This window comes from Platalea leucorodia, assembly GCF_965183815.1.
Source record: "Platalea leucorodia genome assembly, chromosome: W".
Taxonomy (NCBI): domain Eukaryota; kingdom Metazoa; phylum Chordata; class Aves; order Pelecaniformes; family Threskiornithidae; genus Platalea; species Platalea leucorodia.
Window position 1 is genome coordinate 12,939,711 of NC_138859.1, and position 72,089 is coordinate 13,011,799.

The 72,089-nt window shown below is 41.9% G+C and overlaps 2 pseudogenes across 2 annotated transcripts; one reads left to right on the plus strand and one right to left on the minus strand.

Annotated features, from left to right (window-relative positions):
* Positions 1–2,171: 2,171 nt before the first annotated feature.
* Positions 2,172–20,137, plus strand: LOC309601756 (betaine--homocysteine S-methyltransferase 1-like; annotated as a pseudogene). Its single transcript has 8 exons — positions 2,172–2,210; positions 6,249–6,381; positions 11,174–11,292; positions 13,288–13,479; positions 14,077–14,223; positions 15,715–15,897; positions 19,428–19,656; positions 19,937–20,137. The product of its transcript is annotated as a betaine--homocysteine S-methyltransferase 1-like (transcript).
* An 18,932-nt stretch (positions 20,138–39,069) lies between these two features.
* Positions 39,070–57,039, minus strand: LOC309601757 (betaine--homocysteine S-methyltransferase 1-like; annotated as a pseudogene). The gene is made up of 8 exons: positions 57,001–57,039; positions 52,830–52,962; positions 47,919–48,037; positions 45,732–45,923; positions 44,987–45,133; positions 43,310–43,492; positions 39,551–39,779; positions 39,070–39,270 (listed from the first exon to the last, which is right to left on the minus strand). The product of its transcript is annotated as a betaine--homocysteine S-methyltransferase 1-like (transcript).
* Between the last annotated feature and the right edge of the window lie 15,050 nt (positions 57,040–72,089).

The window sequence follows — 72,089 nt, forward strand, 5'->3', positions numbered from 1 at the left end:
TTTCACAACCCCTTTAAGCCAGCATAAACCAGGACTGCTGCCATAGGCAGCCCCATTCTCACTGTCTTGTCTGATCCTCCTCTCTACTGCCCCTCCCACAGACAGCAAGCCAGATCAGGAAATTTATCCAAATTTTAAAAAGCCATGTTTTTGGATGTAAGACAAGGTAGGACCTCTTAGTACAGCAGCAGTACAAACTACTGTGAAACCACAGTATCATCTTTCCCTTCAGGACACTTAATCGATACTCAATTTTTATCTCCCCCTCCTTGTACATTTGCTTTTGCAACGCCTCTGGCAAAAGGCTGTCTAACGTGTAACTAGTCTTCCACCCATCCTCCATTCAGAAATCAAAGCTATTAGTTGCATGTATTATGAATGAAGATCTTTTAAAATAATATGACATGTTAAATGCAAATGCAGGAGGAATATGCACCATGCGGCAACGAATGAAAAGGAAAATAAATGGGAGCACTGGACACCACAGGTTTTCTGTATTTGACCCATACACACTTCTACGTGTTCTTTTTTGAGATTACATATTCATTTTTGCAAGTTAACAGTAACCTGTTTACTAGCCAGATGCGAGACACTTACCCCAGCTCCTCTATCAAATTTTATGAGGATAGTTAATCAAGGTCAAGCGTGGTTTTCTCATGCTTCTTTTATGCTTTGAATTTGAGACTTCCTCACATGACTTTCCCTTCGGCTGGGGCTGCACGGCTAGAAGGCGCGTCCCCTGGGTGGTGGATAGGGGATCCCTCTCTGGAGGGTGCACCGGATAAAATTGAAGAAGGTGCCGCGAACCAGCGCAGCCTAAGGGAAGGCCACCCTGACAGAAAAACCACTGGCCCTCCAAGTCATGGGGGTTGGGCAGGAGGCCAACTACCTCCTCCCGGAAGAAGAAGAAAAAAAAAAAAAAAAAAAAAAAAGCTGCAGAAACGACGAGCATCAACTCGGAGATGGAGAAAATCAGTAATGAAGTGAGGAGGAGGAGATGGAACTGGATCGGTCGTGTCTTGAGGAAAAAACCAACAGAAGACTGCGCTGTGGCCCTTGGGACTCCAGAGCACGCAGCCGCAGACCGATCGAAGTGGAAGAACGATGTTCGCGCCTTGTGTGCCTCCTGGCACTGAGAGAATTCAGATCAGATCAGATCACATGACTTTCAGCTCTTTTCAAACGTTTTCTTTCAAACGCAGGAGCCTGGTAAGAATCCGGGGAGCACCTTTCCTGTGAACTACGCGGTTCACCCAGATGTTTGCTCGTGCCAGGTAAAATAGGTCATTTTGTGCTCATCGCTATGGCCCAGAACACAACAGGAGGGATCTCTCTATACCAGGTCAGCTACTTACCCCGGGCTGAGTCTGGTCTTTGACAGAGAAATGCGAGGCACGGGGGGAGGGGGGGGTGGGAAATGCACCTCCTGCCCACAAGGAGAGGCCTTCGCGGCCCGGTGACCCTGACCGGCACCTGGTGGAGCACTGCAGGCCGGCAGAAGGAGCTGTATTCCCCTTACCTTCCCCCCCCCGCCCCCCGCCAGATAGCTTTACACTTCTGGGGCCGCGCCCTGGGGCAGCACCGCCCGCGCGGAGGCCACGCGCTGAGAGCCGTGACCGTTAACAGCTCCTCTGCCAGCGCCTCCCCACCGCATCCCGCCCGGAGCTCCTCACCGCCCCCGCGCCCAGCCCGGCCCGGCCCGCGCGTGCCCGCGCCGCCGCCGAGGGGCCGCAGGGCAGCCGCGGCGGCGGCGGGGGGGGGTCGGGCCGGCCGCCGCGGCGGGAGGTCGCAGCCGTCGCAGGGCTCTCCGCAGCACCGCGCTCATCCCGCGCGCAGCCCGCCCGCAGCAGGGATGGAGAGCGCTGGCCAGCCCCTTGGCCGAGGGGGCAGCCCGGAGGAGCTACCGGGCGCCTCCCGATCCCCACCCCCAGTGCTCGTCCCCGAGCCAGGCGGGGGCGGTGGCGGGAGGGGGCGGGTCAGTCCCGGGCCGTGCCAGGGCGCCCCGCGGAGGCAGGGGCCGGGCCGGCCGGGGGTGTCGCTCGCAGCGCTGCTCACCGCGGCCCGCCTCCTCCCCGCGTTATAAAAGTGCGGGCTGAGCGCTCGGGTTATCTTCTGCTTCGTGCCGAGTCGTCTGGGTAGTCTCAGGTAGCCAGCGTCCTTTGGCGAGGAAAATGCTGCCGATCAGGAAGACCACGAAACAGGGCAAAAGGATAATTCCCCCACCTCCCTCCCCTGCTCGGCCCCGGTCCCCTGCTCTCGGCGGGCCCGTTCCCCTGTCCGGCGTGGGGGCAGCGGCGGGCGCTGGGAGGGGTGCCCCTGCCGCGGTGCGGGCGCTGCCCTAGCGGGACCACGCGGTAGGGCAGAGGCAGCCTCGCGCCGGTGCTGCGAGGCGCGCAGGCGGGGAGCGGCGGGAGCTTCCCAGCGGCACAGGGCAGAGCTCGACTCTGGGTCGGGCTGGGGCTCCGCTGTACCCGGCCGCCTCTCCCGCCCCCTCGGGGTCCTGCCCGGAGGCTTTCCTGGGGAGCTGCTGCAAAACTGGCACAACCCGCAAACCGCACTTAACCTCCAAGTAAGGTACTCGGTATTTCTGCGGGTAAGGGCATATTGTGAAAAGCTAAAGTAAAGACGTAATAATAACTATACCTATTCAGCATCAAACCATTAAAGACATTTGGACACTGTTATGAGATAGATAGATTAGATTCAACTTAATGCTGTAACAGCTCACAGAATCTTGATTTCTCTCAACACATAGATTGAAGCCACCAAAGTTCAAAACCATTTTGCTTAATATTATTTGATATGCAAACTAAGCAGTGCTCACAACACATTAAAATTGTAAATATTGTAAGCATAAACCTTCATTGGATGGGATTCCTGTCTCCAGCGTCCTGACAACTCTAAAAGCCCCAAATTGCTCTTCCCTTTATTTATATGACTGAATACCAACAGTGTTTGTAATAGGAGCGCAGTCTCCAATATATGCATGCCCTTCGCACTCTCATTTAGCTAAAGAAATAAGCCAGTATAAAAGGTTATTCAGGCATCAGCCATTCTGGCCATCAAGATAAACATTTGAGCAATATCTAAATCAGACTCTCTGACATATACCAGTACTGCTACCCTGCAGTGCTGCTTGGGAGGGTCAGTGGAATCATGTATTCTACCTTCTGTTTGGAAGGACAGTATTATTAGTAGGACACTGGACACTTCTTACTCAGAACTGTTTTTATTTGGTTTTATATGTAGCATATAAGTCTAGAGTAAGAGAACAGAAGGATATGGGAAGAAGTCTATGAACTCTATGCCTTTCAGGTAGCTCAGTTATAAAGGAAGGAGGTGAGGAGGTATTTGTTCTGCTGCTTATTTTTTGGCACATGCCACCTAACTTCAGACACCTAGCAGAAGGCAATTGCCCTAGGTTCTCCTACAGGCAATGGACAGAGATAAGCCTTTCTTGAGGGCTCACTTAAGATCTGAATAGTTATTTTGAGATGCTTTTTTTCTCTCCACCGATGGAAAGATAGGATATAGGTAGACCAAGCAGGCTTTTCACTTATATGGTTCGGTTACATTCTTAAAGTTGGTTGGGGGAATATCTTCATACAGTCATTTGCACTCCTTCCGTGGATAGATGTATGGACTGTGGTGCAACTTTGTTCATGGTAGCAAAAGTGAAGCAGTGAAAAGATGGCTCAAAAAAGCCCTGGTTAGCTTTTTACAGATACTATTTCTTGTTATTTAATACCAGATCTGTGTACTACTGGATCACTTGACAGTACAATTTTGATCTGGATTGGGCATGAGCACACAGTTGTAGTTCTCTGGGGCAGAACAAAACAATGTTGATGCTGAACTCATGCTAGCTATATGCTGTTTGAACCAATGGTATTTTATCCAGTATAGATAAAGTAAAAATGGTGTGAAGAGATGATATCAGACCTATAATAAAGTCCGCAAAAAAGTTATTTCCATTTTGAGCCAATCTGAACTGACAAAGTAAGTTTAAGCACTTTGTGCTTTATAGTTATGTCACCTGCTATTAGATGCCCTGATGCTAGGTTTAATATATCACAATATATTATATATTAAGATACCACAATCTATTCAGTCATGGCTTATGTTGCTTCTGTGTGTCAAAAGTGAAGATTATTTTAAAGTGCAGTTTAAAAAAGCTAGAACTGTGAAGGGAAACTGCTGTTAAATCCTAGAAGGGACTTAAAAAAAAAAACCTGTTGATTGTAGTGCATTTAAATATATCTATATATTGTGTCAACATGTATCTATTGTAATGTAATCTTCAGTTAACAAGCAACAACTGAGGTTGCTTATACATTTAAGATTTTTTTTTTTTGTTTTCCCCTCTGCACTCCTGTTCTCTGCATATTAAACTTCTGAAGCAGGCTCTGTCTGTAAAAGATTCCTTGGCAGGCAGAGGAAGCAGGGACTCAACCAGTGATCCCTTGGGTGCCTTTCTCTGGCCCCATTTGAGGCATTCTGTTACAACTGCAAATTAGTTAATTGCAAACACAATCTTTACAAAGCCTCCTGACATTTACACTTACAACAGAATTGCCCTAATAGACAGGCACGACTTGTAGACTTATTGAAAATTACTGAGTTTTGGAGACTGAGTATTGTAGATTGAGTTTTGCCCTGGTCCTGCTGAAATAAAGATAAAAGCTTGCACTTTTTCTTAACGTTGTAAAGTTAATTACGTCAATATTTTGGAAAGTCCAGAATGTGCAATGGAATGTGATGCAGACATCTGCAAGCCAACACTTGGCCTAGCTCATATATCTGCACAGCAACACTGTGCAGAGAAGCCCCATCACCTTGCTGCTATGTCAGTGCCTGGGCCAAAAACGCCGACCCTCTCAGCCAGGCTTTGTGGCCTCCAAGTAGCCTTACACTGCTATGCTTGGTACTGGAACTGGCATAGTTGGCACAGTGCACCTTCTTGTTGGAAAGGCATACTCTCATGCTGCCTAAAGGGCAGTGCTGAGATGTTATAAGTGTTTTTCTTTCCTGGATGTATGGTGTGAGATAATTGAATGAATGAAGGAGAAATTATCAAGAAAGATAATCTACTAAAGGTTGGAGGCTAATTGTTAAAAAACCCTTCCTCTCAACACAAAAAAACACACTCAACTCTATGTCCGCAAGGTGCTTTTTTTTCCCCTACTCCCTCAAATTTCATCTACTGAAACGCTAGTAGGCCATCAGGAAAAGATAACTATGGACAGCAATTTCAGTCTTACCTTTGATTTTTTAAAATCTTTTTCTGTACCCACTACCTTTGTTAATGTAATGGGTCTGCATTAATCCACTTTTTAAAGTCAAATAGAATTATGTTTGTAATCTACTGGCAGAATTTAGTACTATTTAGTATAACAGCAAGGTACTTTTTTGAAAATTTGAACAATCCAATGAAGCAATGAAAGGAATACAAAAAATAATATGTATTAGGTGCAATCAATATATTTTGTATTCATGTTTTTCATTTTACAAAAAAAAATAATTACCACTTTCCTTGTGTTAGTGTAGAGTTCAAGGCAGAAGCAAGGTTAATCACAGGGTGCTGTAAGGTTTGTAATTTGGCATCTTAAAACATTTCTGGGCTGTGCAAAAGAAGCAGGATTTTCTTTCATTTTGTAAGTCTAGGTAAGGAAACCCAGGCCAGTGAAAAGTCTGTCAGAAAATGGAGGCCAGCATTCTGAGATGTGTCTTATTTGCTAGGAAAATGTTACATGCTTACTTTTTTTGATGCTTGTTGTGCCATCTTGTGTCACAAGCTACTTGTGCTGAGGCTCTGTCATGATGGCATTTGTAGCTAAAGAGCAAATGAGCTAATGAAGAGGTCAGTGATACTAGTGTTTCATTTTAAAAAGTTTCACATATATTTTACAGGAGAATTTGAGACTGTGTTTTACTTTCATAGGAATGGAATTAGACCATTGACTTCTAGTTCTGGGGACTATATCTCTGGAATACAATAAACTGAATAATTAAAAGTCTTATGTAATATATATGCATATATTAACGCCTTATGTTGTAAAACAGATCACCTACTATTCTTTAAAGAGAATTTCAAGAAGGAAATGGATTACTTCTTATTATTATGGCAAAGATGTTTCTGGTAGCCCACAAATAATTATATCTGCTTTGCAAATACAGGAAATGTCAACAAAGGAAGCCCACAAAACTGAAGAACTGTAATTATTAACCTTTCTTCCTGCTTTCTGCAGGGTATTCTAGAGCGTTTAGATGCTGGAGAATTTGTGATTGGAGATGGAGGATTCGTCTTTGCTCTTGAAAAGAGGGGGTATGTAAAAGCTAGGCCTTGGACTCCCGAAGCAACGGTAGAACACCCAGAAGCAGGTCAGTTTTACTGGGAAATGGTGATTCTATAGTGAAGGTAAACATGGTTGGATAAATAATAAATATATAGGAACTTGTAGTGGGTTGCTTGACAATGTAGAATTACACACTGTTAAGAATAGTCTAAGAATCTATAGACCCCCTAATCATCGTACCCCTTATTCTTGCTCTAACACTGGTCAAAAGCAGTTGGTTGGGAAAGAATATGAGTAGTGCAAACATACAGTGATACCTCTCCAGAATGCTTTCCCAGTCTTCAGTAATTTGTAACCCAGGGACTTTTTGACACAGATATGGTATCTTTGTATTTAATAACATTCAGTGATTTCTCTCTCATGGACATGTCCAGTCTGTCCTTGAGCTGATATCAAGTTTATCCTTCACAACATCTTGTGACAAAAAATTCTGCAGTTAACTATCTGTTTTGTTGTGTTCTGACCATTATAAATGAATACAGTTTGTTTATTAATTCCTTCAGGAAAACGGCAGCTTTTAATAAACAATGGAATGGAAGAGGAGTATTTAATGTATCTGGCTCCACTGTGAAATGAGGATTGATAAACCTCATAAGAACCTAAGAATTGCAATAAAATTGCATCAGTTGCTGTGCCAAGGGTGTTAACTCAACTTCTGCCTATCCCATTTAATGGAGTGACTGTCTACAGTGGAGGGGGGCAAAATGAGCAATCATTCTATGCCTTACAGCATAAAGATTATAGTGTTTAGCATAAATAGTGCAAAAGCAGGTGCTATTATCTATTTATGTATGCTTCATTACAATAAAGCATTTGCCCTAGTAATATCATGTGCAGTTAATCCCACAAGCTAATTCAGAATGTCCTGGGAAAAAAATTTTCTTTGTTCTGTCTTAAGTGTATGTCCTTCCAAATTAGTCTTTTTCCTCTATAAAGGGGGAAGAAGGAAGAAGAGGAGAAGGAGAAATAGAGATCTTAGCCCTCTCTATTACATTGCTTTGTACACCTTACCTATTTTTTCCCCTAATCCTTCTCAGCCTTCAAGTGTTACTTTGTGTAGCATGCCTAACTTAGGGTCATGGACAGCCTTAGATAATGCAGTGCTCCAGCAAAGGTTTAAAGGGTGATGACCTAATTTGTTGAACCTCATCTCCCAAAAATACATCCTATCACCTCTCTCTTTCTCTCCACCTGTACCTTTTTCTGCCCCTGCGCATTCCATCTTACAAATCGTAGCGCTTATACCATGCTCTTTGTTTCCCCTTTGCTTATTTCTTTTGTACCACAAAAGTCTTTGACCCTCTCCACATGCCTTCTCAGGAAGTGTAGGTCTCGGTCCATGGGGAATGCAAGACATTACCTTACATAGAGGCAGTTGCAGATGGCTTAAATAGGCTAAATTGGCACACAGATTTGTTTTAAACAAGTGATCAGTAGTCATAGGTTAGCCCCCTACTGATTTGCTAGAACATATTGCTCATGTCTGTAACATAACACTTTTATAAGCCCTTTGTAGGCTATTTATAAATACACCCTTAACTGGAAATGTGTTCATTTCTTTCAGTGCAGTGTGCTGCCTCCCCTCTGTTATTGCTCTTTGCTCCTGCATGCTCAAGGGTCATGTTATTTTGAAAGCAGGTGTAAAGAACAGAAGGACCAACTGTCTGAGCCAGCTGGTGTAAAAAACCATACAACTACCGGCCCTTCTTGTCTTTGTAAGGAATGAGGGAGGTTCTGAGATTGCAGCAAGGAATGATGGAGGGGAAAAAAAAAAAAAAGAAAGAAGAAAAAAAAAAAAGTGAGTTGAAGGCCATTATCTCCGTTACAAGGGAGGAGAAGTTTTGCCAGACTGACAAGTTTAGAAATGAGATCTAAATATTTCTTCTGAGCCAGATCAGGTATCTGAGCTACTGCTCTGTACTGAGCAATATGCATATGCACTTACTGCCCCCATCTGCTGTTAGCTTAAGTCTGTGTCTTTTGTGAAATGTCCAACTCATGGTAGATTGAAATGAAAACTCAGTGTTGTATGTCTGACTCCTAAAATGCATCAAATTTAATAATTGTTTAGCCTCATATGTGGCTGTTACCTCATTTCTCAAATAGTGGAAGAAAACATAGCTTCAGTAACATGCTAGAAGTCACACAAGAAGTAAATTAGAGTGGTTTGGGTTTTTGATAGCATCATGCAGACTACTGTGGGCTTGATAATACTAAGTGTATTCTAGTGGTAAAAATGATTTGCCTGGGATTGAATGAGATTCAGGCTGATACTTTACTTATAATGCTATTCTTTCCCTCCAAATGCAGACCCATTCAAGAGTCTGCTGTTCACATACCTGATAGTTTGGGATATAAAGTTCCTTATTCATACGTGTTAGATTATGTTTCATTTGCCTACCAATGTCTCCATCCTTATTCACACAAATCCCAAACATTCTTCTAGGAATGCAGGAACCATATTTAAAGAGCACTAACCATGGGGGTAAATAAATCTAGTTTATTATGGAAATGTCATAAAGCATTTGTGAAAATATTTGTAGATTATTTTTTCCTTTTCACATTTCCTGACTAGTGTTCATCAATGATTTTTCATGGGGGCGAATAGAAAAACAAACTACAGAACACTAGAAACATACAGAGACAGTCCTTTTAGTTGGGCTCAGTAGCCTGTTTTAATGATGTAGGAAAAAGAATACTCTCTGCACTAGGAATGTTTTGACTGTGTAAAGGCTGTAAAACTGAAATTTGATCCCGATAGTTCAGGCAAATTCCAGGGACTCTTTGAATTGTAGCTCTGCTAGAATCTATGTTCCTGGATAGTTCTTTGTGACTGCTGTGTTAAATCACAGTGTGGTTACCCAAGGCTGTAATTAGAAATGAAATACTGGTACTAGTAGAGAAAAGCAAGGGACACCACACTGTTCCTTCACTGAAAGCAGATGTGCTGCTGTGTGTGCAGATTGACTCTAGCAACTCAGACTACCGTTTGAGCCTCTCTGGCATAGAATGCTGTGTTTGTTGTAGCTGAAGGCAGTAATTTTATTCTCGTGACACATTAACATGTTTCCCTAATGACACAGATTGTCTGTAGACAATGAGGTATGATGAACCAAGACTTCAGGAAAGCTTTTCCAAACATCTGCCATAGAAACTGCAGTGTTCTCATGTCTCTATACAATATCTAGGGAATAAATTATTCCTGTATTTGCTATAAGCTGTTGAGCGTTTTAACTCTGTTTTACATGATAAGTAGTGTTCTAGAAATTATTATAATTATTGTTTTGTGGGTTGTTGTGGTTTAGCCCCAGCCACCAACTAAGAACCACACAGCTGCTCGCTCCCTCCCTTCTCCCTGATGGGGTGGGGGAGAGAATCGGAAGAGTGGAAGTGAGAAAACTCATGGGTTGAGATAAGAACAGTTTAATAACTGAAATAAAATAGTAGTAATAATAATATTATTATTAAAGCAAGTAATGCATGATGCAACTGCTCACCACCCACTGACCCATGCCCAGCCAGTCCCCGAGCAGCGATCCCTGCCCCCCGGCCAACTCTCCCCAGTTTATATACTGAGCATGACATCATATGGTACGGAATAGCCCTTTGGCCAGTGTGGGTCAGCTGTCCTGGCTGTGCCCCCTCCCAGCTTCTTGTGCACCTGGCAGAGCATGGGAAGCTGAAAAGTCCTTGACTAGTGTAAGCCCTACTTAGCAGCAACTAAAACATCAGTGTGTTATCAACATTATTCTCATCCTAAATCCAAAACACAGCACTGTGCCAGCTACTAGGAAGAAAATTAGCTCTATCCCAGCTGAAACCAGGACAGTATCCACCCCTTATTCTATACCATCTATGTCATGCCCAGGTCCTATCCTTTCCAATACATTCCAATTAATCACCACCACTTTTCCAGTCTTTTGATATGTACACACAGATATCATTCCCTTAGTCCATGGGCCATCCCTCTAAAATGTCCGTTGAGTTCATTCGGTCCATGACTTTGGGCTTCATCTCTCATAACAGTCCTATAGGGCAGGAGAGATGGTGTGTGGTGTTGGGTTGTTGCATGCTGAAGCCAGTTATGGTTCTATCACCGCTGCACTTTGCTCGGTTCCATCAAAGTTCATTCTTCATTAATCTGGGTGATTCTTACTGTGATTCTGTTGATATAGCATATAGCCACCATAGAAGTGATGACATACAGTATTATATAGCAATTAACATCATACCATTCAGTTCATTGGCTATTTTCACCCAAAATCAAATCCCCTTGAGGTACACATTGCAGTGCATGTTTCGCATTCATGGATAACCTGTGCAATAGCGTCCATGGTCAGGTCCAGCCCTCGATCGCGAGCCCATTTGTCTGTTGCATCTCTTCCTTGATGGCCTGAGGTGTCATGGGCCCACCGAGCTATAAACAATCCACCCTCATGTTGCCAGTCCAGATCCACCTGAGCCACTTCAATCTTAGCAGCCCGATCCACCTGCTGGTTGTTTTGATGTTCTTCAGTGGCCCGACTCTTGGGTACGTGAGCATCTGAATCTACTGATGAACTAAATATAGAAATCTTCAGTCATTCTTAGCAGAGAATAACTAAGAAGGAAGTTTTCTACCTAATGTTCTAAGAGTGGGAAGAAAGGAATTCTACACAGACTGGGGTACTGCTTCTACTCCCTCATAATGGCTCTTCTAGTAAACACAGTATCACTTCTTTTACAGTAACATTAATTCAATAAACATTTAGTTTTGGGATAATAATAGTAATAACTGTACCAAACATCTCTTCTTTGTCTCTTTTAATTCTTTGCAGTTTGTCAGCTTCACCGGGAATTCCTCAGAGCTGGATCCAATGTTCTGCAGGCATTCACATTTTATGCCAGTGAGGACAAACTAGAGAACAGGGGCAATTATGTAGCTGAGGAAATAAGTGTGAGTAAAATACTATTTTGATGGAGATATGAAATAAGTGTATTCATTTCAAAAGGTTTAATAGAAAGAATTATCAAGTATTTTCACAGTTTGTCATAACAGTTTTGGTTATATTTGAGGACCAAAGAATGAGATGGTGCAATTTCAGAATTTGGAATAGTAAGAAAGACAAGGTTAAAGGGGAAAGAAAAAAAAAAAAATAACAAAATGGGGCAAAGATGAAGAGAGGAAAAAGGATGCCCACATCTTATTTTTCCCATCTGAGGAGATAGTTTACTGGAGTTTTCATACAAAGTATAGGGAGGACTAAATGCACAGAGAGCAAAATCAATTGTAAAAAAAGAAATGCTTTAGCATCCAGAGAAACAAATCAACTGCAAAAATGGTGAAGAATCCTGGAGAATAATGACTTGCTAATAAGAACTGAATGTTTTTTTAGGACCATGTCTTCAATAAAATATCAACTAAAAAATCCAAGGTATACACTGTGGTCAGTATTCCCCTTCTCATGTGTAAGGGTAATCTGGTACAGTAACAGAAGTACTGTGTTGGTGTTTTCTTACCCCCTACACAGAGGAGTTGTAGGATGTTGGGTGCCTTCACTAGATGCAGGCCCCATCTCCACTGGGACTTCTGGCACAAACATTTCTAGATAGTTCCTTTGAGACTAGAAGATTTGTCGTTGGGTGTTTTCTCTGATCTTTTCCCCTTTGGTCCTATTGTCTATTATTTCAGCCTCTGGAAAATAGAGAAGATTCTCCAGGGCGCAGAGAGGAAGGAATATATTTATGTGAAGATATCCCAAGTCAGAAACTAGAGCAATCTGGACACTAGGGAAACACTTGAGGCTTAATTAAGAGGTTAAGACATTAAAATGTCATATGACCAAATTTATCTGAAATGCTGTACCTTTACATTCAATAGATGCAACATCGAAATGTCTGAAGTGATATCCCAGAAACATAGTGCCTCTGGAACTAGCCATGCTGCAACGAAAAATGATAAGAGGGGTTGGGAAAGCAACTGGAAACTGGAATGCATTGCAGCAAAACTTTCAAGCTTGATTTGCTGCCAGTTCTAGAAGCAGTTTCCTCCAGGCTCTAACTGGTTTATGGCTCCAGCTCCTGGTGTTCCCAAACACGTACCTGAGCAGAAGTGCAAATGGAAGACACTCTGTCAGCAATAGCCTTAAAAATCATCTGGATGTTTTGAGGCAGCCATGGAAAACTTCAGCTGAGAGAAACCTATGTAGATTCTAAGTAGCCCATGGGCCACAAAGAAACCTGCTCTAATCAGTCCTTGTTATCTATCCCAAATAATGATTCTTTTCCAAAAATCTTTTTTTCCCAGCTTAACCTCTTTCACAAGCTGTTCTAGTCATCCTGGTTTGGGTATACAGGGAATGTGTCTTTCAGTCTAGGTGATTAATTAATCATATATAGTGATAAGTTTCCCTTTGCTATTCTTAAATTGGTAACTTTAACATCAGGTAATTAATGACATCCTTTTAAAAGTGCCTTAAATGACTCTATATCATATCATAGCTTAAATTTTGAAAATTATCAAAATACTAAAATAATACATTAAGAAACAGAATGAAAAATCAATTGAAATTACTACTCTTTTTTTCCATCCACAAAATCTCAGAATAGAAGCAGACACTTAAGTGTAACTAACTAACTTATTTTCTAAGAGGAAAAAAAAATTCTGCTTCACACCAAATATTTGCTTTTTTATAGACTATTTGTGTAAGATGTATTAAAGGTAATATGTTTTTGTATTAGTGTTTGATAATATGATAACTTATAAGTTGCAAGAAATCTGTTTCTTAATGTTTGTTATTTTTTTGAAAAATGCTGATCTTCCTAATCAATATTATAGAAAAATACATTTAAATTATAAATGAATATGAAGAAGTCTTTTGTCCTTTTTGTGCTCTGAAATTACATGCATATCTCTGACCAGGTAAAAATGATGTAATCTATATTCATATAGTGCCAGAAAGTGAATGAAGCTGCTTGTGACATTGCAAGAGAAGTGGCTAATGAAGGTGATGCTTTAGTGGCTGGAGGACTCAGTCAAACACCATCATACTTAAGCTGCAAGGATAAAGCAGAGGTTAAAGCAGCCTTTCGAAAGCAACTAGATGGCTTTATGAAGAAGAATGTTGACTTCCTAATTGCAGAGGTAAATCTGTAAAAAAGTACATGCCTTCAGCTGGCACAGTGTGTTAACTTTAAGATGTCTAGTCTACTTTAGGGAATACAAGTATATATTGCTTCCTTCTTTAAAATTTTCTGTTATACTTTTATTCCAGTAGAATCAGATGTTTTCTAAATGCACAGCAGTATCTGCAAGCGTCCTAGAATAGGACCTTGAACCCTAAATTTCTATCATCTCAGTCAAGTCAAATTCTGTACCAGTACAAAGAGGATAGATTAATGTGATCTTGATTAGTTCCTGTTTCCTCCTGTACTCCGTAAGTAACCAACCCATGGTGACTTTTCTAGATGAAAATAGTTCTTCAGGGATAAATCCCTGATTAACCCCCTGTATGGGATTCTTATTCTGAAACATGAGTATCTTTTTATTTTGGATTTAGTTTTCCTTCTGACTTTTTAAAATCCTTTTTTAACTGTGTGGTCAGTGAACTCAACTGAATTCTGTTAGTGTAAATCAGAAAAGAATCAAGTCATTGTATTGCTGGTGAATTTGGGGTCTGGATTAATGTGTTTATGTTTCATCTCCAAGAAACGAAAGTAGTCCACTTTTAATTTCTTTCAGTATTTTGAACATGTTGAAGAAGCTGTCTGGGCTGTTGAAGTCCTAAAAGAATCTAGGAAGCCAGTTGCAGCTACAATGTGCATTGTCCAGAAGGAGACATGCATGGCGTGCCCCCCGGACAATGTGCTGTCCGACTGGTAAAGGCTGGTAAGAATCTGTTTTAATCTGCACTTTAAAAGTATGGAACAAAGTTAAGTCCTTAATCATTGAGATAAATGGATGTGTATCTCAAGTAGATAGCTTCCCAATTATACTTGATGAAAGTTTTGAGCCTGTGGAAGAGTTTCTATGTGTACTTTACTAGAGCAGTCCTGTAAAAAAAAGTATGAAAATGCAGCTATAAAATCCTTATTAACCAGGATGGTATTGGGAGCAATAGCCACAGGCAGCTGATACTGAGTAGAACAAAATCCTAAAACTATTCAAAGTTGATTACAGACCCAGCCCCAAATTCTGGGCTCAGGATTATGAAACATAAGCAGAATCCAAAGCCGCCTTTGATTCTCTGCTCATGTTTTTAGAAATGTGTGGAGCACAGTTCAAATCCAGGATGAGAGAATAAGAGAATGAAAAAATTAATCTTATTGCCTATCAAATGCTGTGTTTTCTGCAGGACAAAGGGAAGGGCAGAAGGAATTAATCAGGGGCATGATGGACCGACCATACAGGGGTTTTATTATATCTGTTCTGAACTACTCTTTTCCTTTGGAGTTAAGAGTTGAAATCCAAAGGCAGAACCTGTGTTAGGAACCTGTTAGCTATTTGTATATGTGGCTGTACATAATCAGTCTTCACTGATTGAGCACTGATGAGAAAAGCAACTGCATGAGGGTGGGAGATGTGATTCCTCATCAGGAAGGTAAAGAGTGCAACTGAGATGTAAATGGAATGATCAGCCTCAGGAGAGTTGAGGCTGGCTCTAATCCAACTACCTTGTTGTCGTGGTTTAACCTCAGTCGGCAACTAAGCACCACACAGTCACTCGCTCACCCTCCTCCCCTTCCTGGTGGGATGGGGGAGAGAATTGAAAAAAAAAGTAAAACCTGTGGGTTGAGATAAAGACAGTTTAATAGGACAGCAGGAAGAGAAAATCATCATCATCATCATCATCATCATCATCATCATCATCATCATCATCATCATCATGAATATACAAAACAAGTGATGCACAATGCAATTGCTCACCACCTGCTGACCAATGCCCAGCCTGTCCCCGAGCAGCGATCCCTGCCCCCCGGCCAACTCCCCCAGCTTATATACTGAGCATGACGTCATATGGTACGGAATAGCCCTTTGGCCAGTGTGGGTCAGCTGTCCTGGCTGTGCCCCTTCCCAGCTTCTTGTGCACCTGGCAGAGCATGGGAAGCTGAAAAGTCCTTGACTAGTGTAAGCACTACTTAGCAGCAACTAAAACATCAGTGTGTTATCAACATTATTCTCATCCTAAATCCAAAACACAGCACTATGCCAGCTACTAGGAAGGAAATTAGCTCTATCCCAGCTGAAACCAGGACGCTTGTGTTCATAGTGCTGGTGTACAGATGGACTGCTCTGCTTATGGAGTGCTGTGGCTAAGAACTTTCACCTCCCACTTCCTAGGGAGATGTGACTTGAACTTATTTATTTTCCTCCTCCTAGGTGCTTCTATTGTTGGAGTCAACTGCCATTTTGACCCAGATACCTCCCTGGAAACTGTGAGACTGATGAAAGAGGGCTTGCACGCTGCTAAACTGAAAGCTCACCTGATGTCCCAACCACTTGCTTTCCATACACCTGATTGTGGGAAGCAAGGATTTATTGACCTTCCAGAATTTCCCTTTGGTAAGACAAGGGTATCTTTTTTTTTTTTTTTTAATTTATTTACTGTCTGTTCCTTTTTTTCCCCTAGCTTTTAGCAAAGCTGAAACTGCAAGGCATCCTCCTGTACAATAGGATCAGTCTCAATTATCCTGTCTGGCATTCTGCATAGATGGATTGGGTTAAAGATCATCCAGATAATGAGAGTATTTCAGCAGTATCACAGCATGTGACTGAAAGTGAAATTATGATGAAAACAGTTAAAGTGCCACAACCTAAATCAATTAAAAAAAAATGTTGTTTTTTTTTTTCTTGTGCTATAGAACCTTGTTCAGGACAGCTGTAAAATAGTCCAAAGAAATTAACAAGAGCAAATACACTAAAAACAACCCAGACTTTAAATGCCTTTGGACTGGAGCTCCCCAGCATTCTCGGTTGTGACGTCTAGCCCATGAGCCCTATAATGTTTACCTGCATAGGGATTTAATGTATAATGCATATGCGGAGCTGGATCATTAGTATAGGTGCATGATTCTTGCACTCATAATGGTTCAGTCTTGCAAGTGTAACTGTCTAAGATAAGTGAGATTAGAGAGAAAGCAGAAGAGGGAATATGTTCTTTGATGTTGCTTACAAATGGATTAGCAGTTTGGAGATGGATTCATCACTCTTATGCTCAGCAGAAATTCTACCCAAAAGACCGAAAGATTCAGCCACTTTATGTGTATATAAGGCTTGTGTATTTAGGGCTTATTCCCACCTGGGATGTAGAAGGTCACATCCTCTTAAGATAAGAGGAAAAAAGCAGCCTAAACATTTTAAAATTGATTAGAAAAATGCCTTCATTTTCAGATATCATACATTCTTCTTTTCAAGATCAGCCTATAAAATAAGGTATTAAAACAACTGAAACTTGAATTTTTAGGAAAAAAAAAAAAAGATATGGATGTGATTTTCAGGAAGATATTTTATTTTAAAAGTCCTCTCTACGTAAATGAAGGAAAAAGAATAAAGCATGAGCCTGAGGCATTCATTAGATAATAACAACATGTCTGGGTTCTGAAAATACTCTGGGATGTTTAAAAGTGTCAGGAACTCATTTATCCTATTCATTCCTTCGTATAACTCCTCTGATTGCAAGCAAAAATGATAGAACAGATGCAGTAAGTAATCAAGTTAATTGAAGGATTCACTCTTTGGTTTGTTATGGTTCTTGGTTTGTATGTTATAAGCAAACTGTATGAGATGTCAGTTTTCAGAAATTTCATGAGTCAATTGGAGAAGCCTGGTTCTGTGAATGTTTGCACTACCCAGAAGGAGCAACTGATCACTTGATGGCAGAGAAGTAGTTTGGTAAATCATTGTTAAACTGACCCAGTTGACTCTGCTTTTTGTGGAAGGCAATATGCACAAAGAGGCATTTAGGTATTTGAAGTGTACATAACCTCTGTACAGGCCAACAAGATCTCAGTTTCTAGAAAAGCATTGGCTATGTTGTATTGGCAAACTCCAGCATCTAGATACCAGCAGTATTTATTTATCTTTAGAACTTTTTCCAGTTTTCTGTGTTTTCCCTTCTGTGTTACTGCAATTGCTCTCAAATGTCACCAGTTAAGCAAGGACAATGTTTTAGACAGAAAAGTCCTGGTCAGTCAAAGCATACCCAGTTATCTCAAGAGTAGACGTACAGAGGGGCTAAATCTAGGCGCACATTACAATCTTCTCATCAGAAGTTGATGAAAATTTCAATATCTTTTTACTGTAAATGATAACATAAACTGTTAAGCTAGAGATATTTAATTCTGAATAAAGCCAAGAAAAATACTGTACATTGACAGGCACGGAAAATAGAATGTTAGTCATTTTTGGGAGGGGGGAAGAAAACCCCACAAAACGTGATCTATGTGGCAACTTCTTTTCGTAGCATACTGCTTGTTTTCAATCACCATGTTTCACCATGTGTGGCCAGTTCTTATGGCGGAGTCTATCCATGTTTCTTCAGAGCTGTTAGGTTGGTGCTGTCCTTATGCTCCTGAAACACAAGGACTGATTGTGACAGGGTGGGTGACGGAGAAGACAGGGAAACACCCTATACTGTTCTCCTGGAGTTTAGTTGCTTATACGGGTATAAATTGAGTGCAAGATGCTGCATTCTTACTGTTGATCGTTTTGTATCAATTTTGCATTAGCTTTTTAATGATATATGAGAGACAAGGAAATCATGAATTGATGCTTCTGATGCTTTCTCTCACATCTGCAGGACTGTACACAAACTTTTATTTAAACAGCTTTCTAAGATAGCTTAATCTGGTTTTCCTTCTGATATTAGACCATCTATTTTTCCGTTGTCCAGTCTTTCCCTCTGAGACCAATAATTTTCTGTTTAAGACCATTTCATTTTTTTCCCTTCTGTTTTTTATTTTCTGACTCTGTCTCTTTAACTACTCACTGGACTTTGAGCAGATCTGCTTTGCATCACCTTCTTGCATATTAGGCATTTCTGGGACAGGATGTAGGAAGAAGAATCCTACTTCTGCTGTGGTGCTGGAACCTTACTACCTCACCACGGCTTCTTTGCCTAGAGGAATGTTCAGTGCCCAGACATCATGCTGCACTCTCCTCATAACCAAGCTGATTCATCTCCTGCAGATGTGCATAAAGAAGTGGGAGGATTTTTATTCCTTTATTCCTGTATTTTTATTCCTTCAAGTTTCTTCTCCAGTCCCTGGTCTTTTCTTTCCAGTTCTGCAACTCCTGTGCCTCCTTCCCTTTCAGGTGTGCTTTTCCTTGTTCTTCTCACTTTCTGTTCCTTTCCTTCCACACGTCTTTCCTCTCAGCTCTGGCGTCCCTCCGCTCTGCTTACCACAACCTGCAACACGAAGAGGGGTTCAAAAGAAAGGTTGCATCTTAGCCATCCTAAGTCATCTACACACAGAACTTTCCACAAGGAAGTGGCTTGAGGCAGCAAACTGCTTATGGATGGGCTTATAACTAAGTAAGGGATGGGCTAAGAAATAGCTACAGATCCCAGCTGTCAGCGAAACAACTGCCTGCCATTAGCTGGTCATGGAAAAAAGTGTAGTAAGCATTCCTGAGGAATAACAAGCAGGCTTATTCCTGTTGCAGGTAGGCTGATGATACCTTCTCCTTTCACAGATTAGAGTACTGTAATCAGATTTCCCAGATATTGATTGTTCATTAAGAACTCTTTGGACTTGTGGGCATAACATTGAAAGTGCTCCAGTACTTCAGCTAAGAACTCTGGCAGAATGGCAAGCATGTGACTTAGGGCTTGATCAGTCTCAGAAGATATTAGGTGCTGTTTTTCAAAGCCAAAGCAGCTTACAACAAGCATAGCTCAGCAAAGCATAACAGAATCTAAAAGCTAGACTCCTGAAAGTTTGCATTATTAATTCTAGCTCAGACAGCTCAAACATCTACATCTACAACCAGTTTTGCAAATAGTGTGCAAGTGTCTCAATAATGTGATTTCTTACAAAAAAATGCGGTGAACTGGAGCATGGTGAAAATTTAAGATATGAATGTCTTTGCAGGTCTGGAGCCAAGAATTGTAACTAGATGGGATGTTCAAAAATATGCAAGAAAGGCCTATGATTTAGGAATTCATTTCATTGGAGGCTGCTGTGGATTTGAGCCATATCACATCCGAGCAATAGCTGAGGAGCTGGCTCCTGAAAGAGGATTTTTGCGAGAAGCTTCTGAGAAACATGGCAGCTGGGGCAATAACCTGAGCATGCATACCAAACCCTGGGTCAGAGCAAGGTATGTATATCTGAACTGGAAAGCACACCAGCACCCTCCTTATAAAGGCTTACATTGGTCCATGCAGCAGACTAGCTTAACCAATATGGAGGTCTAAATATAACCGTAAACATTCTGTGTTAATAATTTTGAAGAATTAAATTTGATCTGGGAGCAGTAAAAGGGGCAAAGGGGCAGTAGGAGAGCTACAAAAATTCTCATCCCTCTTCAAAATGAACATTTGGTCTGAATTAATGTGAAAGTAATGAAAGTTTTGTAATATTTCCTTTTCTTTCTTTAGGGCAAGAAGAGAATACTGGGAGAATCTGAGGCCTGCTTCAGGCAGGCCATATTGTCCTTCAGTCTCAAAGCCAGATGGCTGGGGGGGGGGGGGGTAACCAAAGGAACCAGAGAGCTGATGCAACAGAAAGAAGCAACAAGTGAACAACAGCTGAAAGAGCTCTTTCGGAAACAGTTGTTCCAATCCACTGCAGTTGTCTAAATGTTAGAATGATTTATCTACAGACCATCTCATGCTTCACAAGAAAAATCTGTGAAGATGAGTGCCCCGTTGATTTATCAGTTAACATCTAATGAAAGAGACAAAATGCAAAAATAATGTGATTACAGATTAATATGTCAAACTGATAATAAAATCTTTCTCTGGACGAATAGTTTAGAGAAGACACAGTCAGAAGGAGTTTTGGATTCTCATAACAACTGAGCTTCTTGTTAGCTAGGTGCCATCAACTGGGTAGACACAGAAATACGTGGAAAGTAATAATTGACTCAACTCACCTGTGAAAAGAGAAAAAGCCATCTATAAATACAGTATCCATGGACTTCCACTCCTGAGTCTGTTTTCAGTTTGGGATTATGTAGGAATTTCCTCAGGATTTGTTGAAGGCTACTTCAGGGACACACAAGCTGCCAATGCTTCAGACACACAGTTATCTGTAGCCACTTTCTTGACTTCAAGAGAATAAAAGTAAACTAGAAAAATGCATCTTATAAATGGAATCAAAAGATAAGGAAAATGAGAATGAGCTCTTGCAGGAATTTCTTACATGCAGGAGAAAGGTTCAGAGAACTTTTAGGAAAGAAAAATGACAGGTAAATAACTCACTGTTTTTGTCTCAGGGTACCATGTACACAAGATTTACTTCTCTGGAGACTAAAACGGTTAAGAGATTATTCTGAAATTTTGAAAAGTCAAATAAATTAAAAGTAATATGATGGAATAGTATTGTATTATCTTCACACCTTAAATCATGAGAGCTCAAACAGAATAACGTATCTCCAGTAAACCACTGTAATTTTCAAATGATCCAGCTGATTTCTGGATATCTCACTTGAAACACTTGGTTATCTCAAAATAGCATTTAAAACTGAAGCTTCCTAAAATATAACTCCTGTATATAAGCGTAGTAAAACATTCCATGATTCTGTTTAAGCTGATTGATTCAGTCTAGAGAAAATTAGCTATAAGAAGAGATGAAAAACCCTGTTAGGAAATAGATTAATCCACCTAAGTTAAGAAAACCCAAGGACATCTGTACGCTGAATTTGTTGAGAAGCGTTTTCTTACAAAGGATATCACTACACTTGGAAACCATAAAGGACACGTTTCCATAGTTAATTTTTGTGAATTACCACACAACTTTCAGATTTCTCTCTAGAATCCCATTCCCACCCATTCTACATTAAAGCCACTACTTTTATGAAAAATATGATTCTTGAAGTTAGAGTGTTGAAAGCTTTTGTTGGGCTACTTTTTATGTATAAGCTTATTTCATTATTTCTATCCGTGTTGATATGCTGCAGTTCAGGAAACTTATAAACATGCAACACTTTAGTGGGAAACTTCAAATATCCTTTTCAGACTGTTATTGGCAGACAGATTTTTAGAGAAAGCCATCTGCCTTCATCATGCTTATAACAAATTGAAATAGTTACTAGCTGGAATTTTTGCCTGAAAGCCAAAAGTAGACAAATCAAGAAAGTGGATATTTTAAAATGTAGATTATTTGGAAAGCATCCATGTAAGTATATATGCACTACATTAAACTTCTTCCTAAACCCTTCCGGAAGTTCTCCCTGCGTAAAGCAGAATAACGCAAAATCTGCAAAACAAAAGGGGCAGATCTTTGATCGCCACCAAAATGCATGCATGCAAAAGACATATGCATGATAAAGAGGCTTAAAATACAAGCTACAATTGCTACATAAGTGTTTTGAACGATCATTACCAGTTTAGAGACTTCCTGTGGCAAAGGATGCAGCTTGACCATCATACTATATGTAAGCAGCTGGACTGATTTTTTTTTTTTAAAACAGTCCAAGCATATAAAAATTCCTATTGAAGTGAATGAGTTCACAACAGACTATTTAAGAACTATGGTATTTAAGAAGATGATAAAATATGATTTTAAGCACTTAATTTTAGATACTCAGTTTAAAAAGGGCCAAATTTTAACAGACACTAATCATGATGAGAAACACTGAAAAGGAGTTTTGAAGTCATTCAAACTAAGAGCTGACACAAGGGGGGAGCTATACAAGCCCTATTTGATTCATATCACAGGCTGGGCTTAGAAAGAAATTGACAATGGGATGAAAATAAGTTGACAGGGTGCTTTATTGATCACTACAGAAGCCCCAAACTCTCTGGGGGAAAAAAAAAACCAAAAAACCACAAAGCAACCAAAAAAAGGCAAAGCACGCAAGACTGAGAAGCAAAGTCAACAAAGCTTTATTTCCCATTTCTTTCTGTGTAACATTTTGGAGAAGGGTAAAGGAACTGTTAGATTTGTTAAAGCTTTCTAATGGCTTATTACATGACTTGTGAAGGAAATAAGACACAGGCTGGCAGCGCAATCCTAGGAAATTTGTTTCCTTAACAAAGCTTGCCTGAAAACTTAGATAAGTGGAAGTGAAAGGGTTTTTAGAAGTTCACCTCCTATATTTAGTACCCTAAGGCAGGATCAGCTACTCATAGGAGATAGTTGTTTAACCTGTGTGGCTATGCACCTAATGATGGAGCTTCTGTGCCAACCTCAGGCACTGTGGTAACGTCACTCTTCTTAACAAATTTTTCCTAATTTGACTATTCCTTGATGGGATTTAAATCCATTATTTCTTTTCAGCTCATTACAGACACGAAGAATTTATTCCCTTTGTCTTTGCTGAAGTCTTTTATGTATTTGAAGATTTGCATACATTCCTTGTTTCTCTCTCTCAATTGAACAGACCCTGTTCATTCGTTCTTTCCCTGTGGCCTCCGAGTCTGTGAATCATCATAAACCCAGAGATCACCTCCATCAGATCTTTTCTCGGCGCTTCCTAGCTCTATGTTTGTGGGGTTTTTTTTGTTGGTGGTGTTGGTTTTTTGGGTTTTTTTTGGTTGGTTGTTTTTTTTAACCTGGAAGCAAAAGTGAAGTGATCTGAACCTTGGAAGTTCAGATCCGGAAGAGAAAATCCGAAGTCTTTGATATCTAAAGAATAAACCTTTACTCACAAGGCTGAATGTAAGGACAAGAGAGTGAGGAAGAAGGAGCGGCAGAGACAATGTGTAATGAACTGACCACAACCTCCATTCCCAGTCCACCTGTGCTGCTTGGGGGTAGGAGGTAGAGAAATCGGGAGTAAAGTTAAGCCCGGGAAGAAGGGAGGGGTTGGGGGAAGGTGGTTTAAGATTTGGTTTTATTTCTCATTATCCTACTCTGAGTTGATTGGCAATAAATTAAATTAATTTCCCCAAGTCGAGTCTGGTTTGCCTGTGATGGTAATTAGTGAGTGTCCTTATCTCGACCCATGAGCCTTTCATCATATTTTTTTTTTAGTGCTCGCTCTAGCAACCTAACTGCTACCTCCAGAATGCAGACTGACGTCTTAGTCTCACCTGCGCCTTCCTCGTCTTGCCTGTCTATCAGGAAGCAAACAGAATGCACATACCGACAGCGTTAGTGAGAACAGTACGAGTTGTTACTGAACGAAATCACTGTATTGGAAAAGAAAATATACCACATAACCACATATATATTACAAATTAATTACACAATTTGCTCTGTTTCCTTTAACAACAACAACAAAAAGTTAAAAAGAAGAAACAATGCAGTGATTCAACCAGACCCATATATTATATTGTATTTCAGGGTATCATCTGTGCTGCTCCAGACACTGCTTTGGTTGAGGTACAAAGCTATGTACTTGCTGAACACTGGAATATACTCAGAATATTATTTTTCTCCCTATTGTTATTGCAAGAGTTTACAAGAGGTTGTAAATGATGCCCCTTTCAGAGATGCCTCCACATCGGAATCAAAAGGTCTCACAGGAACTGGGAGTTGTAGCTAGAAATCACAAATAACCTTGCAATTGGAAGTGCGGACTGCAAAATGAAAGAGAATGGAAGTAAAAAGTATGCAGAGAAGAGCTGGTCAACGATAAATGCACAAAGATTATTGCTTTGACTTAAATTTTAATGATTTTTGAGGGAAGAAGATAAGAAAATAAAATATCTTTATAATGTATATACTCATGAGCAAGGGAGAAAACAATTTGGATATTTTAGAAAATATTTTAGGGTCAAAATTTCAGTTCATTTTTGTCACAAGCCAAAGACATTTTAAGTCAAATTACATTTTCTAAGGAAAATGTAGTAGAGAAAAATCCCTTTTTTTAATCCAAAAGTGTAGCTAGATTTTTAACTGGTGCACCCAAAGGTGGCCAAGCAACAAGAATACAAGTGATGGAATTAGCGAGGAAAGAGGAAAACAATAACCAAATTAGGAAGAAAACAAAAGCAGGGAAAGTCGAACAGGAGGAAAGAGTGAAACAAACTGCTTACCTCTTGCTGCAGTGCTCTGAAAGGTTTTCTGTTTCACTTGTCTTTCACGCTCACCGTGTCCTCCCCAAGGATCTCAGTGTTTCACAAGTGTAGAGATGCATCATCATAAAAATGCATTTGCATCACAGCACATCCTACATTTTTTTTTAACCTTCCTTTTTCTTGACTTGCTTCACACCTCCATCATTGACTACAGTCCATTAAAATTATTTAGAATGTATTTCTGATCCATCAGTCTGTCTGCAACACACTCATCACTGCAGATTCCCACCCAGCAGTTTCCTGCCCCTCTACAGCTGCACCTTCCATTTCCTTCCAGGCTACAGCGCCTCTCATTGATAGAGTTCGTAGGTGGTAAAATGTATTCGTGTGGCTAAACTGGAGAAACTGCTTCTTTAAAGGCAGTGGGAGATCTAATTACAAAACAGTCCTTAGCCTTTACTCGGGCACCAATTAATTCTTCCTGGGCCCCAAAACCTTTTTGTCTCATAGGTCGAAGGCACAATAGCTCCCATTGCTTCTTTGCCCTTTACAAGCCACAGTATTCCAGCAAAATAAATTTGAAACTGGTCAGTATTTCACAAGGACAATGTTTATATTATTTTAAAGAGTCACAAAATTTCATTTTCGTAATGAAATAAAAATGCTTTCCTCTGACCTTTGAGAAGGAAATGCAAAACATAAAATAATTTTGTTTACATTTCCATCTAACGCCACTGAAACAGTTTTTATTTCCAGTCAAAGTGAAGAAGAAATTTGAATAAAACAAAAAAAAGTCTTTGGTTTTCTTCAAATATTTTCATACAAAATCGGCTGGTTTTTGCCTACAAGCCCAACGGAGTGAAGGGGCTTGGCCTCCCACCGAGGCCCTGGGCTGCGGGGCAGAAACTTATGTCCCGAGTTGTCCAAAGTACAAAAGTCCAGCTCAGTCGGTATGAACAAGTTATGCGGTTAATCCAAAATTGTACGGTAAAGATGGGAACTAAGTAGACTGTAGGATGGGATATGTAATTAAATGTAGGTTAAGAGAACATTTGCTGCTGGATGAAAAGAAACATGGGGGCTTGAGTTCCTGTGTAGAAGCCCAGCCAGACCAACTGCTTTGAACACCAGGGAACAAAGAAAGGTAGAGAGGTCATTTGGTCCTAACAGAGACACAGCAAAATAAACATGAAATAAACTTTCATTAAATGCTTTACTATGAAGGTGGTGAGGCACTGGAACAGGTTGCCCAGAGAAGCTGTGGATGCCCCATCCCTGGAAGTGTTCAAGGCCAGGTTGGATGGGGCTTTGAGCAAGCTGGTCTAGTGAAAGATGCCGCTGCCCATGGCAGGGGGTTGGAACTAGATGACCTTTAAAGGTCCCTTCCAACTCAAACCATTCCGTGATTCTCTGATTCTGTGATTTTCTTATGAAATGAGGTTTTCTTCCCAAGGCAAGGAAGAAAATGCTTAATGAGGGCTAGTTGATGTTTATCCTGTATCCATTCCAGCTCAAATAAAAGTGTAAAAGTTCTTTAAAGAAAACACAGTCAGTAGCACAGTCAATCATGGTAGTTGAAGTTATGCTTGGCTCTCAAACTGTAATAGGAACAGCAGCTCAGATTGTCTGATTATCTGATATTCAAAGGCACGTGCCCTGAGAGAAGCTCAGACAGGGAAAAGACAGCCAGGAACTATCAGTGTTTGAGCAGAGGTAGCAGGCTGTAAAACAGTATTGTCTATAAAAGTCAGAAAAGATTAAAGCTAGAAAGGTCTCCAGGTACCCGTCCAAGGACCATGAAATGATTGTGTGGCAAATATAGATCCACTGTGACCCCTCTGGGTCTCCTTTCCTCAGTCCTAAGAAACACCCTGACAAGAGCAGTGCCGAGAGCTTCAGCAAAGGCAGCTGCTGGAAGACAACTTGCATTCCTGCTGTCACACCTTTTCACTTGTGCCCCTTTTCTTCCCCAATGTGTATCTTCTTCTATCTGCTCCTCTTCCTATGCATTTAGCTTATGTCTTAGCTGGCCAGCTCACTCTTTTTGGCAGCATCGATGCAAGTCTAAAACAGGGAGGCAGAGGAAAGCAATGCCTTAAAACAGCTCAATGCTCGCAAAAGCCAAACCTTGGCGTCACCATGCGCTATGCTCAGTCTCCTCTAGCAACAATGTTGTAAATTAAAGTCAGGAGCAAAAAACAGAAGGTGCATTTTCTAACTTGTGGGGTTTTTTCCTTTCCCGTTTTGTGTGCGCTTGTCTTAATTTATCATTGAGGAGGCAAATTCAGGCTTTTCCCACATCAGTAATAACAGCAGTTCTGGCTCATCATCTTAACTTGTTCTTCATCATTCTGGGAGAATGCCTGATCTGTTGAGGTCCTTCCCAGACATAGGTCCTGATTGTGTAAAAAAAGTAGTAATATCTGACTACACCTAAGCCAGATAAGCCTACCCTGAGTTCTGTTCAAGTGGCCCCTTAAACACTGTGGTCAAATTACACTGAAGCCAGTCTCTTGGTAATTGTTTAACAAAAGAAATATGTTGCCACCACCTATTGTCCCATTGCAGGTTGCCCTTTTTATACCTGCCTTTTCCCATACTTTTATTACACAATCAGGACCTATGTCTGGGAAGGACCTCAACAGATCAGGCAGGACATCCCATTCTCCCAGAACGTAATCCACTGCAGGTAACCTGTTCCTGCCAGATGTCCCTGCCATCTCTTTTCTGAAATGGCCAACAACAGAGATGCCTCAGTCTTGTTAGGTGCACTATTACACCGCCTAGTTTGTGATGGGAAGGTGTTTCCTTGTGTCTAACTTCTTTACCTTCCGGAGTTTCGATTCTGGGTGAAGTCCTTTGGCTTTATATTGGCTAGAATCCGTGATATTAGCAGGGAATAATAAATTGGGAGAGGATGGATGCCTGGAAGCCTGGCATGCTTAGAGTCTTTCCAAGGAAAGTGGCTATACAGAAGACAGTGCAGAGTGATGCTATGGGAAGAAACGGAGATGCTGCAGTGGCTGCTGAGGCCAGAAGGGAGGGGTGAGCTGCAATGGGGGAACAAATTATACTGCAATTGTAGGCCAGAATCTTGAAGGCAACTATATGAATGATCTTAACTATAAAAAGGCACTCAGGCCTCACCTCGTCATCATCAGAAATATTGTGTTTTCTCAGGTTTTATGTATCCAAGAGTAAGTAAAGACTCTGGGTTTCAGCATAAAGGACTGCCTTTCAGTTCAGTAAAAGATATCAGGGTAAGAACAGCTCATTGCTGAGGAGAGCAGGGGTGGCTGGGGCTCCTAAGTTAGTAGGGATGGGGCAGCTAAGCAGTGAGAGGAAAAGCACTGGGAAGAAGAAAATAATGAAGAAAAAATGGCACAGTGTTTATAGAGTCATCTGTGGGGGATAGTGACATCCTGTATTAGAAGCTTTAAGCCTGTTTTACTGGAACAAATGAGTCAGGAGGGTCAAAGGTATTTATTTATATGACCCACTGTTCAATACTGAATAGTTAAAGTCTGACCATTCAGAGACAGCCAAACGTACTTCAACAAACACCCACCTCTTAAAAAAAATTAGCAGAAGTTTAAACCTTTATTAGCCACAAAGAAAAGAAAAAAGCAGGGAAAGCGGTTAAGTGAGATTTTAACCACTTCTCTTATTTCCTTTCCCATAGCTGCAGTAGCGGTTGTCTGTTTTGTTTCTTATCATAAGGGAAACTGTTGTATTTTGCAGCCTTTTAGGTGCTATTAAAGATGGTAATAACTGCTCTTTTTGGATGAAGAACAAGTTAAGATGATGAGCCAGAACTGCTGTTATTACTGATGTGGGAAAAGCCTGAATTTGCCTCCTCAATGATAAATTAAGACAAGCGCACACAAAACGGGAAAGGAAAAAACCCCACAAGTTAGAAAATGCACCTTCTGTTTTTTGCTCCTGACTTTAATTTACAACATTGTTGCTAGAGGAGACTGAGCATAGCGCATGGTGACGCCAAGGTTTGGCTTTTGCGAGCATTGAGCTGTTTTAAGGCATTGCTTTCCTCTGCCTCCCTGTTTTAGACTTGCATCGATGCTGCCAAAAAGAGTGAGCTGGCCAGCTAAGACATAAGCTAAATGCATAGGAAGAGGAGCAGATAGAAGAAGATACACATTGGGGAAGAAAAGGGGCACAAGTGAAAAGGTGTGACAGCAGGAATGCAAGTTGTCTTCCAGCAGCTGCCTTTGCTGAAGCTCTCGGCACTGCTCTTGTCAGGGTGTTTCTTAGGACTGAGGAAAGGAGACCCAGAGGGGTCACAGTGGATCTATATTTGCCACACAATCATTTCATGGTCCTTGGACGGGTACCTGGAGACCTTTCTAGCTTTAATCTTTTCTGACTTTTATAGACAATACTGTTTTACAGCCTGCTACCTCTGCTCAAACACTGATAGTTCCTGGCTGTCTTTTCCCTGTCTGAGCTTCTCTCAGGGCACGTGCCTTTGAATATCAGATAATCAGACAATCTGAGCTGCTGTTCCTATTACAGTTTGAGAGCCATGCATAACTTCAACTACCATGATTGACTGTGCTACTGACTGTGTTTTCTTTAAAGAACTTTTACACTTTTATTTGAGCTGGAATGGATACAGGATAAACATCAACTAGCCCTCATTAAGCATTTTCTTCCTTGCCTTGGGAAGAAAACCTCATTTCATAAGAAAATCACAGAATCAGAGAATCACGGAATGGTTTGAGTTGGAAGGGACCTTTAAAGGTCATCTAGTTCCAACCCCCTGCCATGGGCAGCGGCATCTTTCACTAGACCAGCTTGCTCAAAGCCCCATCCAACCTGGCCTTGAACACTTCCAGGGATGGGGCATCCACAGCTTCTCTGGGCAACCTGTTCCAGTGCCTCACCACCTTCATAGTAAAGCATTTAATGAAAGTTTATTTCATGTTTATTTTGCTGTGTCTCTGTTAGGACCAAATGACCTCTCTACCTTTCTTTGTTCCCTGGTGTTCAAAGCAGTTGGTCTGGCTGGGCTTCTACACAGGAACTCAAGCCCCCATGTTTCTTTTCATCCAGCAGCAAATGTTCTCTTAACCTACATTTAATTACATATCCCATCCTACAGTCTACTTAGTTCCCATCTTTACCGTACAATTTTGGATTAACCGCATAACTTGTTCATACCGACTGAGCTGGACTTTTGTACTTTGGACAACTCGGGACATAAGTTTCTGCCCCGCAGCCCAGGGCCTCGGTGGGAGGCCAAGCCCCTTCACTCCGTTGGGCTTGTAGGCAAAAACCAGCCGATTTTGTATGAAAATATTTGAAGAAAACCAAAGACTTTTTTTTGTTTTATTCAAATTTCTTCTTCACTTTGACTGGAAATAAAAACTGTTTCAGTGGCGTTAGATGGAAATGTAAACAAAATTATTTTATGTTTTGCATTTCCTTCTCAAAGGTCAGAGGAAAGCATTTTTATTTCATTACGAAAATGAAATTTTGTGACTCTTTAAAATAATATAAACATTGTCCTTGTGAAATACTGACCAGTTTCAAATTTATTTTGCTGGAATACTGTGGCTTGTAAAGGGCAAAGAAGCAATGGGAGCTATTGTGCCTTCGACCTATGAGACAAAAAGGTTTTGGGGCCCAGGAAGAATTAATTGGTGCCCGAGTAAAGGCTAAGGACTGTTTTGTAATTAGATCTCCCACTGCCTTTAAAGAAGCAGTTTCTCCAGTTTAGCCACACGAATACATTTTACCACCTACGAACTCTATCAATGAGAGGCGCTGTAGCCTGGAAGGAAATGGAAGGTGCAGCTGTAGAGGGGCAGGAAACTGCTGGGTGGGAATCTGCAGTGATGAGTGTGTTGCAGACAGACTGATGGATCAGAAATACATTCTAAATAATTTTAATGGACTGTAGTCAATGATGGAGGTGTGAAGCAAGTCAAGAAAAAGGAAGGTTAAAAAAAATGTAGGATGTGCTGTGATGCAAATGCATTTTTATGATGATGCATCTCTACACTTGTGAAACACTGAGATCCTTGGGGAGGACACGGTGAGCGTGAAAGACAAGTGAAACAGAAAACCTTTCAGAGCACTGCAGCAAGAGGTAAGCAGTTTGTTTCACTCTTTCCTCCTGTTCGACTTTCCCTGCTTTTGTTTTCTTCCTAATTTGGTTATTGTTTTCCTCTTTCCTCGCTAATTCCATCACTTGTATTCTTGTTGCTTGGCCACCTTTGGGTGCACCAGTTAAAAATCTAGCTACACTTTTGGATTAAAAAAAGGGATTTTTCTCTACTACATTTTCCTTAGAAAATGTAATTTGACTTAAAATGTCTTTGGCTTGTGACAAAAATGAACTGAAATTTTGACCCTAAAATATTTTCTAAAATATCCAAATTGTTTTCTCCCTTGCTCATGAGTATATACATTATAAAGATATTTTATTTTCTTATCTTCTTCCCTCAAAAATCATTAAAATTTAAGTCAAAGCAATAATCTTTGTGCATTTATCGTTGACCAGCTCTTCTCTGCATACTTTTTACTTCCATTCTCTTTCATTTTGCAGTTGGCACTTCCAATTGCAAGGTTATTTGTGATTTCTAGCTACAACTCCCAGTTCCTGTGAGACCTTTTGATTCCGATGTGGAGGCATCTCTGAAAGGGGCATCATTTACAACCTCTTGTAAACTCTTGCAATAACAATAGGGAGAAAAATAATATTCTGAGTATATTCCAGTGTTCAGCAAGTACATAGCTTTGTACCTCAACCAAAGCAGTGTCTGGAGCAGCACAGATGATACCCTGAAATACAATATAATATATGGGTCTGGTTGAATCACTGCATTGTTTCTTCTTTTTAACTTTTTGTTGTTGTTGTTAAAGGAAACAGAGCAAATTGTGTAATTAATTTGTAATATATATGTGGTTATGTGGTATATTTTCTTTTCCAATACAGTGATTTCGTTCAGTAACAACTCGTACTGTTCTCACTAACGCTGTCGGTATGTGCATTCTGTTTGCTTCCTGATAGACAGGCAAGACGAGGAAGGAGCAGGTGAGACTAAGACGTCAGTCTGCATTCTGGAGGTAGCAGTTAGGTTGCTAGAGAGAGCACTAAGGAGGTCTGTTGCCATCAAAACTAAATTCCAACCCAGGTTTTTTTTTTTTTTAGTCAACAGTTTTATATAGACATAAAGTACAGACATGACATTGTGCAACTTTCATAAATCAAGTAGTTGAAGGCGTTCCTTATTTCAGTTTCAAAAGCATACACCCAAAACACAGAAATTAAACTGGTTGCAGAGACGTTCCAGATAGTCTTCTGATTTCAGATTTTAGTTCCAATTCCTGTACGGCTTCCCAAATTTTCTACCTTAATATTGTTTCTCCGTTTCAGCATGAATAATGAATCCGTTTGGGAGGAATCTCAGGGGCTATTTCCAGTAAAAGAAGAAACGGAAGATGTAGCTAGGTATTTTTTAATGCAATCCAGTGCTTTTAGAGAGGCTGTGTATTTCTTTTAGTATATTTGAACTCAAGTAACAGGAGCAAGTTTCTCTGTTCTCAGTTCCAAGCCTTTTTCAGCACAGACAGCTCAAAAGCTGCTTTAGTTTTGTTCATGGTAGTGGTCCTGCTGCTGTTTCTCTGGTCACGTCTTGCTTTTTTTTTGCTGACTTGTTTGTCTGCATCTGCACAGTTTCTCTTCACTGCACTGTTTGTTAAAAACATGTATGCTTATGCATGCCTATACACACACATAATGTTCTGCATTCAAATCAATCCCATACATCTGTGCTACTTCCCATGGGACCCTACAGCTCAGCTGTTGCCCCACCCTCAGCGTGGCTTAGTCTCTGTGGGACTGATTTGCTGCAATTTTCGCCATCGCTAAACAAAGGGGTCCCTCTAAATTGGTTCCTCAAATAGGCTGAGTGGAAGATAATTAGCATGCCAGCAACTTCAGCGAAGTGCCGCAATTACCCACAGATCATAGACTCATTCACTGGGAACTTAGTTGATGGAGAACTACATGATATTTTTATGGCTTTATTGTAGGAAACTGAGTAAACCACAAGGCTTTAGTTCTACTTCTGGTATTGCTCTTCAGTGAGCACTGGATTGTCTGAACGCCACATATTTTAATGCACTAGAAAAGTCGAGCTGAAATTTTTCCTAAAAAATGTCATTAATTTCAAAATTTCAGCTCGACTTTTCTAGTTTTTCTTTTCCCATTGAGTGTCTAGTGAATTTGATCAATATTTTCATTATTTTAGTCTCAAGTTTTTTGTTGAAGGGCAGGCAGATAGTGCCTAAAGATAGAATTTAGGGGCCAGACTGCCAGTGTGTTATTAGTTTCCAGACATATATGGATGGTTATGGTGTGTTGAGACTGAAGTGCATTATCTTGAGGTTTGCTACAGGGAGTCCTGCTTTGGCAGACTCTTCCCTTTGCTTAAAGTTTCAAGAGTCCAAAATACCTTTGTTAATTTTTTTTCTATTTTGTTCTCTGCTGCAGTTTTAAATTTAGAAGGGACATCTTGTAGGTTCTTTTCTGCTGGATCCCACGTCTGCCAGCCTTTATTTGTGACACACATTTGACATGTATATAGGACGTTTTCCTTCCCTGGCACAGAACAATCCTCACAGCTGGGTTTACCTTTTTCTCTGTGTCCTGGTTTCGGCTAGGATAGAGTTAATTTTTTTTTTCCTATGAGCTGGCATAGTGCTGTGTTTTGGATTTAGGATGAGAATAATGTTGATGATAACACACTGATGTTTTAGTTGCTGCTAAGTAGTGTTTATACTAGTCAAGGACTTTTCAGCTTCCCATGCTCTGCCAGGTGCACAAGAAGCTGGGAAGGGGCACAGCCAGGACAGCTGACCCAGACTGGCCAAAGGGCTATTCCATACCATATGACGTGATGCTCAGTATATAAGCTGGGGGGATTTGGCTGGGGGGGCAGCAATCACTGCTCGGGGACTGGCTGGGCATCAGTCAGCAGATGGTGAGCAATTGCATTGTGCATCACTTGTTTTGTATATTCTTTTATCATTAATGTTATTATTTTCCCTTCCATTATGTCCTATTAAACTGTCTTTATCTCAACCCACGAATTTTCCTTTTTTTTTTTTCCCCTTTTTTTTTCAATTCTCTCCCCCATCCCGTAGCCTGGAATTAGAGGCTAGGGAAGCCAAGCAGCTGGGATCCCTTTCTAGGGAAGGGGGCATTGACAAAGCGATTGGAAAAGGGGCACAAGCCCTCAGCCTCTGGAGGCGACTCCTGTCAGGAGTGAAGGAAAGGTATCCCTTCAAGGCAGATGTTCTATGTCACCCAGGCAAGTGGACCACCATGGAGAGAGGTATTTTTAAAATAAAGAGCTGATCTAGCCATATTCAAAGAAAAACTTCAGTCCAGCCCTTTTATTCCGGCAGTAAAATAAGAATGAAATGTTGCACAACTGGAGACGTAATTAGCTTTGACAGTGCTTATAAAGAAAAAACTTCCTTGTTAAGTAACAAATACAGGTGTAATTAAGTCTGTTCTGAAATTAAATAGAAATTAATTGCTCTTCTGATTTCTGTCTGTGTATACAAATTTGAGAAGCCATTTGAGAGTCCACCTTCCTCCATCGTGTAGCCATACAAAGAGTCGCCAGGAGGCAGTATTTGCACAGATTGCTACAAGCCTCTGTATTTAAAGTACAATTTGATGACATTTCTTCCTATAGAAAGTCTGAGCAGAAATTATATGGTGAGAAACAAGATTTTTTTTAAAAAATTAAAGATTTTGTAGAGCTTTTGCCTTAAGAGGACACATCTTTGCTTTTTCTTGACGCTGTAGTACTGTGATACTACTAAGAAATGCCTTTTTACAGAAAGGTTTGTAGGAAGAGCCAGGAGGATCTTCCAGCAGGCCAACTGACATAATTGAAAAGAACGTGCAAGCTTACTTGCATACAAGCCTTTCCCTTTACAGGAAAAGACTTCCCTTCCTTCCCAATGTGGCAGAAGAACACTGCTGCTTGACCCAAAGAATAGTACGGTCTTTTTATTCTTTTTTTTTCTTGGGTGGAACTGCCCTACTTTTTTGTTTGATTAGAAATAAAAATCAAGGGATTTTGCATAGCACCTGCTACAAAGCTTGCTACTCTCTCTGCCAAAAGGCAAAGACCAGCCTACTGGGCTGAACAGGTTCGGTCTCTTTATAGCACTCTCTTGATTTGCAAGCAGGTAAATCGCAAAGCAGGGCTTATTTGCTTTTGACCATTTCCCTCCCGTGTTTTAGTTGCCAGTTGGTCTCTTTCTTCAACGGCACTGAAATAATGACATGCAAATGTTTGCAAATGAATGCTACAAAACGCCCATGCTCTTGAACCACCCATCGATAACTGGTAATGCTTGTAAAGCATCCTTTGATCGATGTGTTTGCTGTTGCTTTGTTAGTCATGAGATGATAGAATCGTGCTTCGTCTCCCTATTCCAAACATACATTTCTTGAATCTGCTTTGAAATCCATTTCTTTGCAACTGTCCTTCACTCTGATTGCATCAAGTCCTGTTACCCAAATTTGCTTTTCTTTTCAGATTTACACCTTTACCGGACACAGAAGCTCTGAGGTGAAGTTGACTAAAATATATGGAAATTCCATCTTCAGATTCCTAAATTTGGGATTTAATTGATTACTGTGTGTCTCAGGAGCTGTGTGTATACAGATGTATACACTGTTGACCAAATTTAGTATCATAATTCCATGTAATTGTATGTAGTGGAGGTTGATAGCTCATATAAAACTTGTCAGATAACATCTCTGTCAATAAAGTGGAACATAAAGAAAAAGTAATACAGAAGAATTTTTGTAGTAAAGCAAGATGCTGAAATAATATACTTTATGATAATATTCTGCCCATCCTATTTCAATGGTATCTATACTTAAAATAATTTAACACATTGCAGGATGAAATGAGATTAGTTTGTTAGATATTTTATAAAGTCAGTGGCGTAGAACAAGACAGCTATATGAATCCACTTCTTGTAATGTTAAAAATTGTCGCTGAACCTACCACTGCATTCGTGTATAGAGTTGAAAAAGAAGCCTTGCGCTACCAACTGCTTTAGGAAGAAATTTGTGGTACATGGAGATTTCAGATTCGGCAGGACTCCTAGAAAACTCTCTTCTCAAAAGAACAGTGTGACGGGTTGACCTTGGCTGGACACCAGGTGCCCACCAAGCTGCTCTATCACTCCCCCTCCTCAACTGGATGGGGGAGAAAAAAAAAAAAATATGATGAAAGGCTCATGGGTCGAGATAAGGACACTCACTAATTACCATCACAGGCAAACCAGACTCGACTTGGGGAAATTAATTTAATTTATTGCCAATCAACTCAGAGTAGGATAATGAGAAATAAAACCAAATCTTAAACCACCTTCCCCCAACCCCTCCCTTCTTCCCGGGCTTAACTTTACTCCCGATTTCTCTACCTCCTACCCCCAAGCAGCACAGGTGGACTGGGAATGGAGGTTGTGGTCAGTTCATTACACATTGTCTCTGCCGCTCCTTCCTCCTCACTCTCTTGTCCTTACATTCAGCCTTGTGAGTAAAGGTTTATTCTTTAGATATCAAAGACTTCGGATTTTCTCTTCCGGATCTGAACTTCCAAGGTTCAGATCGCTTCACTTTTGCTTCCAGGTTAAAAAAAAAAAACAACCAAAAAAAACCCAAAAAACCAACACCACCAACAAAAAAAAACCCCACAAACATAGAGCTAGGAAGCGCCGAGAAAAGATCTGATGGAGGTGATCTCTGGGTTTATGATGATTCACAGACTCGGAGGCCACAGGGAAAGAACGAATGAACAGGGTCTGTTCAATTGAGAGAGAGAAACAAGGAATGTATGCAAATCTTCAAATACATAAAAGACTTCAGCAAAGACAAAGGGAATAAATTCTTCGTGTCTGTAATGAGCTGAAAAGAAATAATGGATTTAAATCCCATCAAGGAATAGTCAAATTAGGAAAAATTTGTTAAGAAGAGTGACGTTACCACAGTGCCTGAGGTTGGCACAGAAGCTCCATCATTAGGTGCATAGCCACACAGGTTAAACAGGTTAAACAAATATCTCCTATGAGTAGCTGATCCTGCCTTAGGGTACTAAATATAGGAGGTGAACTTCTTTCACTTCCACTTATCTAAGTTTTCAGGCAAGCTTTGTTAAGGAAACAAATTTCCTAGGATTGCGCTGCCAGCCTGTGTCTTATTTCCTTCACAAGTCATGTAATAAGCCATTAGAAAGCTTTAACAAATCTAACAGTTCCTTTACCCTTCTCCAAAATGTTACACAGAAAGAAATGGGAAATAAAGCTTTGTTGACTTTGCTTCTCAGTCTTGCGTGCTTTGCCTTTTTTTGGTTGCTTTGTGGTTTTTTGTTTTTTTTTTTTTCCCCCAGAGAGTTTGGGGCTTCTGTAGTGATCAATAAAGCACCCTGTCAACTTATTTTCATCCCATTGTCAATTTCTTTCTAAGCCCAGCCTGTGATATGAATCAAATAGGGCTTGTATAGCTCCCCCCTTGTGTCAGCTCTTAGTTTGAATGACTTCAAAACTCCTTTTCAGTGTTTCTCATCATGATTAGTGTCTGTTAAAATTTGGCCCTTTTTAAACTGAGTATCTAAAATTAAGTGCTTAAAATCATATTTTATCATCTTCTTAAATACCATAGTTCTTAAATAGTCTGTTGTGAACTCATTCACTTCAATAGGAATTTTTATATGCTTGGACTGTTTTAAAAAAAAAAAATCAGTCCAGCTGCTTACATATAGTATGATGGTCAAGCTGCATCCTTTGCCACAGGAAGTCTCTAAACTGGTAATGATCGTTCAAAACACTTATGTAGCAATTGTAGCTTGTATTTTAAGCCTCTTTATCATGCATATGTCTTTTGCATGCATGCATTTTGGTGGCGATCAAAGATCTGCCCCTTTTGTTTTGCAGATTTTGCGTTATTCTGCTTTACGCAGGGAGAACTTCCGGAAGGGTTTAGGAAGAAGTTTAATGTAGTGCATATATACTTACATGGATGCTTTCCAAATAATCTACATTTTAAAATATCCACTTTCTTGATTTGTCTACTTTTGGCTTTCAGGCAAAAATTCCAGCTAGTAACTATTTCAATTTGTTATAAGCATGATGAAGGCAGATGGCTTTCTCTAAAAATCTGTCTGCCAATAACAGTCTGAAAAGGATATTTGAAGTTTCCCACTAAAGTGTTGCATGTTTATAAGTTTCCTGAACTGCAGCATATCAACACGGATAGAAATAATGAAATAAGCTTATACATAAAAAGTAGCCCAACAAAAGCTTTCAACACTCTAACTTCAAGAATCATATTTTTCATAAAAGTAGTGGCTTTAATGTAGAATGGGTGGGAATGGGATTCTAGAGAGAAATCTGAAAGTTGTGTGGTAATTCACAAAAATTAACTATGGAAACGTGTCCTTTATGGTTTCCAAGTGTAGTGATATCCTTTGTAAGAAAACGCTTCTCAACAAATTCAGCGTACAGATGTCCTTGGGTTTTCTTAACTTAGGTGGATTAATCTATTTCCTAACAGGGTTTTTCATCTCTTCTTATAGCTAATTTTCTCTAGACTGAATCAATCAGCTTAAACAGAATCATGGAATGTTTTACTACGCTTATATACAGGAGTTATATTTTAGGAAGCTTCAGTTTTAAATGCTATTTTGAGATAACCAAGTGTTTCAAGTGAGATATCCAGAAATCAGCTGGATCATTTGAAAATTACAGTGGTTTACTGGAGATACGTTATTCTGTTTGAGCTCTCATGATTTAAGGTGTGAAGATAATACAATACTATTCCATCATATTACTTTTAATTTATTTGACTTTTCAAAATTTCAGAATAATCTCTTAACCGTTTTAGTCTCCAGAGAAGTAAATCTTGTGTACATGGTACCCTGAGACAAAAACAGTGAGTTATTTACCTGTCATTTTTCTTTCCTAAAAGTTCCTGCATGTAAGAAATTCCTGCAAGAGCTCATTCTCATTTTCCTTATCTTTTGATTCCATTTATAAGATGCATTTTTCTAGTTTACTTTTATTCTCTTGAAGTCAAGAAAGTGGCTACAGATAACTGTGTGTCTGAAGCATTGGCAGCTTGTGTGTCCCTGAAGTAGCCTTCAACAAATCCTGAGGAAATTCCTACATAATCCCAAACTGAAAACAGACTCAGGAGTGGAAGTCCATGGATACTGTATTTATAGATGGCTTTTTCTCTTTTCACAGGTGAGTTGAGTCAATTATTACTTTCCACGTATTTCTGTGTCTACCCAGTTGATGGCACCTAGCTAACAAGAAGCTCAGTTGTTATGAGAATCCAAAACTCCTTCTGACTGTGTCTTCTCTAAACTATTCGTCCAGAGAAAGATTTTATTATCAGTTTGACATATTAATCTGTAATCACATTATTTTTGCATTTTGTCTCTTTCATTAGATGTTAACTGATAAATCAACGGGGCACTCATCTTCACAGATTTTTCTTGTGAAGCATGAGATGGTCTGTAGATAAATCATTCTAACATTTAGACAACTGCAGTGGATTGGAACAACTGTTTCCGAAAGAGCTCTTTCAGCTGTTGTTCACTTGTTGCTTCTTTCTGTTGCATCAGCTCTCTGGTTCCTTTGGTTACCCCCCCCCCCCCCAGCCATCTGGCTTTGAGACTGAAGGACAATATGGCCTGCCTGAAGCAGGCCTCAGATTCTCCCAGTATTCTCTTCTTGCCCTAAAGAAAGAAAAGGAAATATTACAAAACTTTCATTACTTTCACATTAATTCAGACCAAATGTTCATTTTGAAGAGGGATGAGAATTTTTGTAGCTCTCCTACTGCCCCTTTGCCCCTTTTACTGCTCCCAGATCAAATTTAATTCTTCAAAATTATTAACACAGAATGTTTACGGTTATATTTAGACCTCCATATTGGTTAAGCTAGTCTGCTGCATGGACCAATGTAAGCCTTTATAAGGAGGGTGCTGGTGTGCTTTCCAGTTCAGATATACATACCTTGCTCTGACCCAGGGTTTGGTATGCATGCTCAGGTTATTGCCCCAGCTGCCATGTTTCTCAGAAGCTTCTCGCAAAAATCCTCTTTCAGGAGCCAGCTCCTCAGCTATTGCTCGGATGTGATATGGCTCAAATCCACAGCAGCCTCCAATGAAATGAATTCCTAAATCATAGGCCTTTCTTGCATATTTTTGAACATCCCATCTAGTTACAATTCTTGGCTCCAGACCTGCAAAGACATTCATATCTTAAATTTTCACCATGCTCCAGTTCACCGCATTTTTTTGTAAGAAATCACATTATTGAGACACTTGCACACTATTTGCAAAACTGGTTGTAGATGTAGATGTTTGAGCTGTCTGAGCTAGAATTAATAATGCAAACTTTCAGGAGTCTAGCTTTTAGATTCTGTTATGCTTTGCTGAGCTATGCTTGTTGTAAGCTGCTTTGGCTTTGAAAAACAGCACCTAATATCTTCTGAGACTGATCAAGCCCTAAGTCACATGCTTGCCATTCTGCCAGAGTTCTTAGCTGAAGTACTGGAGCACTTTCAATGTTATGCCCACAAGTCCAAAGAGTTCTTAATGAACAATCAATATCTGGGAAATCTGATTACAGTACTCTAATCTGTGAAAGGAGAAGGTATCATCAGCCTACCTGCAACAGGAATAAGCCTGCTTGTTATTCCTCAGGAATGCTTACTACACTTTTTTCCATGACCAGCTAATGGCAGGCAGTTGTTTCGCTGACAGCTGGGATCTGTAGCTATTTCTTAGCCCATCCCTTACTTAGTTATAAGCCCATCCATAAGCAGTTTGCTGCCTCAAGCCACTTCCTTGTGGAAAGTTCTGTGTGTAGATGACTTAGGATGGCTAAGATGCAACCTTTCTTTTGAACCCCTCTTCGTGTTGCAGGTTGTGGTAAGCAGAGCGGAGGGACGCCAGAGCTGAGAGGAAAGACGTGTGGAAGGAAAGGAACAGAAAGTGAGAAGAACAAGGAAAAGCACACCTGAAAGGGAAGGAGGCACAGGAGTTGCAGAACTGGAAAGAAAAGACCAGGGACTGGAGAAGAAACTTGAAGGAATAAAAATACAGGAATAAAGGAATAAAAATCCTCCCACTTCTTTATGCACATCTGCAGGAGATGAATCAGCTTGGTTATGAGGAGAGTGCAGCATGATGTCTGGGCACTGAACATTCCTCTAGGCAAAGAAGCCGTGGTGAGGTAGTAAGGTTCCAGCACCACAGCAGAAGTAGGATTCTTCTTCCTACATCCTGTCCCAGAAATGCCTAATATGCAAGAAGGTGATGCAAAGCAGATCTGCTCAAAGTCCAGTGAGTAGTTAAAGAGACAGAGTCAGAAAATAAAAAACAGAAGGGAAAAAAATGAAATGGTCTTAAACAGAAAATTATTGGTCTCAGAGGGAAAGACTGGACAACGGAAAAATAGATGGTCTAATATCAGAAGGAAAACCAGATTAAGCTATCTTAGAAAGCTGTTTAAATAAAAGTTTGTGTACAGTCCTGCAGATGTGAGAGAAAGCATCAGAAGCATCAATTCATGATTTCCTTGTCTCTCATATATCATTAAAAAGCTAATGCAAAATTGATACAAAACGATCAACAGTAAGAATGCAGCATCTTGCACTCAATTTATACCCGTATAAGCAACTAAACTCCAGGAGAACAGTATAGGGTGTTTCCCTGTCTTCTCCGTCACCCACCCTGTCACAATCAGTCCTTGTGTTTCAGGAGCATAAGGACAGCACCAACCTAACAGCTCTGAAGAAACATGGATAGACTCCGCCATAAGAACTGGCCACACATGGTGAAACATGGTGATTGAAAACAAGCAGTATGCTACGAAAAGAAGTTGCCACATAGATCACGTTTTGTGGGGTTTTCTTCCCCCCTCCCAAAAATGACTAACATTCTATTTTCCGTGCCTGTCAATGTACAGTATTTTTCTTGGCTTTATTCAGAATTAAATATCTCTAGCTTAACAGTTTATGTTATCATTTACAGTAAAAAGATATTGAAATTTTCATCAACTTCTGATGAGAAGATTGTAATGTGCGCCTAGATTTAGCCCCTCTGTACGTCTACTCTTGAGATAACTGGGTATGCTTTGACTGACCAGGACTTTTCTGTCTAAAACATTGTCCTTGCTTAACTGGTGACATTTGAGAGCAATTGCAGTAACACAGAAGGGAAAACACAGAAAACTGGAAAAAGTTCTAAAGATAAATAAATACTGCTGGTATCTAGATGCTGGAGTTTGCCAATACAACATAGCCAATGCTTTTCTAGAAACTGAGATCTTGTTGGCCTGTACAGAGGTTATGTACACTTCAAATACCTAAATGCCTCTTTGTGCATATTGCCTTCCACAAAAAGCAGAGTCAACTGGGTCAGTTTAACAATGATTTACCAAACTACTTCTCTGCCATCAAGTGATCAGTTGCTCCTTCTGGGTAGTGCAAACATTCACAGAACCAGGCTTCTCCAATTGACTCATGAAATTTCTGAAAACTGACATCTCATACAGTTTGCTTATAACATACAAACCAAGAACCATAACAAACCAAAGAGTGAATCCTTCAATTAACTTGATTACTTACTGCATCTGTTCTATCATTTTTGCTTGCAATCAGAGGAGTTATACGAAGGAATGAATAGGATAAATGAGTTCCTGACACTTTTAAACATCCCAGAGTATTTTCAGAACCCAGACATGTTGTTATTATCTAATGAATGCCTCAGGCTCATGCTTTATTCTTTTTCCTTCATTTACGTAGAGAGGACTTTTAAAATAAAATATCTTCCTGAAAATCACATCCATATCTTTTTTTTTTTTTCCTAAAAATTCAAGTTTCAGTTGTTTTAATACCTTATTTTATAGGCTGATCTTGAAAAGAAGAATGTATGATATCTGAAAATGAAGGCATTTTTCTAATCAATTTTAAAATGTTTAGGCTGCTTTTTTCCTCTTATCTTAAGAGGATGTGACCTTCTACATCCCAGGTGGGAATAAGCCCTAAATACACAAGCCTTATATACACATAAAGTGGCTGAATCTTTCGGTCTTTTGGGTAGAATTTCTGCTGAGCATAAGAGTGATGAATCCATCTCCAAACTGCTAATCCATTTGTAAGCAACATCAAAGAACATATTCCCTCTTCTGCTTTCTCTCTAATCTCACTTATCTTAGACAGTTACACTTGCAAGACTGAACCATTATGAGTGCAAGAATCATGCACCTATACTAATGATCCAGCTCCGCATATGCATTATACATTAAATCCCTATGCAGGTAAACATTATAGGGCTCATGGGCTAGACGTCACAACCGAGAATGCTGGGGAGCTCCAGTCCAAAGGCATTTAAAGTCTGGGTTGTTTTTAGTGTATTTGCTCTTGTTAATTTCTTTGGACTATTTTACAGCTGTCCTGAACAAGGTTCTATAGCACAAGAAAAAAAAAAACAACATTTTTTTTTAATTGATTTAGGTTGTGGCACTTTAACTGTTTTCATCATAATTTCACTTTCAGTCACATGCTGTGATACTGCTGAAATACTCTCATTATCTGGATGATCTTTAACCCAATCCATCTATGCAGAATGCCAGACAGGATAATTGAGACTGATCCTATTGTACAGGAGGATGCCTTGCAGTTTCAGCTTTGCTAAAAGCTAGGGGAAAAAAAGGAACAGACAGTAAATAAATTAAAAAAAAAAAAAAAAGATACCCTTGTCTTACCAAAGGGAAATTCTGGAAGGTCAATAAATCCTTGCTTCCCACAATCAGGTGTATGGAAAGCAAGTGGTTGGGACATCAGGTGAGCTTTCAGTTTAGCAGCGTGCAAGCCCTCTTTCATCAGTCTCACAGTTTCCAGGGAGGTATCTGGGTCAAAATGGCAGTTGACTCCAACAATAGAAGCACCTAGGAGGAGGAAAATAAATAAGTTCAAGTCACATCTCCCTAGGAAGTGGGAGGTGAAAGTTCTTAGCCACAGCACTCCATAAGCAGAGCAGTCCATCTGTACACCAGCACTATGAACACAAGCGTCCTGGTTTCAGCTGGGATAGAGCTAATTTCCTTCCTAGTAGCTGGCATAGTGCTGTGTTTTGGATTTAGGATGAGAATAATGTTGATAACACACTGATGTTTTAGTTGCTGCTAAGTAGTGCTTACACTAGTCAAGGACTTTTCAGCTTCCCATGCTCTGCCAGGTGCACAAGAAGCTGGGAAGGGGCACAGCCAGGACAGCTGACCCACACTGGCCAAAGGGCTATTCCGTACCATATGACGTCATGCTCAGTATATAAGCTGGGGGAGTTGGCCGGGGGGCAGGGATCGCTGCTCGGGGACAGGCTGGGCATTGGTCAGCAGGTGGTGAGCAATTGCATTGTGCATCACTTGTTTTGTATATTCTTTATGATGATGATGATGATGATGATGATGATGATGATGATGATGATGATGATGATGATTTTCTCTTCCTGCTGTCCTATTAAACTGTCTTTATCTCAACCCACAGGTTTTACTTTTTTTTTCAATTCTCTCCCCCATCCCACCAGGAAGGGGAGGAGGGTGAGCGAGTGACTGTGTGGTGCTTAGTTGCCGACTGAGGTTAAACCACGACAACAAGGTAGTTGGATTAGAGCCAGCCTCAACTCTCCTGAGGCTGATCATTCCATTTACATCTCAGTTGCACTCTTTACCTTCCTGATGAGGAATCACATCTCCCACCCTCATGCAGTTGCTTTTCTCATCAGTGCTCAATCAGTGAAGACTGATTATGTACAGCCACATATACAAATAGCTAACAGGTTCCTAACACAGGTTCTGCCTTTGGATTTCAACTCTTAACTCCAAAGGAAAAGAGTAGTTCAGAACAGATATAATAAAACCCCTGTATGGTCGGTCCATCATGCCCCTGATTAATTCCTTCTGCCCTTCCCTTTGTCCTGCAGAAAACACAGCATTTGATAGGCAATAAGATTAATTTTTTCATTCTCTTATTCTCTCATCCTGGATTTGAACTGTGCTCCACACATTTCTAAAAACATGAGCAGAGAATCAAAGGCGGCTTTGGATTCTGCTTATGTTTCATAATCCTGAGCCCAGAATTTGGGGCTGGGTCTGTAATCAACTTTGAATAGTTTTAGGATTTTGTTCTACTCAGTATCAGCTGCCTGTGGCTATTGCTCCCAATACCATCCTGGTTAATAAGGATTTTATAGCTGCATTTTCATACTTTTTTTTACAGGACTGCTCTAGTAAAGTACACATAGAAACTCTTCCACAGGCTCAAAACTTTCATCAAGTATAATTGGGAAGCTATCTACTTGAGATACACATCCATTTATCTCAATGATTAAGGACTTAACTTTGTTCCATACTTTTAAAGTGCAGATTAAAACAGATTCTTACCAGCCTTTACCAGTCGGACAGCACATTGTCCGGGGGGCACGCCATGCATGTCTCCTTCTGGACAATGCACATTGTAGCTGCAACTGGCTTCCTAGATTCTTTTAGGACTTCAACAGCCCAGACAGCTTCTTCAACATGTTCAAAATACTGAAAGAAATTAAAAGTGGACTACTTTCGTTTCTTGGAGATGAAACATAAACACATTAATCCAGACCCCAAATTCACCAGCAATACAATGACTTGATTCTTTTCTGATTTACACTAACAGAATTCAGTTGAGTTCACTGACCACACAGTTAAAAAAGGATTTTAAAAAGTCAGAAGGAAAACTAAATCCAAAATAAAAAGATACTCATGTTTCAGAATAAGAATGCCCATACAGGGGGTTAATCAGGGATTTATCCCTGAAGAACTATTTTCATCTAGAAAAGTCACCATGGGTTGGTTACTTACGGAGTACAGGAGGAAACAGGAACTAATCAAGATCACATTAATCTATCCTCTTTGTACTGGTACAGAATTTGACTTGACTGAGATGATAGAAATTTAGGGTTCAAGGTCCTATTCTAGGACGCTTGCAGATACTGCTGTGCATTTAGAAAACATCTGATTCTACTGGAATAAAAGTATAACAGAAAATTTTAAAGAAGGAAGCAATATATACTTGTATTCCCTAAAGTAGACTAGACATCTTAAAGTTAACACACTGTGCCAGCTGAAGGCATGTACTTTTTTACAGATTTACCTCTGCAATTAGGAAGTCAACATTCTTCTTCATAAAGCCATCTAGTTGCTTTCGAAAGGCTGCTTTAACCTCTGCTTTATCCTTGCAGCTTAAGTATGATGGTGTTTGACTGAGTCCTCCAGCCACTAAAGCATCACCTTCATTAGCCACTTCTCTTGCAATGTCACAAGCAGCTTCATTCACTTTCTGGCACTATATGAATATAGATTACATCATTTTTACCTGGTCAGAGATATGCATGTAATTTCAGAGCACAAAAAGGACAAAAGACTTCTTCATATTCATTTATAATTTAAATGTATTTTTCTATAATATTGATTAGGAAGATCAGCATTTTTCAAAAAAATAACAAACATTAAGAAACAGATTTCTTGCAACTTATAAGTTATCATATTATCAAACACTAATACAAAAACATATTACCTTTAATACATCTTACACAAATAGTCTATAAAAAAGCAAATATTTGGTGTGAAGCAGAATTTTTTTTTCCTCTTAGAAAATAAGTTAGTTAGTTACACTTAAGTGTCTGCTTCTATTCTGAGATTTTGTGGATGGAAAAAAAGAGTAGTAATTTCAATTGATTTTTCATTCTGTTTCTTAATGTATTATTTTAGTATTTTGATAATTTTCAAAATTTAAGCTATGATATGATATAGAGTCATTTAAGGCACTTTTAAAAGGATGTCATTAATTACCTGATGTTAAAGTTACCAATTTAAGAATAGCAAAGGGAAACTTATCACTATATATGATTAATTAATCACCTAGACTGAAAGACACATTCCCTGTATACCCAAACCAGGATGACTAGAACAGCTTGTGAAAGAGGTTAAGCTGGGAAAAAAAGATTTTTGGAAAAGAATCATTATTTGGGATAGATAACAAGGACTGATTAGAGCAGGTTTCTTTGTGGCCCATGGGCTACTTAGAATCTACATAGGTTTCTCTCAGCTGAAGTTTTCCATGGCTGCCTCAAAACATCCAGATGATTTTTAAGGCTATTGCTGACAGAGTGTCTTCCATTTGCACTTCTGCTCAGGTACGTGTTTGGGAACACCAGGAGCTGGAGCCATAAACCAGTTAGAGCCTGGAGGAAACTGCTTCTAGAACTGGCAGCAAATCAAGCTTGAAAGTTTTGCTGCAATGCATTCCAGTTTCCAGTTGCTTTCCCAACCCCTCTTATCATTTTTCGTTGCAGCATGGCTAGTTCCAGAGGCACTATGTTTCTGGGATATCACTTCAGACATTTCGATGTTGCATCTATTGAATGTAAAGGTACAGCATTTCAGATAAATTTGGTCATATGACATTTTAATGTCTTAACCTCTTAATTAAGCCTCAAGTGTTTCCCTAGTGTCCAGATTGCTCTAGTTTCTGACTTGGGATATCTTCACATAAATATATTCCTTCCTCTCTGCGCCCTGGAGAATCTTCTCTATTTTCCAGAGGCTGAAATAATAGACAATAGGACCAAAGGGGAAAAGATCAGAGAAAACACCCAACGACAAATCTTCTAGTCTCAAAGGAACTATCTAGAAATGTTTGTGCCAGAAGTCCCAGTGGAGATGGGGCCTGCATCTAGTGAAGGCACCCAACATCCTACAACTCCTCTGTGTAGGGGGTAAGAAAACACCAACACAGTACTTCTGTTACTGTACCAGATTACCCTTACACATGAGAAGGGGAATACTGACCACAGTGTATACCTTGGATTTTTTAGTTGATATTTTATTGAAGACATGGTCCTAAAAAAACATTCAGTTCTTATTAGCAAGTCATTATTCTCCAGGATTCTTCACCATTTTTGCAGTTGATTTGTTTCTCTGGATGCTAAAGCATTTCTTTTTTTACAATTGATTTTGCTCTCTGTGCATTTAGTCCTCCCTATACTTTGTATGAAAACTCCAGTAAACTATCTCCTCAGATGGGAAAAATAAGATGTGGGCATCCTTTTTCCTCTCTTCATCTTTGCCCCATTTTGTTATTTTTTTTTTTTTCTTTCCCCTTTAACCTTGTCTTTCTTACTATTCCAAATTCTGAAATTGCACCATCTCATTCTTTGGTCCTCAAATATAACCAAAACTGTTATGACAAACTGTGAAAATACTTGATAATTCTTTCTATTAAACCTTTTGAAATGAATACACTTATTTCATATCTCCATCAAAATAGTATTTTACTCACACTTATTTCCTCAGCTACATAATTGCCCCTGTTCTCTAGTTTGTCCTCACTGGCATAAAATGTGAATGCCTGCAGAACATTGGATCCAGCTCTGAGGAATTCCCGGTGAAGCTGACAAACTGCAAAGAATTAAAAGAGACAAAGAAGAGATGTTTGGTACAGTTATTACTATTATTATCCCAAAACTAAATGTTTATTGAATTAATGTTACTGTAAAAGAAGTGATACTGTGTTTACTAGAAGAGCCATTATGAGGGAGTAGAAGCAGTACCCCAGTCTGTGTAGAATTCCTTTCTTCCCACTCTTAGAACATTAGGTAGAAAACTTCCTTCTTAGTTATTCTCTGCTAAGAATGACTGAAGATTTCTATATTTAGTTCATCAGTAGATTCAGATGCTCACGTACCCAAGAGTCGGGCCACTGAAGAACATCAAAACAACCAGCAGGTGGATCGGGCTGCTAAGATTGAAGTGGCTCAGGTGGATCTGGACTGGCAACATGAGGGTGGATTGTTTATAGCTCGGTGGGCCCATGACACCTCAGGCCATCAAGGAAGAGATGCAACAGACAAATGGGCTCGCGATCGAGGGCTGGACCTGACCATGGACGCTATTGCACAGGTTATCCATGAATGCGAAACATGCACTGCAATGTGTACCTCAAGGGGATTTGATTTTGGGTGAAAATAGCCAATGAACTGAATGGTATGATGTTAATTGCTATATAATACTGTATGTCATCACTTCTATGGTGGCTATATGCTATATCAACAGAATCACAGTAAGAATCACCCAGATTAATGAAGAATGAACTTTGATGGAACCGAGCAAAGTGCAGCGGTGATAGAACCATAACTGGCTTCAGCATGCAACAACCCAACACCACACACCATCTCTCCTGCCCTATAGGACTGTTATGAGAGATGAAGCCCAAAGTCATGGACCGAATGAACTCAACGGACATTTTAGAGGGATGGCCCATGGACTAAGGGAATGATATCTGTGTGTACATATCAAAAGACTGGAAAAGTGGTGGTGATTAATTGGAATGTATTGGAAAGGATAGGACCTGGGCATGACATAGATGGTATAGAATAAGGGGTGGATACTGTCCTGGTTTCAGCTGGGATAGAGCTAATTTTCTTCCTAGTAGCTGGCACAGTGCTGTGTTTTGGATTTAGGATGAGAATAATGTTGATAACACACTGATGTTTTAGTTGCTGCTAAGTAGGGCTTACACTAGTCAAGGACTTTTCAGCTTCCCATGCTCTGCCAGGTGCACAAGAAGCTGGGAGGGGGCACAGCCAGGACAGCTGACCCACACTGGCCAAAGGGCTATTCCGTACCATATGATGTCATGCTCAGTATATAAACTGGGGAGAGTTGGCCGGGGGGCAGGGATCGCTGCTCGGGGACTGGCTGGGCATGGGTCAGTGGGTGGTGAGCAGTTGCATCATGCATTACTTGCTTTAATAATAATATTATTATTACTACTATTTTATTTCAGTTATTAAACTGTTCTTATCTCAACCCATGAGTTTTCTCACTTCCACTCTTCCGATTCTCTCCCCCACCCCATCAGGGAGAAGGGAGGGAGCGAGCAGCTGTGTGGTTCTTAGTTGGTGGCTGGGGCTAAACCACAACAACCCACAAAACAATAATTATAATAATTTCTAGAACACTACTTATCATGTAAAACAGAGTTAAAACGCTCAACAGCTTATAGCAAATACAGGAATAATTTATTCCCTAGATATTGTATAGAGACATGAGAACACTGCAGTTTCTATGGCAGATGTTTGGAAAAGCTTTCCTGAAGTCTTGGTTCATCATACCTCATTGTCTACAGACAATCTGTGTCATTAGGGAAACATGTTAATGTGTCACGAGAATAAAATTACTGCCTTCAGCTACAACAAACACAGCATTCTATGCCAGAGAGGCTCAAACGGTAGTCTGAGTTGCTAGAGTCAATCTGCACACACAGCAGCACATCTGCTTTCAGTGAAGGAACAGTGTGGTGTCCCTTGCTTTTCTCTACTAGTACCAGTATTTCATTTCTAATTACAGCCTTGGGTAACCACACTGTGATTTAACACAGCAGTCACAAAGAACTATCCAGGAACATAGATTCTAGCAGAGCTACAATTCAAAGAGTCCCTGGAATTTGCCTGAACTATCGGGATCAAATTTCAGTTTTACAGCCTTTACACAGTCAAAACATTCCTAGTGCAGAGAGTATTCTTTTTCCTACATCATTAAAACAGGCTACTGAGCCCAACTAAAAGGACTGTCTCTGTATGTTTCTAGTGTTCTGTAGTTTGTTTTTCTATTCGCCCCCATGAAAAATCATTGATGAACACTAGTCAGGAAATGTGAAAAGGAAAAAATAATCTACAAATATTTTCACAAATGCTTTATGACATTTCCATAATAAACTAGATTTATTTACCCCCATGGTTAGTGCTCTTTAAATATGGTTCCTGCATTCCTAGAAGAATGTTTGGGATTTGTGTGAATAAGGATGGAGACATTGGTAGGCAAATGAAACATAATCTAACACGTATGAATAAGGAACTTTATATCCCAAACTATCAGGTATGTGAACAGCAGACTCTTGAATGGGTCTGCATTTGGAGGGAAAGAATAGCATTATAAGTAAAGTATCAGCCTGAATCTCATTCAATCCCAGGCAAATCATTTTTACCACTAGAATACACTTAGTATTATCAAGCCCACAGTAGTCTGCATGATGCTATCAAAAACCCAAACCACTCTAATTTACTTCTTGTGTGACTTCTAGCATGTTACTGAAGCTATGTTTTCTTCCACTATTTGAGAAATGAGGTAACAGCCACATATGAGGCTAAACAATTATTAAATTTGATGCATTTTAGGAGTCAGACATACAACACTGAGTTTTCATTTCAATCTACCATGAGTTGGACATTTCACAAAAGACACAGACTTAAGCTAACAGCAGATGGGGGCAGTAAGTGCATATGCATATTGCTCAGTACAGAGCAGTAGCTCAGATACCTGATCTGGCTCAGAAGAAATATTTAGATCTCATTTCTAAACTTGTCAGTCTGGCAAAACTTCTCCTCCCTTGTAACGGAGATAATGGCCTTCAACTCACTTTTTTTTTTTTCTTCTTTCTTTTTTTTTTTTTTCCCCTCCATCATTCCTTGCTGCAATCTCAGAACCTCCCTCATTCCTTACAAAGACAAGAAGGGCCGGTAGTTGTATGGTTTTTTACACCAGCTGGCTCAGACAGTTGGTCCTTCTGTTCTTTACACCTGCTTTCAAAATAACATGACCCTTGAGCATGCAGGAGCAAAGAGCAATAACAGAGGGGAGGCAGCACACTGCACTGAAAGAAATGAACACATTTCCAGTTAAGGGTGTATTTATAAATAGCCTACAAAGGGCTTATAAAAGTGTTATGTTACAGACATGAGCAATATGTTCTAGCAAATCAGTAGGGGGCTAACCTATGACTACTGATCACTTGTTTAAAACAAATCTGTGTGCCAATTTAGCCTATTTAAGCCATCTGCAACTGCCTCTATGTAAGGTAATGTCTTGCATTCCCCATGGACCGAGACCTACACTTCCTGAGAAGGCATGTGGAGAGGGTCAAAGACTTTTGTGGTACAAAAGAAATAAGCAAAGGGGAAACAAAGAGCATGGTATAAGCGCTACGATTTGTAAGATGGAATGCGCAGGGGCAGAAAAAGGTACAGGTGGAGAGAAAGAGAGAGGTGATAGGATGTATTTTTGGGAGATGAGGTTCAACAAATTAGGTCATCACCCTTTAAACCTTTGCTGGAGCACTGCATTATCTAAGGCTGTCCATGACCCTAAGTTAGGCATGCTACACAAAGTAACACTTGAAGGCTGAGAAGGATTAGGGGAAAAAATAGGTAAGGTGTACAAAGCAATGTAATAGAGAGGGCTAAGATCTCTATTTCTCCTTCTCCTCTTCTTCCTTCTTCCCCCTTTATAGAGGAAAAAGACTAATTTGGAAGGACATACACTTAAGACAGAACAAAGAAAATTTTTTTCCCAGGACATTCTGAATTAGCTTGTGGGATTAACTGCACATGATATTACTAGGGCAAATGCTTTATTGTAATGAAGCATACATAAATAGATAATAGCACCTGCTTTTGCACTATTTATGCTAAACACTATAATCTTTATGCTGTAAGGCATAGAATGATTGCTCATTTTGCCCCCCTCCACTGTAGACAGTCACTCCATTAAATGGGATAGGCAGAAGTTGAGTTAACACCCTTGGCACAGCAACTGATGCAATTTTATTGCAATTCTTAGGTTCTTATGAGGTTTATCAATCCTCATTTCACAGTGGAGCCAGATACATTAAATACTCCTCTTCCATTCCATTGTTTATTAAAAGCTGCCGTTTTCCTGAAGGAATTAATAAACAAACTGTATTCATTTATAATGGTCAGAACACAACAAAACAGATAGTTAACTGCAGAATTTTTTGTCACAAGATGTTGTGAAGGATAAACTTGATATCAGCTCAAGGACAGACTGGACATGTCCATGAGAGAGAAATCACTGAATGTTATTAAATACAAAGATACCATATCTGTGTCAAAAAGTCCCTGGGTTACAAATTACTGAAGACTGGGAAAGCATTCTGGAGAGGTATCACTGTATGTTTGCACTACTCATATTCTTTCCCAACCAACTGCTTTTGACCAGTGTTAGAGCAAGAATAAGGGGTACGATGATTAGGGGGTCTATAGATTCTTAGACTATTCTTAACAGTGTGTAATTCTACATTGTCAAGCAACCCACTACAGGTTCCTATATATTTATTATTTATCCAACCATGTTTACCTTCACTATAGAATCACCATTTCCCAGTAAAACTGACCTGCTTCTGGGTGTTCTACCGTTGCTTCGGGAGTCCAAGGCCTAGCTTTTACATACCCCCTCTTTTCAAGAGCAAAGACGAATCCTCCATCTCCAATCACAAATTCTCCAGCATCTAAACGCTCTAGAATACCCTGCAGAAAGCAGGAAGAAAGGTTAATAATTACAGTTCTTCAGTTTTGTGGGCTTCCTTTGTTGACATTTCCTGTATTTGCAAAGCAGATATAATTATTTGTGGGCTACCAGAAACATCTTTGCCATAATAATAAGAAGTAATCCATTTCCTTCTTGAAATTCTCTTTAAAGAATAGTAGGTGATCTGTTTTACAACATAAGGCGTTAATATATGCATATATATTACATAAGACTTTTAATTATTCAGTTTATTGTATTCCAGAGATATAGTCCCCAGAACTAGAAGTCAATGGTCTAATTCCATTCCTATGAAAGTAAAACACAGTCTCAAATTCTCCTGTAAAATATATGTGAAACTTTTTAAAATGAAACACTAGTATCACTGACCTCTTCATTAGCTCATTTGCTCTTTAGCTACAAATGCCATCATGACAGAGCCTCAGCACAAGTAGCTTGTGACACAAGATGGCACAACAAGCATCAAAAAAAGTAAGCATGTAACATTTTCCTAGCAAATAAGACACATCTCAGAATGCTGGCCTCCATTTTCTGACAGACTTTTCACTGGCCTGGGTTTCCTTACCTAGACTTACAAAATGAAAGAAAATCCTGCTTCTTTTGCACAGCCCAGAAATGTTTTAAGATGCCAAATTACAAACCTTACAGCACCCTGTGATTAACCTTGCTTCTGCCTTGAACTCTACACTAACACAAGGAAAGTGGTAATTATTTTTTTTTGTAAAATGAAAAACATGAATACAAAATATATTGATTGCACCTAATACATATTATTTTTTGTATTCCTTTCATTGCTTCATTGGATTGTTCAAATTTTCAAAAAAGTACCTTGCTGTTATACTAAATAGTACTAAATTCTGCCAGTAGATTACAAACATAATTCTATTTGACTTTAAAAAGTGGATTAATGCAGACCCATTACATTAACAAAGGTAGTGGGTACAGAAAAAGATTTTAAAAAATCAAAGGTAAGACTGAAATTGCTGTCCATAGTTATCTTTTCCTGATGGCCTACTAGCGTTTCAGTAGATGAAATTTGAGGGAGTAGGGGAAAAAAAAGCACCTTGCGGACATAGAGTTGAGTGTGTTTTTTTGTGTTGAGAGGAAGGGTTTTTTAACAATTAGCCTCCAACCTTTAGTAGATTATCTTTCTTGATAATTTCTCCTTCATTCATTCAATTATCTCACACCATACATCCAGGAAAGAAAAACACTTATAACATCTCAGCACTGCCCTTTAGGCAGCATGAGAGTATGCCTTTCCAACAAGAAGGTGCACTGTGCCAACTATGCCAGTTCCAGTACCAAGCATAGCAGTGTAAGGCTACTTGGAGGCCACAAAGCCTGGCTGAGAGGGTCGGCGTTTTTGGCCCAGGCACTGACATAGCAGCAAGGTGATGGGGCTTCTCTGCACAGTGTTGCTGTGCAGATATATGAGCTAGGCCAAGTGTTGGCTTGCAGATGTCTGCATCACATTCCATTGCACATTCTGGACTTTCCAAAATATTGACGTAATTAACTTTACAACGTTAAGAAAAAGTGCAAGCTTTTATCTTTATTTCAGCAGGACCAGGGCAAAACTCAATCTACAATACTCAGTCTCCAAAACTCAGTAATTTTCAATAAGTCTACAAGTCGTGCCTGTCTATTAGGGCAATTCTGTTGTAAGTGTAAATGTCAGGAGGCTTTGTAAAGATTGTGTTTGCAATTAACTAATTTGCAGTTGTAACAGAATGCCTCAAATGGGGCCAGAGAAAGGCACCCAAGGGATCACTGGTTGAGTCCCTGCTTCCTCTGCCTGCCAAGGAATCTTTTACAGACAGAGCCTGCTTCAGAAGTTTAATATGCAGAGAACAGGAGTGCAGAGGGGAAAACAAAAAAAAAAAATCTTAAATGTATAAGCAACCTCAGTTGTTGCTTGTTAACTGAAGATTACATTACAATAGATACATGTTGACACAATATATAGATATATTTAAATGCACTACAATCAACAGGTTTTTTTTTTCAAGTCCCTTCTAGGATTTAACAGCAGTTTCCCTTCACAGTTCTAGCTTTTTTAAACTGCACTTTAAAATAATCTTCACTTTTGACACACAGAAGCAACATAAGCCATGACTGAATAGATTGTGGTATCTTAATATATAATATATTGTGATATATTAAACCTAGCATCAGGGCATCTAATAGCAGGTGACATAACTATAAAGCACAAAGTGCTTAAACTTACTTTGTCAGTTCAGATTGGCTCAAAATGGAAATAACTTTTTTGCGGACTTTATTATAGGTCTGATATCATCTCTTCACACCATTTTTACTTTATCTATACTGGATAAAATACCATTGGTTCAAACAGCATATAGCTAGCATGAGTTCAGCATCAACATTGTTTTGTTCTGCCCCAGAGAACTACAACTGTGTGCTCATGCCCAATCCAGATCAAAATTGTACTGTCAAGTGATCCAGTAGTACACAGATCTGGTATTAAATAACAAGAAATAGTATCTGTAAAAAGCTAACCAGGGCTTTTTTGAGCCATCTTTTCACTGCTTCACTTTTGCTACCATGAACAAAGTTGCACCACAGTCCATACATCTATCCACGGAAGGAGTGCAAATGACTGTATGAAGATATTCCCCCAACCAACTTTAAGAATGTAACCGAACCATATAAGTGAAAAGCCTGCTTGGTCTACCTATATCCTATCTTTCCATCGGTGGAGAGAAAAAAAGCATCTCAAAATAACTATTCAGATCTTAAGTGAGCCCTCAAGAAAGGCTTATCTCTGTCCATTGCCTGTAGGAGAACCTAGGGCAATTGCCTTCTGCTAGGTGTCTGAAGTTAGGTGGCATGTGCCAAAAAATAAGCAGCAGAACAAATACCTCCTCACCTCCTTCCTTTATAACTGAGCTACCTGAAAGGCATAGAGTTCATAGACTTCTTCCCATATCCTTCTGTTCTCTTACTCTAGACTTATATGCTACATATAAAACCAAATAAAAACAGTTCTGAGTAAGAAGTGTCCAGTGTCCTACTAATAATACTGTCCTTCCAAACAGAAGGTAGAATACATGATTCCACTGACCCTCCCAAGCAGCACTGCAGGGTAGCAGTACTGGTATATGTCAGAGAGTCTGATTTAGATATTGCTCAAATGTTTATCTTGATGGCCAGAATGGCTGATGCCTGAATAACCTTTTATACTGGCTTATTTCTTTAGCTAAATGAGAGTGCGAAGGGCATGCATATATTGGAGACTGCGCTCCTATTACAAACACTGTTGGTATTCAGTCATATAAATAAAGGGAAGAGCAATTTGGGGCTTTTAGAGTTGTCAGGACGCTGGAGACAGGAATCCCATCCAATGAAGGTTTATGCTTACAATATTTACAATTTTAATGTGTTGTGAGCACTGCTTAGTTTGCATATCAAATAATATTAAGCAAAATGGTTTTGAACTTTGGTGGCTTCAATCTATGTGTTGAGAGAAATCAAGATTCTGTGAGCTGTTACAGCATTAAGTTGAATCTAATCTATCTATCTCATAACAGTGTCCAAATGTCTTTAATGGTTTGATGCTGAATAGGTATAGTTATTATTACGTCTTTACTTTAGCTTTTCACAATATGCCCTTACCCGCAGAAATACCGAGTACCTTACTTGGAGGTTAAGTGCGGTTTGCGGGTTGTGCCAGTTTTGCAGCAGCTCCCCAGGAAAGCCTCCGGGCAGGACCCCGAGGGGGCGGGAGAGGCGGCCGGGTACAGCGGAGCCCCAGCCCGACCCAGAGTCGAGCTCTGCCCTGTGCCGCTGGGAAGCTCCCGCCGCTCCCCGCCTGCGCGCCTCGCAGCACCGGCGCGAGGCTGCCTCTGCCCTACCGCGTGGTCCCGCTAGGGCAGCGCCCGCACCGCGGCAGGGGCACCCCTCCCAGCGCCCGCCGCTGCCCCCACGCCGGACAGGGGAACGGGCCCGCCGAGAGCAGGGGACCGGGGCCGAGCAGGGGAGGGAGGTGGGGGAATTATCCTTTTGCCCTGTTTCGTGGTCTTCCTGATCGGCAGCATTTTCCTCGCCAAAGGACGCTGGCTACCTGAGACTACCCAGACGACTCGGCACGAAGCAGAAGATAACCCGAGCGCTCAGCCCGCACTTTTATAACGCGGGGAGGAGGCGGGCCGCGGTGAGCAGCGCTGCGAGCGACACCCCCGGCCGGCCCGGCCCCTGCCTCCGCGGGGCGCCCTGGCACGGCCCGGGACTGACCCGCCCCCTCCCGCCACCGCCCCCGCCTGGCTCGGGGACGAGCACTGGGGGTGGGGATCGGGAGGCGCCCGGTAGCTCCTCCGGGCTGCCCCCTCGGCCAAGGGGCTGGCCAGCGCTCTCCATCCCTGCTGCGGGCGGGCTGCGCGCGGGATGAGCGCGGTGCTGCGGAGAGCCCTGCGACGGCTGCGACCTCCCGCCGCGGCGGCCGGCCCGACCCCCCCCCGCCGCCGCCGCGGCTGCCCTGCGGCCCCTCGGCGGCGGCGCGGGCACGCGCGGGCCGGGCCGGGCTGGGCGCGGGGGCGGTGAGGAGCTCCGGGCGGGATGCGGTGGGGAGGCGCTGGCAGAGGAGCTGTTAACGGTCACGGCTCTCAGCGCGTGGCCTCCGCGCGGGCGGTGCTGCCCCAGGGCGCGGCCCCAGAAGTGTAAAGCTATCTGGCGGGGGGCGGGGGGGGGAAGGTAAGGGGAATACAGCTCCTTCTGCCGGCCTGCAGTGCTCCACCAGGTGCCGGTCAGGGTCACCGGGCCGCGAAGGCCTCTCCTTGTGGGCAGGAGGTGCATTTCCCACCCCCCCCTCCCCCCGTGCCTCGCATTTCTCTGTCAAAGACCAGACTCAGCCCGGGGTAAGTAGCTGACCTGGTATAGAGAGATCCCTCCTGTTGTGTTCTGGGCCATAGCGATGAGCACAAAATGACCTATTTTACCTGGCACGAGCAAACATCTGGGTGAACCGCGTAGTTCACAGGAAAGGTGCTCCCCGGATTCTTACCAGGCTCCTGCGTTTGAAAGAAAACGTTTGAAAAGAGCTGAAAGTCATGTGATCTGATCTGATCTGAATTCTCTCAGTGCCAGGAGGCACACAAGGCGCGAACATCGTTCTTCCACTTCGATCGGTCTGCGGCTGCGTGCTCTGGAGTCCCAAGGGCCACAGCGCAGTCTTCTGTTGGTTTTTTCCTCAAGACACGACCGATCCAGTTCCATCTCCTCCTCCTCACTTCATTACTGATTTTCTCCATCTCCGAGTTGATGCTCGTCGTTTCTGCAGCTTTTTTTTTTTTTTTTTTTTTTTTCTTCTTCTTCCGGGAGGAGGTAGTTGGCCTCCTGCCCAACCCCCATGACTTGGAGGGCCAGTGGTTTTTCTGTCAGGGTGGCCTTCCCTTAGGCTGCGCTGGTTCGCGGCACCTTCTTCAATTTTATCCGGTGCACCCTCCAGAGAGGGATCCCCTATCCACCACCCAGGGGACGCGCCTTCTAGCCGTGCAGCCCCAGCCGAAGGGAAAGTCATGTGAGGAAGTCTCAAATTCAAAGCATAAAAGAAGCATGAGAAAACCACGCTTGACCTTGATTAACTATCCTCGTAAAATTTGATAGAGGAGCTGGGGTAAGTGTCTCGCATCTGGCTAGTAAACAGGTTACTGTTAACTTGCAAAAATGAATATGTAATCTCAAAAAAGAACACGTAGAAGTGTGTATGGGTCAAATACAGAAAACCTGTGGTGTCCAGTGCTCCCATTTATTTTCCTTTTCATTCGTTGCCGCATGGTGCATATTCCTCCTGCATTTGCATTTAACATGTCATATTATTTTAAAAGATCTTCATTCATAATACATGCAACTAATAGCTTTGATTTCTGAATGGAGGATGGGTGGAAGACTAGTTACACGTTAGACAGCCTTTTGCCAGAGGCGTTGCAAAAGCAAATGTACAAGGAGGGGGAGATAAAAATTGAGTATCGATTAAGTGTCCTGAAGGGAAAGATGATACTGTGGTTTCACAGTAGTTTGTACTGCTGCTGTACTAAGAGGTCCTACCTTGTCTTACATCCAAAAACATGGCTTTTTAAAATTTGGATAAATTTCCTGATCTGGCTTGCTGTCTGTGGGAGGGGCAGTAGAGAGGAGGATCAGACAAGACAGTGAGAATGGGGCTGCCTATGGCAGCAGTCCTGGTTTATGCTGGCTTAAAGGGGTTGTGAAACTGTAGCGTAGTGTAGTAGCAGGTGTGAGCCATTGACAAAACCCTGTTTCTATAGTGTTTTGACTCGAGCAAAGTAGAACATGTCAAAATAGACGGGATGTGAAAATATATATTCAGTTTTATTGTTCGTGAACACGTAGACTGATGTAGTCTGCTGACATTTGGCTTTAGAAATATTTTAAGGAGCTTTACTAAGCAGACATTTTTTTAAAGACTTTCTCTTTGTGTCGCATATACTATAGCACTTTTGAAATGCCAGGTTTTGACACTGTCATTTCAGGGGTACAGTTTCTCATTGAGAACTAGGTTCTACGCATAAGGGTATATTGGACAAATAACAAAGATTTAAAGTTGTGAGTGGAAGCAACCTTGCGTTGCTTTTTGTATTACTACTGTTTATGTATATGACCCTTTAAGAACATTTACTTTAAAAGAAGATAAGAATGACCAGGTTAGGTCTTAAGTGAGGTGTGTCACTTAGACTGCCAAGCAGGGACCAAGTTATATTATGATTGGAGCTATAAACAAAAGTGCAACTGTCTTTTTGTAACTGTCTGTAATTTTTTTTCCCGGGAGCGAAACCCCATCTCCTTTCTTGGGGAAAGACAGAGCAGACAGTGATCACTGGAAATGGTTGTGTTGGTGTGAGTCTAGCCTATCACTTGGCTAAGGCTGGCTTGAAGGATGTCATTCTGCTGGAAAAATTGGAGCTCACTGCAGGATCTATTTGGCATGCAGTAAGAAATGTTTTGTTAATCTCTCAGATTAACAGCAGTTTGTATATCTAACCGTGGTAGAAGTTTCATTACCCTTTATATTCCCTGGCTTTCCGGAGATTAACTATCATCTTGGTTATTTTATAGATCCAAACTTTAGCACCGAGTTCTGTATAGCTTTGCTGTATGAGTTTTGAAAAGTTGGTTCAGCTATCCATACTACACTTTTCTCATTTGTAAAAACTGGGACAAATACTGTATTTTGAAATTACTGTAAGGTAACTGTTAATATTATACATTTTTGGCAGTTAACTGGATTTAGACTTTAAACTTTAGTTTAACTTGAACTTTTTAAACTTAAGGTTTCATTTCTAAAGTAATATCTAGTTTATACGGTAGACTTTATCATTGGAAGTGGTTGCACTGGCATGCATAAACCAGAAATGTGAATTTTTGCATTATTGTATATGCAATTGTTTCTTTATATATGTGCCATCTTGAAAGAGAGGTGATCAAGAAGCAACGGTGGATGAATTGGCTGGCCAACTCCGACAATACGAAGAAAGTCTCTCTTCCTCCCTACGGGCCTGCATCTCGGCTGTGGAGAAACTGCCCGACGTGCTAGCTGAGCAATTGTCCCGGGAGTTCCAGCGATTCAAAGAGGACATGTCCTACTCCTCACCTGTACAGACCAGTATCTCAGCCAGTAGGAGTAAGCGTCCCTCTCTTCAAGGGAGACGATATAGTGGATATACACCACGGGCCACCCTGTGGTTTTAGCTGCGTGACCACGGCGAGGACATGAGGAAGTGGGATGGAAAAATCTACCTCGACCCGAGAGGCACGAGTATGTGAGTTGCAAGGAAAAACAATAACACAAGAGGGTTCTTCCAGGAAAATTGCTGCTCCAGTTTCCAGTGAGCAGCTCCCCAGACAGAGCAGAAGGGCTGATTTTGCTTCCGATCTTAATAAAGGGACTTTTGATTCGCATTGACAAGAAGTGAGTAACGAGTGCTGTGACCAGGACTAGAGGGGCCCTGCCTCCAGCCAGGTGGAGGAAAGGGACAACCGGGTGTACTGGACCGTGTGGATTCGATGGCCTGGCACATCAGACCCACAGGAGTAGAAGGCTCTAGTGGACACGGGTGCACAGTGTACCCTCATGCCATCAAGCTATGAAGGGGCAGAACCCATCTGTATTTCTGGAGTGACAGGGGGATCCTAACAGCTGACTGTATTGGAGGCTGAAGCGAGCCTAGGCGGGAACGAGTGGCAGAAGCACCCCATTGTGACTGCCCCAGAGGCTCCGTGCATCCTTGGCATAGACTACCTCAGCAGAGGGTATTTCAAAGACCCAAAAGGGTACCGGTGGGCTTTTGGCATAGCTGCCTTGGAGACGGAGGAAATTAAACAGCTGTCTACCCTGCCCGGTCTCTCGAAGGACCCTTCTATTGTGGGGTTGCTGAGGGTCAAAGAACAACAGGTGCCAATCGCTACCACAACAGTGCACCGGCAGCAATATCGCACCAACAGAGACTCCCTGATTCCCATCCATAAGCTGATTCGTCAACCGGAGAGCCAAGGAGTGAGCAGCAAGACTCGCTCACCTTTTCACAGTCCCATATGGCCAGTGCGAAAGTCTAATGGAGAGTGGAGACTAGCAGTAGACTATCGGGGCCTGAAGGAAGTCTCGCTGCCGCTGAGCGCTGCCGTGCCGGACATGCTAGAACTTCAATACGAACTGCAGTCAAAGGCAGCCAAGTGGTATGCCACCATTGACATCGCGAATGCGTTTTTCTCAATCCCTTCGGTGGCAGAGTGCAGGCCACAGTTTGCTTTCACTTGGAGGGGCGTCCAGTACACCTGGAATCGACTGCCCCAGGGGTGGAAACACAGCCCCACCATTTGCCATGGACTGATCCAGACTGCTTTGGAACAGGGTGGGGCTCCGGAACACCTGCAGTACATTGATGACGTCATTGTGTGGGGCAACACAGCAGCAGAAGAGGTTTTTGAGAAAGGGAAGCAAATAGTCCAAATCCTTCTGGAGGCCGGCTTTGCCATAAAACCAAGTAAGGTCAAGGGACCTGCACAGGAGATCCAGTTTTTAGGCATAAAATGGCAAGATGGGTGTCATCAGAGCCCAATGGATGCGATCAACAAAATAACGGCCATGTCCCCACCAACCAGCAAAAAGGAAACGCAAGCTTCCTTGGGCGTCGTGGGTTTTTGGAGAATGCGTATTCCAAATTACAGTTTGATCGTAAGCCCTCTCTATCAAGTGACCCGGAAGAAGAACGATTTCAAATGGGGCCCTGAGCAACGAGAAGCCTTTGAACAAATTAAACGGGAGATAGTCCACGCAGTAGCCCTTGGGCCAGTCCGGGCAGGACAAGATGTAAAAAAAATGTGCTCTACACCGCAGCCGGGGAGAACGGCCCTACCTGGAGCCTCTGGCAGAAAGCACCGGGGGAGACTCGAGGTCGACCCCTAGGAGTCGGGGATACAGAGGATTCGAGGCTGGCTATACTCCAACTGAAAAAACGATATGAGCAGCATATGAAGGGGTTCGAGCCGCTTCGGAAGTGGTCGGCACTGAAGCACAGCTCCTCCTGGTCCCCTCTACGCGTCATGCAACTGATGCTACGTGGAGTAAGTGGGTCGCACTGATCACACAACGGGCCCGAATAGGAATCCCCAGTCGCCCAGGAATCTTGGAAGTGATCATGGACTGGCCAGAAGGCAAGGATTTCGGAATATCGCCAGAGGTGACGCGTGCTGAGGAGGCCCCACCGTATAATAAACTGCCAGAAAATGAGAAGCACTATGCCCTGTTCACTGATGGGTCCTGTCGTCTTGCGGAGAAGCATCGGAGGTGGAAAGCTGCTGTATGGAGTCCTGTACGACAAGTTGCAGAAACTGCTGAAGGAGAAGGTGAATCGAGTCACTTTGCTGGTCAATGTCCGACTTAAGCCAAATTTGGAAGAAACTAACATATGCAATCGGTATGTAAATTTGACTATGAGTCAATCATCTTATCCCCATAAATAGTGAGCAGCCCAAGAGCCCTTTAAGCTCTCCTGCACGGCAGCGAGCTGCACGCCAGGATCTCCCCTTGAGTAGGGACACCTCTCAAGGTTCCTCCTTGAGGTTGAGAGATTCCTTGCCACGACAGATCCTCGGTAAGTGACTAATAGCATGCTAAACTTTTGAAGTCTTAGCTAAGTGATATAAAGGATTTATTGCGCATATATAATCCTTTAGACATAAACCGTTGACCAAGTCTGGGACTAGGATTGGATCCAGCCGCACCTAGACTTCTCTCTGAGAAGGAGTTTAGAAAGCAAGGGAGTCCTCTCTGAACCTCATGACTCAATGACTCAATGGGAGGGTCTCCCTGACAGTCTTGTCTGTAGGTGGACACATTGCCATAAATTAGCCCTTGGCTATTGCATTGTTATCTGTCTCCCCCGAATCCACTTTGAGCTGGATGCATCCATCATGACTGCCACTGGTGATTATCGCTTGAGCAGGGTTACGGGAAAAGGTCAAGTGGGGGGGGGGGGTGTCAGGGGAAGCACACCGCCACAATCACAGATACTTAATTTGATAATTGATCATGCTTAGAATCTTCAGCAATACAGGAAAAGCAATGAGGATTAATTGGACAGCAAAAGACAAATTTCCTGACACTCTCCTAAGGTGTTGTCTTGATTGGAAATCAAATTCCTTGCCTGGTAAGACAGCTTTGGAAGTCACAAACAAATCCTGACGTTTTCTTGGCTCAGTGCAGATTTTTGTCACCTTAATATTTATCAGACTCAAGCTAAGACCTCTTGAGCATTGGCTAGACATGGTATGTTTACCCCTTAATCACATAACTGAGTAATTTAGGTCCGTTACTCAATCTATTCTTAGCCTTTCAGAGAATGTATTTAGAAATTTTACCATCCAAAGTGTGACCCGAGGACAGCGTTGGCTCTGCTTACAATAGTCTGTTATGCTCATCTCAGCCAGCATATAATACAATGACACAAGCCCTGCAGAATCTTGCAGGTGTCAGATGGCCTGGAAACATACTGGAAATATGAGTGATTCATCCAGCGTTCAAAGTTTTTCTCCCTCAGGCCAAAGGAACAACAGCTTACATGTTTATGGGAAATGCCAGGATTGCACACTAAAAAGCTAAGTGGTCTTCAATCCATTCTTTTCACCCAAAATATATTTCACCCAGATATCCTCAGATAAATCTTTTTCCATACATTCAAATTATTTTAGTATAGGCCTGGTGTGATCTTGCAGACAGACCAGGACTGTCAGCCTATCGATCTCTCCATTGGTATATCAGGGATAGAGAGGATGGAACCTCTAAGGCTACTTAAAAACATCTGAATTGTTTTCTTGTCATACGTTCCACTGATTAATCAGAAGGCAGACTGTATTCACTACCACAGGAACTATAATTTCCATTTTTTAGATTCATGTAGGTATTTTGTCTGTTATAACTGAATGTGTTTGTGGCTTCCCCTGTCTAGTTACAAATGTTCTTGATTGACTGAGCTGAAGTGTGGATGTGGCTAAACATATTGCTTCCTCTTTCCTTGAATAACATCTTCCAATGCTCCACTATAGTCTTGATATTGCTGCACAGCTCAGTACACTGTATTCAGAGCCAAGTAGGCATTTCCTTTATAAATCTATTTTGAGGAATCTCAAAATATTATGACTTGACGTTTTCACTCTTGTCCTCAAAGAAAATATGATTTTTGGGGAACTGCTTAATAAAATTATCTTTGTTTAATTATGAGATATTAAGCATGACAAAAAAAAATATTAAAGTTAGAAATATTGCTTGCATTTTTGCACTTAACGCAAAAATCAAATACTTTTAAAAACCTCTTAATTTCTCACAGCTACAAATTGTTCTTTCTGTCACCAGGATAATTTTCCCTATCCCCATGTACTTGGGTGGAGCACCTTAGAATATGGTTTCTGTAACCAAACAAATTGAAGAATTGCTTTGTAAACAACTAGAGAGCTGCAAGCACCATCATTCCTAACTCATCCAGCCTGCAAGACAGGACTGCTCCAATTGTCTCTCATGTTGCAAACTGTTTTTTATCTCCCACAGAGACTACTGATTACTTTCATAAAATTTTGTAAAATTATTATTACTTAAACTTAGAATTTTCTCACTACAATGTCACATTTAAATTGGAAACTTAGGTTTTGTATCATCTGAGCTTTCAAAGAGGGATTCTTGAGTATTACCAACATAATTTTTCTCCATTAAGTTCATTCTGCCTTTCACGTAATCAGACAAACTAACTTTGTCGGTGTATTTGTTTGCCCAAAAGGGAGAAGATTAACTTTTATGAATGATTCCTTTCAAAGAAAGATTGATTTATATTTAAAATACTGGGTCCCCTCAGCAGTAAGTGAGAGATTACATTACATGTACAGTTTATCACACATTTGTAAAGCTTACCACATAGTAATAACTCCTGGTTTCAGCTGGGATGGAGCTAATTTTCTTCCTAGTAGCTGGCATAGTGCTCTGTTTTGGATTTAGGATGAGAATAATGTTGATAACACACTGATGTTTTAGTTGTTGCTAAGTAGGGCTTACACTAGTCAAGGACTTTTCAGCTTCCCATGCTCTGCCAGGTGCACAAGAAGCTGGGAGGGGGCCCAGCCAGGACAGCTGACCCAGACTGGCCAAAGGGCTATTCCGTACCGTATGACGTCATGCTCAGTATATAAACTGGAGGGAGTTGGCTGGGGGACAGTGATCGCTGCTCAGGGATGGGCTGGGCATCAGCCAGCAGGTGGTGAGCAATTGCATTGCACTTGTAAGAGCAATATGTTTATTGATAACAAAGTTTGATAGTAAATGCGACAGTGGTTTAACAAGATTTGATGGCAAGATATACTTGATTATTTACTGCATGGGGACAGGGTCAGACAAGACTGTCAGGGAGACCCTCCCATTGAGTCATGAGGTTCAGAGAGGACTCCCTTGCTTTCTAAACTCCTTCTCAGAGAGAAGTCTAGGTGCGGCTGGATCCAATCCTAGTCCCAGACTTGGTCAACGGTTTATGTCTAAAGGATTATATATGCGCAATAAATCCTTTATATCACTTAGCTAAGACTTCAAAAGTTTAGCATGCTATTAGTCACTTACCGAGGATCTGTCGTGGCAAGGAATCTCTCAACCTCAAGGAGGAACCTTGAGAGGTGTCCCTACTCAAGGGGAGATCCTGGCGTGCAGCTCGCTGCCGTGCAGGAGAGCTTAAAGGGCTCTTGGGCTGCTCACTATTTATGGGGATAAGATGATTGACTCATAGTCAAATTTACATACCGATTGCATATGTTAGTTTCTTCCAAATTTGGCTTAAGTCGGACATTGACCAGCAAAGTGACTCGATTCACCTTCTCCTTCAGCAGTTTCTGCAACTTGTCGTACAGGACTCCATACAGCAGCTTTCCACCTCCGATGCTTCTCCGCAAGACGACAGGACCCATCAGTGAACAGGGCATAGTGCTTCTCATTTTCTGGCAGTTTATTATACGGTGGGGCCTCCTCAGCACGCGTCACCTCTGGCGATATTCCGAAATCCTTGCCTTCTGGCCAGTCCATGATCACTTCCAAGATTCCTGGGCGACTGGGGATTCCTATTCGGGCCCGTTGTGTGATCAGTGCGACCCACTTACTCCACGTAGCATCAGTTGCATGACGTGTAGAGGGGACCAGGAGGAGCTGTGCTTCAGTGCCGACCACTTCCGAAGCGGCTCGAACCCCTTCATATGCTGCTCATATCGTTTTTTCAGTTGGAGTATAGCCAGCCTCGAATCCTCTGTATCCCCGACTCCTAGGGGTCGACCTCGAGTCTCCCCCGGTGCTTTCTGCCAGAGGCTCCAGGTAGGGCCGTTCTCCCCGGCTGCGGTGTAGAGCACATTTTTTTTACATCTTGTCCTGCCCGGACTGGCCCAAGGGCTACTGCGTGGACTATCTCCCGTTTAATTTGTTCAAAGGCTTCTCGTTGCTCAGGGCCCCATTTGAAATCGTTCTTCTTCCGGGTCACTTGATAGAGAGGGCTTACGATCAAACTGTAATTTGGAATACGCATTCTCCAAAAACCCACGACGCCCAAGGAAGCTTGCGTTTCCTTTTTGCTGGTTGGTGGGGACATGGCCGTTATTTTGTTGATCGCATCCATTGGGCTCTGATGACACCCATCTTGCCATTTTATGCCTAAAAACTGGATCTCCTGTGCAGGTCCCTTGACCTTACTTGGTTTTATGGCAAAGCCGGCCTCCAGAAGGATTTGGACTATTTGCTTCCCTTTCTCAAAAACCTCTTCTGCTGCTGTGTTGCCCCACACAATGACGTCATCAATGTATTGCAGGTGTTCCGGAGCCCCACCCTGTTCCAAAGCAGTCTGGATCAGTCCATGGCAAATGGTGGGGCTGTGTTTCCACCCCTGGGGCAGTCGATTCCAGGTGTACTGGACGCCCCTCCAAGTGAAAGCAAACTGCGGCCTGCACTCTGCCACCGAAGGGATTGAGAAAAACGCATTCGCGATGTCAATGGTGGCATACCACTTGGCTGCCTTTGACTGCAGTTCGTATTGAAGTTCTAGCATGTCCGGCACGGCAGCGCTCAGCGGCAGCGAGACTTCCTTCAGGCCCCGATAGTCTACTGCTAGTCTCCACTCTCCATTAGACTTTCGCACTGGCCATATGGGACTGTGAAAAGGTGAGCGAGTCTTGCTGCTCACTCCTTGGCTCTCCGGTTGACGAATCAGCTTATGGATGGGAACCAGGGAGTCTCTGTTGGTGCGATATTGCTGCCGGTGCACTGTTGTGGTAGCGATTGGCACCTGTTGTTCTTTGACCCTCAGCAACCCCACAATAGAAGGGTCCTTCGAGAGACCGGGCAGGGTAGACAGCTGTTTAATTTCCTCCGTCTCCAAGGCAGCTATGCCAAAAGCCCACCGGTACCCTTTTGGGTCTTTGAAATACCCTCTGCTGAGGTAGTCTATGCCAAGGATGCACGGAGCCTCTGGGGCAGTCACAATGGGGTGCTTCTGCCACTCGTTCCCGCCTAGGCTCGCTTCAGCCTCCAATACAGTCAGCTGTTAGGATCCCCCTGTCACTCCAGAAATACAGATGGGTTCTGCCCCTTCATAGCTTGATGGCATGAGGGTACACTGTGCACCCGTGTCCACTAGAGCCTTCTACTCCTGTGGGTCTGATGTGCCAGGCCATCGAATCCACACGGTCCAGTACACCCGGTTGTCCCTTTCCTCCACCTGGCTGGAGGCAGGGCCCCTCTAGTCCTGGTCACAGCACTCGTTACTCACTTCTTGTCAATGCGAATCAAAAGTCCCTTTATTAAGATCGGAAGCAAAATCAGCCCTTCTGCTCTGTCTGGGGAGCTGCTCACTGGAAACTGGAGCAGCAATTTTCCTGGAAGAACCCTCTTGTGTTATTGTTTTTCCTTGCAACTCACATACTCGTGCCTCTCGGGTCGAGGTAGATTTTTCCATCCCACTTCCTCATGTCCTCGCCGTGGTCACGCAGCTAAAACCACAGGGTGGCCCGTGGTGTATATCCACTATATCGTCTCCCTTGAAGAGAGGGACGCTTACTCCTACTGGCTGAGATACTGGTCTGTACAGGTGAGGAGTAGGACATGTCCTCTTTGAATCGCTGGAACTCCCGGGACAATTGCTCAGCTAGCACGTCGGGCAGTTTCTCCACAGCCGAGATGCAGGCCCGTAGGGAGGAAGAGAGACTTTCTTCGTATTGTCGGAGTTGGCCAGCCAATTCATCCACCGTTGCTTCTTGATCACCTCTCTTTCAAGATGGCACATATATAAAGAAACAATTGCATATACAATAATGCAAAAATTCACATTTCTGGTTTATGCATGCCAGTGCAACCACTTCCAATGATAAAGTCTACCGTATAAACTAGATATTACTTTAGAAATGAAACCTTAAGTTTAAAAAGTTCAAGTTAAACTAAAGTTTAAAGTCTAAATCCAGTTAACTGCCAAAAATGTATAATATTAACAGTTACCTTACAGTAATTTCAAAATACAGTATTTGTCCCAGTTTTTACAAATGAGAAAAGTGTAGTATGGATAGCTGAACCAACTTTTCAAAACTCATACAGCAAAGCTATACAGAACTCGGTGCTAAAGTTTGGATCTATAAAATAACCAAGATGATAGTTAATCTCCGGAAAGCCAGGGAATATAAAGGGTAATGAAACTTCTACCACGGTTAGATATACAAACTGCTGTTAATCTGAGAGATTAACAAAACATTTCTTACTGCATGCCAAATAGATCCTGCAGTGAGCTCCAATTTTTCCAGCAGAATGACATCCTTCAAGCCAGCCTTAGCCAAGTGATAGGCTAGACTCACACCAACACAACCATTTCCAGTGATCACTGTCTGCTCTGTCTTTCCCCAAGAAAGGAGATGGGGTTTCGCTCCCGGGAAAAAAAATTACAGACAGTTACAAAAAGACAGTTGCACTTTTGTTTATAGCTCCAATCATAATATAACTTGGTCCCTGCTTGGCAGTCTAAGTGACACACCTCACTTAAGACCTAACCTGGTCATTCTTATCTTCTTTTAAAGTAAATGTTCTTAAAGGGTCATATACATAAACAGTAGTAATACAAAAAGCAACGCAAGGTTGCTTCCACTCACAACTTTAAATCTTTGTTATTTGTCCAATATACCCTTATGCGTAGAACCTAGTTCTCAATGAGAAACTGTACCCCTGAAATGACAGTGTCAAAACCTGGCATTTCAAAAGTGCTATAGTATATGCGACACAAAGAGAAAGTCTTTAAAAAAATGTCTGCTTAGTAAAGCTCCTTAAAATATTTCTAAAGCCAAATGTCAGCAGACTACATCAGTCTACGTGTTCACGAACAATAAAACTGAATATATATTTTCACATCCCGTCTATTTTGACATGTTCTACTTTGCTCGAGTCAAAACACTATAGAAACAGGGTTTTGTCAATGGCTCACACCTGCTACTACACTACGCTACAGTTTCACAACCCCTTTAAGCCAGCATAAACCAGGACTGCTGCCATAGGCAGCCCCATTCTCACTGTCTTGTCTGATCCTCCTCTCTACTGCCCCTCCCACAGACAGCAAGCCAGATCAGGAAATTTATCCAAATTTTAAAAAGCCATGTTTTTGGATGTAAGACAAGGTAGGACCTCTTAGTACAGCAGCAGTACAAACTACTGTGAAACCACAGTATCATCTTTCCCTTCAGGACACTTAATCGATACTCAATTTTTATCTCCCCCTCCTTGTACATTTGCTTTTGCAACGCCTCTGGCAAAAGGCTGTCTAACGTGTAACTAGTCTTCCACCCATCCTCCATTCAGAAATCAAAGCTATTAGTTGCATGTATTATGAATGAAGATCTTTTAAAATAATATGACATGTTAAATGCAAATGCAGGAGGAATATGCACCATGCGGCAACGAATGAAAAGGAAAATAAATGGGAGCACTGGACACCACAGGTTTTCTGTATTTGACCCATACACACTTCTACGTGTTCTTTTTTGAGATTACATATTCATTTTTGCAAGTTAACAGTAACCTGTTTACTAGCCAGATGCGAGACACTTACCCCAGCTCCTCTATCAAATTTTATGAGGATAGTTAATCAAGGTCAAGCGTGGTTTTCTCATGCTTCTTTTATGCTTTGAATTTGAGACTTCCTCACATGACTTTCCCTTCGGCTGGGGCTGCACGGCTAGAAGGCGCGTCCCCTGGGTGGTGGATAGGGGATCCCTCTCTGGAGGGTGCACCGGATAAAATTGAAGAAGGTGCCGCGAACCAGCGCAGCCTAAGGGAAGGCCACCCTGACAGAAAAACCACTGGCCCTCCAAGTCATGGGGGTTGGGCAGGAGGCCAACTACCTCCTCCCGGAAGAAGAAGAAAAAAAAAAAAAAAAAAAAAAAAGCAGCAGAAACGACGAGCATCAACTCGGAGATGGAGAAAATCAGTAATGAAGTGAGGAGGAGGAGATGGAACTGGATCGGTCGTGTCTTGAGGAAAAAACCAACAGAAGACTGCGCTGTGGCCCTTGGGACTCCAGAGCACGCAGCCGCAGACCGATCGAAGTGGAAGAACGATGTTCGCGCCTTGTGTGCCTCCTGGCACTGAGAGAATTCAGATCAGATCAGATCACATGACTTTCAGCTCTTTTCAAACGTTTTCTTTCAAACGCAGGAGCCTGGTAAGAATCCGGGGAGCACCTTTCCTGTGAACTACGCGGTTCACCCAGATGTTTGCTCGTGCCAGGTAAAATAGGTCATTTTGTGCTCATCGCTATGGCCCAGAACACAACAGGAGGGATCTCTCTATACCAGGTCAGCTACTTACCCCGGGCTGAGTCTGGTCTTTGACAGAGAAATGCGAGGCACGGGGGGAGGGGGGGGTGGGAAATGCACCTCCTGCCCACAAGGAGAGGCCTTCGCGGCCCGGTGACCCTGACCGGCACCTGGTGGAGCACTGCAGGCCGGCAGAAGGAGCTGTATTCCCCTTACCTTCCCCCCCCCGCCCCCCGCCAGATAGCTTTACACTTCTGGGGCCGCGCCCTGGGGCAGCACCGCCCGCGCGGAGGCCACGCGCTGAGAGCCGTGACCGTTAACAGCTCCTCTGCCAGCGCCTCCCCACCGCATCCCGCCCGGAGCTCCTCACCGCCCCCGCGCCCAGCCCGGCCCGGCCCGCGCGTGCCCGCGCCGCCGCCGAGGGGCCGCAGGGCAGCCGCGGCGGCGGCGGGGGGGGGGGTCGGGCCGGCCGCCGCGGCGGGAGGTCGCAGCCGTCGCAGGGCTCTCCGCAGCACCGCGCTCATCCCGCGCGCAGCCCGCCCGCAGCAGGGATGGAGAGCGCTGGCCAGCCCCTTGGCCGAGGGGGCAGCCCGGAGGAGCTACCGGGCGCCTCCCGATCCCCACCCCCAGTGCTCGTCCCCGAGCCAGGCGGGGGCGGTGGCGGGAGGGGGCGGGTCAGTCCCGGGCCGTGCCAGGGCGCCCCGCGGAGGCAGGGGCCGGGCCGGCCGGGGGTGTCGCTCGCAGCGCTGCTCACCGCGGCCCGCCTCCTCCCCGCGTT